This window comes from Phyllostomus discolor, chromosome 4 (assembly GCF_004126475.2).
Source record: "Phyllostomus discolor isolate MPI-MPIP mPhyDis1 chromosome 4, mPhyDis1.pri.v3, whole genome shotgun sequence".
Lineage (NCBI taxonomy): Eukaryota > Metazoa > Chordata > Mammalia > Chiroptera > Phyllostomidae > Phyllostomus > Phyllostomus discolor.
The window spans coordinates 142,316,672-142,388,760 of record NC_040906.2 but is presented as its reverse complement, the minus strand read 5'-3'; the positions used below and the strand labels follow the sequence as shown (position 1 = coordinate 142,388,760).

General features: G+C 37.6%; 1 protein-coding gene across 1 annotated transcript; it reads left to right on the top strand.

Moving 5' to 3' along the window:
- The first annotated feature begins 19,451 nt into the window (after positions 1–19,451).
- LOC114495030 (FUN14 domain-containing protein 2-like) lies at positions 19,452–68,303 on the top strand. Its single transcript, XM_028510220.1, is given in 3 exon segments — positions 19,452–19,701; positions 67,551–67,647; positions 67,649–68,303. Coding segments are annotated over 3 exon segments (1,002 nt in total).
- Positions 68,304–72,089: the final 3,786 nt, after the last annotated feature.

Here is a 72,089-nt window from a genome sequence, read left to right as displayed (position 1 = left end):
GCCACACCTGTAATTTGATCTCTTCCCTATTTCATTTTATCTAGTAGGAAAGGTATACTGGCCTTTGTCTCTCGAAGCCAATTTTGATCCTTTCTCTTAGTGTCAGAATCTGAAAGCTGTAAGTTTTTCCAGTCATATAAGGCCCAAATTTCTGCTTGAAAACTAGCTCATTATTCCTGTGCTGATAACTTTCTTGTAATATAATGCCATTCATAGCCAAGAGCAAATAGTATACATTCTTTCCCTGGAATTACTGTTGGTTCGCAAATTGGCTCCTTGTACACAAAGGGCAGGAGAGACTAAGGAATAAGGTAGACCACTCCAGATTGTTAGGCAGCAGACTTAATAAGTAAGGAAAATTATTACTTATGAGGCTTATCTTGGGTGGCTGCAATACAAGTAGACTTCTGCATTTGCCCACCAGAATTATAAAAGTTTATATAGAAGCCTTAAAACATTAAGTCACGTGTATACCATACAGCTGGTCTCAACAATACATTAATCTCTAAAGTCTGCAGCCTTGAAAAGGGCTCCCACTGTGGCAATGGTGGGCAGACTGTATATTCCAAGGACAGGAGAGGGGGCTAAGAGCCTCCAATTGCTCAGGTGTAGCGCACAGGTCAACCAGCAGTTATATCCTCTTGATGACCTCCTCCAACAACTACAGGTTCAGTAGTACATCATCTTTCTTCTAATTTGCCAGTGTTAACAAATACGGAGCCTGTACATAATTGTGTCTCCATCTTTGCAGCTCCTGAATCTGTGTTACACCAGAAGCACATTTCATATTGTACGTTGAATTAAATAATGTTAACTGCTTCAGTAGACAAACCCCAAAATCTCAGTGGTTCAACAAAACAACAATTCTTTCCTTACATTTCTTTTCCAAGGCAATTGGTAGGGAATGTCACTCTACAAGTCAGGTTGCTTGAGGAACCACAGTTTGGTAGGTTGCTACAGGAGGAGGAGAGAAGTGGAGGAGGTTCACTGTTCTTAAGAGCTCCTCTGAGAAGGAAGGTACCACTTCAGTCATAGTCCATTGACTGGAACTAGTCACAAGGCCGCAAGCTAAGTGCAAGGGAGTCTGGAAAAAACTGAGAAGCACATAAAATAATAAGCGTATAGATGAGATAAACCTTTAGGTTCTCTTAGCTCCAGATTTTCATGAATCTGTGCTTAATAATCAGTGCTTTAAGTTTCCTTATAAATAATATATTTGGAATTTCTCATAATATACCAAGATTGTTTTGAAATATTAGCCTTGGTTATTACTTTGTCTCTTTATGTTAGTTCAGCATAGAAGACCCCTAACTGGCATTTAGATAAGACATCCAAGACATCTGCAAGTTCTTCTGGTCACCAGGGTTAATACTTCTTCCAGCTGCATATAAATTGATATCTATTTGTGAGAGAAATCCTTGTGTTGTTTTCTGCCTTATCATGTTAGAAGAAAGAACTTTTTAAAGATGAATGAAATAACTCCCAAGGCATATCTTAAGGACAAGAGCTCATGGTACAGAAAAAGAGCCCTTATTACTTTGTGGGGGTTATACTTGTCCTTTGTTCCTTAGCTTAAGGCTCTTCTCCTCCCCATTCAGACACAGAGAAGTGTTATCTTTTATCATACCAGTTGTCTGAAAATTCTGTATCTTGAAAGACACAGAATGCAAGGCATTCCAAGGGTATTTTATTAAAATAAAAGCAAAATCCATAAATAGTGTCTACTCTGAACTACAATGTTGTACTACAATACCCTACAACAATATTTTTCAATCACCTTACAAACTCTGAAAATACTTTTATACTCAGGTGCTCTACTGTCAAACCAAATTATGTTTTTCTCACCTGTCTGAGAAAATATTTAGCTTTTGTGTAGTACTCTTGATATTGGGGGAACCTGAGAAATCCAATGCTTGATTTGGCTAAGGAATGCTCTTTTCCCTTAGGAGAGCAAGCTTTTATTAAAATATTCCATATCTAGTTGCTTATCTTAGAAGTCCTTATGATTGTTTATAGATACTTACCTAAGATCCAGACCTATATCTATTATTGAAACTTCAATCCATTATGGTCAGCAAGAATGTATAATAATGTTAAACCAAAGCATAGCATGATGAACAGTTCTGTGCTAGAGGTGGGGGTGAAGGAACAGGTATGGGGTTGAGTTGTGGTCAAATCAGAACAGTTCTCTGTTTCTCTTATAAATAGAATGGCTTTGGTGTTGCTGTCACAGATGAAGTCAGAAAGGACACATAGAGGCAGCCAACATAGTGTATCCAGAAAAACACTGCATAAAGAGATAGAAACTGTGCAGAATTAATAACTGTGGGTATTGGAGAAAAAAATTGGAATTTTGACAGGAAACTTCAGTCAGTTGCAGAGGCAGACTGCTTTGCAGTTACAATGCCTTGGGTAAAAGGGGTATCCATTCCAAAAGAGGATAATTTGTGGCAAGAAAAGGGTGAGACATAGAAACATCAGTTGAATAGGAGAACCTAGCCCTGTTTGGATACAGCAGGCTAACAGCTGGTGGTCATCTATTAAATCCAGCCAGAGATGTGCTTGGTTTGGCTAGCATGGGTTTTAACAGACTTGAATATAAATGCTTTTATGTGACACTAATACTCCCAGTTTATTGTTACTTTCTGTTGTCATAAATGTTTATCCCATTTATACATTTATGTTACCTGCATGCTCCCTGTGTGCATTTTAACTTGTGGTACAAAAGGCATTTTTATATGTTCCCAAAGAAGAAAAACAAAATGCTTATATCCAAGCATCACTGATATACTTTGTAGTTGGTTCTTTGTGATTATGCTTAGATCATCATATGAATAGGAAACAGTGCATAGTTCTTATTATATAGGTACTTGAAATACTTTTCTGGCTGTCTTACAAAGCACCTTTTTTTGGTTTCTCTCTCTCTCTCTCACACACACACACATGGGTGTGTGTGTGCATGGGTTGGATAGACCTTAATGATCATGGCAGTTGAAATACCTTCAAATAATCCTCAGTCACAAGATGCTAGGTCAACTCTCATTTTTGTAGCTTCATTATGCTGCTGATATTGATGACTGTGGTTCTCTTTTCCCCTTTTCTTCCCTACATTCTTTTTCTGCTTGTTTTTTAAAAAATGAGATAAAGTTTATTTAGAAAGTCACAGAGGTAGAAGTGTGCTGTAGAAGACCTGCTCTTAGGAAACAAGTTACAGATGCAAAAGAAGGGCCCTCGGAGGTTAGGAGAAAGAGAGAAGCAAGAAAAATGTGCTTGGGGAAAGGTATGGATGGGCTCTGTAGAGAGGGCCACCTCCCTCATTCTTTCAGGAGTCCAGCTTCTGCCCTGAGCTGACTGTCACCAGTACGTTTTCTTTCCTTTAATTTTAATTGTTGTTCAAGTATAGTTTTCAGCCTTTTACCCCCACCCCAGCCCATCCCCCCAGCCGTCATACCTCCCTCCCATTTCCAGCCTCCCCTTGTTTTTGTCTATGTGTCCTTTATACTTGTTCCTGAAAACCCTGCCCCTTTTCCCCTGAAATTCCCTCCCCTCTCCCATTTTCTATTTATCATCAGAACTGAAGCCATTTCTCCTCAACCCTGATGACTACCCTACCCTCTCAACAGGGTGGGCATCTGTTCCCCAAAGAATGATTTGTTTATAGCTAATAAGTTATTCCAATTTTTTGTTCACTAATTATATCATGATTCACTGAAAATTTCTTTTGGGAAATGCCTTCTAAGAGGCATTTCATCCCTGGCTGTGTGGCTCAATGGATTGAGCACTGGCCAGTGAATTGAGGTTCAACTTTCAGTCAGGGTACATGCCTGGGTTGTGGGCCAGGTCCCCAGTTGGGGGTGTGCGAGAGGCAGCTGATTGATGTTTCTCTTCCTGTCTCTCTCTCTTCCCCATCTCTCTAAAAATAAATAAATAAAATCTTTAAAAAAGAGGATTTATACATACACATTCATAAATGTGTATACATAAATATATGAATACATAAATCTATACACATAAAAACACACACAGGTTTATATATACATGTATTAATTTTTCCCTTCCAGAAGCTCCTATTATATAGAGAAAGGTAATTGATAAGAACATATGTTCCAGGTGTTTTATCTAGTTAACTCTCACCATAATTCTATCAGGTATTTTAATGTTTTTAACCCTCACCTGAGAATATGTTCATTCATTTTAGAAAGGAAGAAGAGTGGGGGTAGGAGAGAGAGAGAGAAACATCTACAGTTTCCAAACCTGCAACCTTTTGGTATATGGGATAACACTCTAAGCAACTGAACCACCTGGCCAGGGTGGGGGCTCTTTTAATTTTAAAAAATAGTTTTATAATTGAAGAACCCTAGATTGAAACAGGTTCAGTGCTTCTCCGGGTAACACAAGTAGTGAATAGCAGAGCCAGGATGTAAACATCTAAATCGATTACATCTACTATCGCACCATGCTGTTTCAGGTTGATCTTGGCAACACTGATTAAAATGATTCGGATTTTACTTTGCTTTACTTTACACGGAAAAACAGAAAACCACCTATTTGATTACATATGTTTATACTTTATTATCTAAACAAAATTCTTCTAATTTTGTTGTCATTAGTGCAAACAGAAGAGTGTTGAGATGTTTTGGAGAATTTCTGCTTAGTTTTAATAGGCAATGAGTCAGAATCCACAAGTGCTAAAGAAGAGAAATGATCTCACATGGAGGTGTGCATCAAGTTGTTTAGAGTAGCAAATCCTTGTCATTTCTCTGAGACCCATCTTGTCAATCACTAGCTGTCAAGAGTGTTCCTTCTGTCACTTCTATTGAAGGTAACAAAGCTGATTTGATGAAAACTCCTTCTCTTGTGGAAAAATGATATGGAATTGTTTTTATTGTCCTTATAAACAAGTGAAAAATACTTGTCAGCTTTTATCTTGGCAACGTATTGAGATGTCTCAATTAAAATAACAAAGAAAACAACTTTTTAAAATGTTTTTGAATTTTTCATTGAGAAGAGAATCCACGGGAAATCTGCAGATTTCCTTTGGGAGACTAGATTTTTTAAATCTAAAACAGAAGTAAAATTATTGTTAATTTACATTAGTTTGCTTTTCTTACATTTTAAGTTAATAAATAAAATATTCACAATATTTGTCTTAGTTCTGTTGATTGATATGCATGTAGTATACAAATTATGTAAATGTTCATTGAAAGATAATTTAATTATGTAATTACCTTGTTTTTTTATCCTCTATGCCAAGAGATAAAAGTGAAGGACACAGACACTCACTATCAAGCACCAGGAGGCTAATCTTTCCTCAGTTTTACATTGGGGAAAAAATAGATTTCCATGATGTCATCTAAGCATGTATGTTCACTTAATAATAACAATAATAAACTTAATACTAATGAACATCATTAATATCAATATTTAATAATATACTACTAATAAATATTAAGTATCTTCACTTAATAATAAGGGTGAAATAAATATATTTTCCTAAAAATGTGAAGAAAGGTGGTTTCTACTAGAATCTTTATGAAATAAATTTAAAGGTTGTACTTTGGAGAAAGAGAAATATTCGGCCCCCAAATAAAAAGTTTTAGAAATAAATCCAAAAGACAGTACAGAGAGCAAAAAGGAAGGGATGAACAACAACAACAAAAATTTGTAAATGTGGTTATTTCTAAATAAACATTTTTGTATAAAAACAACAATGTAAAATTTGGGAGATAATAATGAGATACAACTAAATCATTTTAACAGAAGTAAATTGTTTGACTAGGCAAATTTGGAATTAAAAACTGTGTTGCAAAGAAGAAACTTGAGATTTTCATTAACTTTAAGCTTTTAATGAAATATGTACATACTAAAAGTCAAGAAATTACTGAAAATGGTAGCATATAGCATTTTAATTATGGAAGTAGAAAAGCATTTGGTAAAATAATTAAAAAATGCAAAACAACTAAGCATAGAAAAATTATGATAAAGGCAACATGAAATATATTAGCAATTACAACAAATGCAAATGGATTAAATATTCTATCCTTAAAAATAAATTCAGACTGGATATTTTAAAATCCAGCTATATGTTATTTCAAGAAGAAAAAAAAGAACATATAAAATGTTAAGGGTGGAGAAAGGCAGAATGCATAACAATGGAACAAATGTACTTAGGAAACATTAACAATAAGTGTAGCATATTAATATTAGGCCAAATATACTTTAAAAATTTTTTTTTTGATAAAAAATCAATTCAGAAGGAATATAAACCACTTATAAACCCAAATGTACTTAATATAGTCTCAAAATATAGAAAGCAAAAATTGACACAACTACTATTGGAAGCTGATAAATCCAGTAAGTTAGAGATTTTTAAAACATATTTCTTAGTCCTTAAGAGACTAATAAGGTAATGATAAATAAGGGTATCATATATTTAATTTTTTTTGCTTTTTCTTTAGATAACTTATCCTGAACTTCCTTGAGTCTCTACCCAGTTGTACCTCCTCAGTTATCTACCATTTCTAGTCTTCTCTCCTTATTCTCATCATTCTTTTTCTGTAACCCAGCTTAATTCCTTTTTATAGTATTTTGACTACTATACATCAAATATTTCTTTGCATGGAGTGGTCTTTCCACTTTACACCTTATTTGCCAAATGCCTAGAACACAGCCTGGTACATTGCAGGTGTTTAATAAACAGTTGTTGAATAAGCAAATAAACTCAGAATCTGGGGTAATGTTGTCTTTGTGCGTAAGCTCTTCCCTTACTCTTCCCTTTCCCTGGCTGACTCCAACTAGTCTTCTCAGCATTTGGGTTTCAGATTCCTCAAGAAATCTTTTCTTGTTCCCTCAGCCTAGGTTACAGCCCTCTGTCTTACACTTCTCTTGAATCTTATAATGCCATTTTGTAGATTCACTCAATCATTCACTCAAAAACATACTGAATGCCTTGTGTATTCTAACCCTTGTTCTGGACCCTGGAGGTGCAACAGTGAACACAACTCACGTAAAGTTCATATCCTAGTGGGGTAGGGGTGGAAGGAAGACGAGAATTAAACCTGTAAATACTTACTTACTACTTCATATAATTGTAAGTAGGATGAGGAAACATGAACTGGGTTAGGGAGATGAGAGAGCCAAGGAAACAGTAGAGGTGATTCTTTTATATAGAGGACCAGGGAAAGCCTCACACATTCAATGTTTTGAAGGGGTCTGTAAGTAAATGAGGGATTGGCTCTGAGGATAACTGGGGGGAAATGTCCCAGTCAGAAGTGCCTTGAGGTAACAATACTCTAAAAGTGTTGCAGAACACCAATGAGCCCAACGTGCTGGGGCAGAGTAAACAGAGGAAAGTGTAGTAAAAACTGGAAGTCAAAGAGAGACTATTTCCTTGACAAGTGGTGTCATTTTTGTTTTTACAGCTACCACTGGGACAGGCGGGGAACGGGAAAAGGGCAGGGTGTGGGTTCTGGCCCAATGGTCCTAGGAAGGCCAGGTCCTATAGGTGCCATCTCAGGAACAGCCACGAAGTGACACCAGGCTGCACAGGCCGCTCAAGGAAGTTGGTTTAGCGCTGGGAGCAGCAAGTCTTAAGTGATTCCAGGCTTCTCCAGACTAGCCCTCCACAGGGTTGGTGGACACAGCAACCCACTTCCTGAAATCTCAGAAGGGTTTCGCTGCAGTCCAGGGATCCCAGACTCAGGGTCCCCAACCTGGTGTCAGTGGAAATCATCTATTTCAGGTCACAGTCTGGAGACTGGGTTCAGCCCACCAACTCAGCTGAAAGTCAGCACCCAGCAACTTTTTGTGCTGCTGGGCCTGTCCAGCCAAGGAAGGCCCCAAGTCAGGCCACCATGCAAAATCTCTGGGTACTTTGCAGCCAGAAGTTGTAATGGTGGCTGCCAAGGGTCATCCCAGCCGCCTCCTGAAATGATGGATATTTTTGTGGAGCTGAGCGCAGCATGCCAGGTAGGCCACTGCACCCATCGACTGGGTGAGGCTGAGGCTTGCTATTTAAAGGACTTTGGCTTTTACTCTAAGATACTAAAGCCACAGGACAGATTCTGGTTTGAACAGGCTCTTTCTGCTATGTTGATCATAAGGGACTGACAAGGAGATTAGTTAGAAAGTAATTAAAAGAATCCAGGTTGGAGGTGACAGGACAGGTAGTGATAAGTGGCCGAATTCTGGAGATGCACTTAGAAGTCTTAGCCAGCAGGGTTTTATGAAAGATTGATTGTAGACAGAAACAAAACAGTAGATGATGAATTAGGTGTCTGCTCTGAGTATCTGCAAAGGTGAAACTTCACTTTACTGAGATTGGAAAGATTGCAAAAGAACATAGGGGGAAGCGATTAGTTAGTTTTGGAGAAATATAGATTTTGGATGTGTTGAGATACCTATTAGCCACCCAAATGAAGAGTTTTAGTAGTCAGCTGTATACATAATATAGAAATCAAGAAACAGTACAGAATGGAGATATAAATAGCGGAGTTAACATATAGATGGTAGTTTAAAGCCATCTGGAGAAAGAAAATACTTGAAGTTTGATGACTCAGCTCTGGGTAATTCCAACATTTAAAGGCTGAGAAGATGTGGAAGCACCAGCCAGGGAGAAAACAACAACAACAAACTAGTGATCAGAAGCCAAGAAAATGAGTGTTTTAAGAGGATGGTAATGATTATCTGTGTGGAATGCTAATAGGTGAGGTAACATGTTGCCTGGGAATTGTGTGGAGGGCATTGGTGGTCTTAACACTAGAAATTGCAGGTAAATGCTTCATTGGAGTAGGTTCAACAGGGGATGGGTAAGGATATTGTAGGGGTGGTATGAACAACTTTTTCAAGAACCCTTGCTTTCAAAGGGAGCAAAGGAATACTATAGTAGCTGGAGGGAGATACACTGCTCACCATGTTTGAAATTCTCGTGTCCGTAAGAATGGTAGGAACTACACATTGTGGTAACGACTATTTCCATCTTGTTGGCTGCTTTTTGCCTAGTATAATGCTTAACCTAAAGCATAGGCATAATTAAATATTTCTGAGCAAATAAGTACCATTTCAGTTAAAATTATAGCCCTCTTACAAGCTGGCCCTTGAAATCACTCTCCATGTTCCCCAATGTTCTTACAGTTCATCATGAATGTCACCTTTAGTAGGTGATGATTTCCATGTGAATAGAGACTATTTATTATTCTGTTTTGCATCTACCATTGCACCTTCCTTAGAACTTTCAAAGAGTGTGTGCCCTTCCAAAATATAAATTGATCAATGAAAGTATCATTGATCATCTTTATCATAACACATTTTGAATTTTCTTCAAGTATCAGTACTTACAGTTTTAAAGCAAGATGTACACAGTGGAATGAAACTGCAACACTGAACTTGCAGCAGAAGTTGGAGTGTTATCAGTAGTAGGTAAGGAAAAGAAAGGGCATGCTCAATAAATGTCAGGGTTACAGAGCAATATTTTATGTCTACTTCTCACATCTATGGGGTTTATTTCCTCTTTTGAATCAGCAAAAACAGTTTTGAGATTTATCAGGAGTGAATCAGAGATTTGAAAGCAAGAATGAAAATATTGAGAAGGAAACTATCCACAGTGTGAAAGCAAGGACATAGCCAATTAGACCAATTAGATTTTGAACTGGCCCAAAGGCTGCTTTACAATGCCGAAGGGAGAGCCCAGAGCTTTAGGTGTTGTATGTGGCCTCTCACAGAGGAGACAGCCCTCACACAGTCTAAAATGGGATCCAGGCACAGGATCCTAATGTGTCTTTCTTCAGCGATAAAAAGGACTCATTTATGAGTGAAGAAAACATGGTATCCAAAACAATGCCTTTCAAAATAGCCACAGTGTAATGACAAAATCTGAGAAACAGGTATGAGAATTTGGAAGATGAATTACTGTCTCTTAGGTGATCGACCAAAATGTTCTTTAAATGACAGTGATTGAGATTAAGAGGCTGTGGAGCCAGGGCACAAACAAGGACAAGGACTCTGCGGATGGTTTTCCTCCTGAGAGAGTGGAATCCATCTGTAGATGTGGTCTCAGCTCCCAAAATGGGAGTGATATTTAACAGTTTCATTACTTCAAAGGCAAGTATTATGAAAATGAAGTATAAAAAGTAGATTATTAAGTTTGTTGAAGAAATGATTCATATTCTTGCATTTCACACTCACAGATGGTACTACTGCTAATGGCTGCATATAAAGGTGGATAACTAGAAAATATGTAACCAATATTTCTTTAAAGATAGTATACAAACTGCATACTGTGAATTAATATATAATATTATAAAATTTTCAGCATCTGCCCTAGCTTTCTCTGAATGATTTCATACACTATTGGCATAGTAATTGGAGTTTCTTATAGAAATGATTAAAAATTTAGGGATTTCAGGCTGGAAAAACATTTTTGTTGTATGGAATATGTCATAATGGTATTTTTGAAATGGAATTTGACTGATATGATGAGAAATAGCTGCTATGAAGTCATACCCTGAATCGAAATACCAATGAAGAGAATATGATTTCCCCATATTGAGTAAGGACACTCATTCATTTTACTTCACTTTTCACTGTGAAGGGCTCAAATCTTAATTGGGTAAAAACTTACATAGAGAACTGTTGGATAGGGAATCAGGCTCTCTTCTGTCACAGTAAGTGTCTGTTTCTTGAGGGAAACATTTATCTTCTCAGCTCCAGAAATCATTAGACATCTGTAAGTGGGTCTAGACCTGCTGGCTGGTTCTCAAATCTTTCATTCATTTTTTCACTTAGGAAATGTAATATTAATGTAATTTCAGGCTACATAAAAGAAGTGTAATAGAGTGTGATATTATAGTATGTGTACTATTTGCGTGCTGTGGATGCCAGCCAGCAGTATCCATCTCGGCTGCGGATGTTCATCGAAACATGCTAAAAACATACACAGAGACAACCAGGTCTTGTGGGGGAATAGGAACAGAAGGGCCACTCCTCACGTGGGGAGCGCCTCTGTCCATACCCAAGCAGATTATTATTGAGAAACAGACTTAGTTTGTGGATTCACAGTCTGGCAGAAAAGATCTAAAGATGTAAACAACTTACAAAGGTGGGGACAGGACTCTTGCTGAGATTCCAGGCAAAGTTTGTGGTCTTTAACATATGAAAGAGCTACAGGTTCCAAAAGTTTCCTGCCTGTGCTTTTAAATTCCAAGATAATAACATCCTCCAGCAAACAGATCTCACAGGATCTTGCATATTCTATGTCCCAGGCCTGATTACCCCGGGGCTCCACCGTTTCTGGTCTGGGCTGTTTGGCCCCTGCAGGCCTGAGAAGGGCGGAAGACAGAGGCAGCCAGGAGACTTGGATTTCTCACATCTAAGAACAAGGACTCAGGCTTTGACAAGGCCAAAGCGGGCAGGGGTTGGTGTAGATCACCCCTTCATTTCCACAGCCCCATGAATTTCTTTCCTCGGGCCATTCCACGTGATCGCATCTGTCTTAGGTTCATTCTCTTTCTTAGAGAATTGTTACCCGTCATTGACTGCCAATCATGCCAGGGAAATGTTTTGTCTCCTTCAGTGGCTCCTGGTCTGGAGGTCTTTCACTCAGCCTAAGTTGCGGGGCGGGTGGGGGGGTGGGGTACAGCTTCCTGAGACCAGGCAGGGCGGCCTGCAACATTTGCATTCCTATGAAGTGATATTTCTTTGCCCTAACACTAGCCTCTTTCCCCTACTGCTACCTGACAGAGTACAGTACTGTGAGCTGGAAGTATTAATCACTCAACATTAAAACTGTGGAGCTATGTATCATTGTGTAGTGAAAAAAATATTGTGCAAGAACGTTCCTTAATTATATGGTAAGGAACTTGAGTTTAGGAATAGTGAGAGACTTACGCATTGTAGAAATTTTGGAAAATATATTTTATTGAGGAAAATCATTCATAATTCTACCACATGGAGCTAGCCTTTATTACCATATTGGATTTTTTAAAACTGGGAAATAACCCCTTTCATTTAACAACAATCTACTATTTATTTATTTATTTTCTTACTTATTATTGTTGGTCTGTTACAGTTGTCCCAGTTTCTCCCGTTGCTCTCCACTGCCCCATCTCCCTCCACTCCGACAATCACCCCACATTGTTTGTGCCTATGAGTCCTCTATTTGTGTTCCTTGCCTTGCCCCCTTCCACTTCTTTCCCCAGTTATCCTACACCCCCTTCTCTGGCAACTGTCACTCTATCCCTTCTTTCCTTGCCTCTTGTTCTGTTTTGCTTGTGTGTTTGTGTTGTTCATTAGATTTCTCTTATAGGTGAGATGATATGGTATTTTTCTTTTACCAACTGACTTATTTAGCTTAGCAAAATACTCTCCACATCTATCCATGCTGTTTTGAAAGGTAGGAGCTCCTTCTTTCTTTCTGCTTTATACAATTCCATTGTGTAAATGTACCACAGTGTTTTGATCCATTCTTTTACTGATAGGCACTTAGGCTGTTTCCAGCACTTGGCTATTGTAAATAACACTGCTGTGAACATTGGGGTGCATAGATTCTTTGGATTGGTGTTTCAGGGTTCTTAGGGTACAATCCCAGCAGTGCAATTGCTGGGTCAAAAGGCAGTTCCATTTTTAGTTTTCTGAGGAAATTCCATACTGTTTTCCACAGTGACTGCACCAGTCTGCATTCCTACCAACAGTGGACTAAGGTTCTCTTTTCGCCTCATCCTCACCAGCATTTGTTTGTTGATTTGTTAGTGATGGACATCCTGACCCATGTGAAGTGGTATATTATCGTGGTTTTAACTTTCATCTCTCTGATGGTTAGTGGTGCTGAACATCCTTTCATATGTGTATGGGCCGTCTGTATGCCCTCCTTGGAGAAGTGCCTATTCAGGTCCTTTGCCTATTTTTTAAGTGAATCGTTTGTCTTGTTGGTGTTGAGTCATATGAATTTTTAATATATTTTGGAGATCAAACCCTTTTCTGAGGTGTTGTTGGCAAATATGTTTTCTCATACAGTTGGTTCCCTTTTCATTTTGATGATGTTCTCTTTAGCCATGCAGAAGTTTTTAATTTGATGAGGTCCCATTACTTCCTTAATTTCCCTTGTCCTAGAGGATGTATCAGTGAAAATATTGCTACATGGGATATCTGAAATTTTATTGCCTATGTTTTCCTCTAGGACTTTTATATCTTGCACTATGTTTAAGTCTTTTACCCATTTTGAGTTTATTCTGGTGCACGGTGTAGGTTGGTGGTCTAACTTCACTTTTTTGCATGTACTATTCCTGATCTCCCAGCACCATTACTTGAAGAGGCTACTTTTACTCCATTTTATGCTTCTGCCCCTGTTGTCAAATATTAAATGACCATAGAGATCTGAGTTTATTTCTGGCCTCTCTATTCTGTTCCATTTGTCTATTTGTCTGTTCTCATGCCAATACCAGACTGTTATGCTTAAAGTCTCCTTGTAATATAGTTTGATATCAAGCATTGTAATCCCTTCTATTTTGTTCCTCTTTCTCAAATAGCTGTAGCTATTTGGGGTAGTTTTTGGTTCACATAAATTTTTAAAATATTTGTTCTATATCTGTGAAATATGTCATTGGTATTTTAATAGAAATTGGGTTGAATTTATAGATTGCTTTGGGTAGTATGGACATTTTAATGATGTTAATTCTTCCAGCCCATGAACATGGTATGTGCTTCCATTTATTTGTGTCTTACTTAATTTCTTCCTTCAATGTTGTATACTTTTATGAGTACAGGTCTTTTACCCTCTTGGTTAAGTTTATTCTTAGGTACTTTATTTTTCTTGCTATATTAAATGGGATTTTTACCTAGTTTCTGTTTCCAATATTTCATTTTTGGTGTACAAAAATGCCTTTGATTTCTGAATATTGACTTTGTATCCCACTGTTTTGCCAAATTTACTTATTAGGCAGAGTAAAATTGTGGTATAGTCTATAGGGTTTTCTATGTACACTATCATGTCATCTGAAAATAATGACAGTTTTACTTCTTCATCTCCAATCTGTATGCCTTTTATTTCTATTCCTTGTCTGATTGCTGTGGCTATAACTTCCAATTCTATGTTAATAACAATAGTGAACATGGACATCCTTGTCTTTTTCCTGATTGTAATGGGAAAGTTTTCAGGTTTTGCATGTTTAATATGATATTGGCTGTAGGTTTCTCATATATAGCCTTTATTATGTTGAGGTATACTCCCCCTATTTCTACTTTGCTGAGTGTTTTTATCATAAATGAGTGCTGTACTTTATCAAATACTTTCTCAGCATCTATTGATCTGATTTTGTGATTTATTGTCATTCATTTTGCATATATGGTATATTACATTTATTGATTTGCAATTATATCATCCTTGCATCCCTGGGATGAATTCCACTTGATCATGGTGTATGATCTTTTTAATGTATTGCTGGATCTGGATTGCCAGGTTTTTGGTTTTTTTTTTGGATTTTAGCATCTGTGTTCATTGGGGATATTGGCCTATAGTATTTCTTTCTTGTGTCTTGATCTGGTTTTGGAATTAGAATAATACTTGCCTCATTAGAAGAGTTTGGGAGTTTTCCCTCTTCTTGAATTTTTTGGAATGTTTTGGGGAGAATAGGAGTTAACTCTTCCCTAAATGTTTGGTAAAATTTACCTGTGAAGTCATTCAGTCCAGGTGCTTTTATGTGTGGGGAGCTTTTTGATTACTGCTTCAATTTCACTAATTGGTATTGGTCTATTTAGGCTTTTTGCTTCTTTTTTATTCAGTTGTAGAAGATTATATGTTTCTAGAATTTGTTCATTTCACACAGGATGTCAAATTTCTTGGCATATAGTTGTTTGTAGTAATTTCTTATGATCCTTTTATTTTTGTGGTATTGGTTGTAATTTCTTTTCTTTCATCTGATTTGATTTGTTTCCTTGCTCTTTTTTTCTTGAAGAGTCTAGTTAAAGGCTTGTCATTTTTTTTTTTTATCTTTTCAAAGAACCGTCTCCTGGATTACTGATCCTTTGAATTGTTCTTTTAGTCCCTATGCCCTATGTCATTTAATTCTGGCCTGATTTTGGTTATCACTTTTTTTTACCCACTCTGGGCTTTGTTTATTGTTTTTTCTCAAGTTCTTGTAGATGTAGTGTTAGGTTGTTTATTTGAGATTTTTCTATCTTGTTATGGATAGGTCTGAATTGCTATGAACTTCTCTCTCAGGACTACCTTCACTGTGTCTCATAGGTTTGGGGCTGTTTTGTGTTCATTTTCATTTGTTTCCAGAAACTTTTTGATTTTTTCTTGATCTTAATGTTAACCCATTCATTATTTAATAATATGTTATTCAGGCTCCATGAATCTAAATGTTTTTGAGTTTTTTCCTTGAGGTTGGTATCTAATTTCAAGCCATTGTGATCTGAGAAACTGCTTGATATGATTTCTTTTTTCTTGAGTTTTTTGAGGCTTGTTTTCTGTCCTATCATGTGGTCTATCTTTGAGAATATTCCAGTGCATTTGAAAAGAATGTATATTTTGCCTCTTTGGTATGATAGGTTTTGTATATATCAATTAAATCTATTTGATCTAGAGTGGTGAAGTGTCCTTCTTTATGTTTTTTTATGGCCTTTGTTTTGACATCTATTTTGTCTGATGTAAGTATTGCTACACCATCTTTTTTTTCATGTCCGTTTGCTTGGAATATTTTTTCCCATCCCTTCACGTTTAGTCTGTGTGGATCTTTTGTTCTGAGGTAGGTCTCTTATAAACAGCATATATGCAGGTCCTGTTTTCTTGTCATATTAGCTACCCAGTGTCTTTTGATTGGAGCAATTCATCTATTTACATTTAAGGTCATTATTGATAGGTACTTATTCATTCCCATTTTCCCTTTGTACCTGTGTTCCTCTGTTTCTCTCTCTTTTTCTTTATCTTATTAAGTCACTTTTGCACCTCTTGCAATGCTGGTTAGGTGGAGATGTGCTCTTTTAGCCTTTTTTTGTTAGGGTAACTCCTTATTTCACCTTGCATTTTAAATGAGAGCCTTGCTGGATAGAGTAGTCATAGTTGCAGGACTTTGCTTTTCATTACTTGGAATATTTCTTGCCATTCCATTCTGGCTCGTTGTGCTTTTGTTGAGAAGTCTAATGCTAGCCGTATTGGGTCTCCCTTGTATGTTACTAGCTGTTTTTCCCTTGCTGCCTTTAAGATTCTCTCTTTGTCTCTAAATTTTGTTATTTTTATTTGTGTCTTGGAGTGGGCCTCTTTGGGTTCATCTTGATTGGGACCCTCTGTGCTTCCCAGACTTGTATATTTTTTCCTCTCAACAAGTATTCTGTCATTACTTTTTTCAAATAGGTTTTCTATGCATCACTCCTCTCTTCTACTTTTGGTATCCCTATGATATGGATATTATTACATTTTCTGTTGTTCTGCAGCTCCCTTAGACTCTTTTTGTTCTTTTTTTTTTTTTTTAGCCTTTTTTTGTTTATTTCTCTGTCTGGGAATTTTTTTCTACTTTGCCCTCCAGCTTGCTGATTGGTCCTCTGCTTCATCTAGTCTGCTTTCAATTCCTTCTACTGTATTCGTCATTTAAGATATTGTATTCTTCATTTCCTCCTGGCTTTTATTGATAGTTTCTATACCCTTGCTCATGCTGGTATAGGTTTCAGGAAGTGCCTTGTAGCTTCCATGTAGTTCCTTGTAGTTCTCCCTCATTGATCTCATTGAGCATACGTATTACCATTATTTTGAACTCAATGTCTGATAGTTTGCTTTCTTTTATTTCATTTAGCACTATTTCTGAGGATTCCTCCTTTTCTTTTGATTGGGTTTGTTTCTTTGTCTCCCCATTTGAGGTGACTCTTCTTGTTTGTTTATGCACATTAGATTGATCTTCTTTGACTCTCTGTCTTCATGGTGTGGTAGGAGTCCTGTGGGATTTAGTGGTGCAGTCTCCTTGATCTCCTGAACTTGATGCTCTTGGGATGCCCTTTATGACATTAATGTTGGCTCTCTGGTTGTAATTGGGTTTTAGTTGTTGTTAGGTCATTCTTTGGTGGATCCTTCCCTCAGGCTGGCAGACTGAGAGTCACACCATCTACCACATATTGTATGCTATTGTACAAGTGGTGCCAGAACAAAATAAAACAGCACAGGAAATACTCACATCTACAAAAATAACCCCCACCCAGAACCACATTATCAAAAGCAAATGAACCAGTATTAATTAAGGTATAAAGAGATTAAAACTATTATAAGTAAGGAAAAATGAAGAGATGACTAACTGAAAGAAAAATGATTTTGAGAGGGTACAGAGGAGAAAAAATAAGAGTAGAGAATAGAAACAAGGCAAGGAGAGAAATAAAATACAGTTTACATCATAAATAAAAGAGGAAGGGAGAAAGGTGGAATGGAGTAAAAGAAGGGAAGCATATAGTATTAGGTTTAAACAAAAATTTGAAAAGAAATAGGAACCAAACTGGAGAAGAAGATCCACCACAGCACTAGCTACAACAAATGAGCAAAGATTAGTGTAGGTGAGATGAGAATAGAGAGGAAAAACAAATAAAGAAAGCTTAAGAGATATCTATAGGAAAAGGTTATTTTGACAGGATAGAGGGAGAAGGAATACTACGAGTGAGAAATGATAACCAGGCCAAGACAGGGGAAATTTTAAATTTAAAACAAAAACAAAACAAAACAAAACAGAAAAAGGGCAGAAGGAAGGTAAAAGGGAATAGGAGAGGGGAATGGTAAAATTTGATATTTGAAATACAAGATTAGTGTAAATCTAGAAATAAAATCGAAACAATTCAACAACCACCACCATATCCAGGACCAACAAGCAAAGACTGATAAAGATGAAGAGAGGATAGGGGTATTTAAGAATGGGAAAAAGAGTGTGATGTGACTAATATCAAGAAAAATAGTTTTGGGAGGCTGGAGAGGGGAGAAATAGTAAGAGCATGGAATAGAAACAAGTCATAGAAGAGAAAAAATATTAATAAATATTTAAATATTTAATTTAAAATATTAAATTTGAAATTAAAATTAAAGCAAAAATAAGAGGAGGGAAGAAGGTAAAATGCAGTAAGTGAAGGGAGGAACAAAATATGAGATTTAAAGTAAACTATAATATAAACACTAGTGAATTAATAGGCACAAACTTGAAGGAAAAGAAATGAAGGTTAAGAAGCTATGCAGGAGAGAAAGTAATATAAATCATGAACAAGACCGCAGTGGAATTTGTCTTAGTAGAATCCAATGTTTACCACTATCTTCTCTTTCTGAATCTGCCCCTTGTGATGTCAGATGGTATCCCAGTCTGGCCCTAGGCAGCCTGTTTGAGACTACAAGTTATATCCACAGTCTGTGGGTATCTCCTTCAGATTTGCCTGCACCCTACAGTTCTCCTCTGCTGGGTTTCTATCGGCCCTGGGCCTAGGAGTGGGCCCTTTAATGTCTTGAGAAGACTGCCAGTACCTTCTCCACCTGCCTCCAGAGAGGACCTCTGGTACAATCAGGTGGATGGGAACCCTGGGTGGCCCCCTGGGGGGCACTATTCAGTCTTCGGGGAAGATGGTGCAATTGTTTCCCCACTCACTTGCCATACATCTTGGTCTGCCCCAGACTCTTTCCAACAATGTATTGTTTCTGGTGGATTTGATGACCATTTCTTATGAAGGGCTAATCTGTGTAAAAGGGCCAACTCTTTCTTGCTTGGCACAGGCAGCAGCTCTGTCTAGACACTGAGGCTGGGTGGAGCACTGAACCCCCATTGTTGTATCTGCCTCTACTATCTCTGCTCTGCTGGGTTTAGTGAATCAGGGCCAGAGGAACAGTGTAGCTCATAGTGTCTGGTAAAGGGTCCTTTCAGAGCATTTTCTTTTTTCCTCTGCAGATATGTACCCAGAATGGGGCTCCCGAGCCTGGCCCTCACTGATCTGTAAAACCTGTAACCCCACAGGTGTCAGTTGGACACATCTGTCTCTGAGGTACTCTGGCTGGCTGCAACAAATCTCCTGTATTCAGTTTCTGGCCTTCTGGTCACCAGCCTGCCACTGTCTTGTAGGAGGTTTGACCCGAATTCTCCATTCTGAACAGCCCCCTGCTCTCCAGCTGTGCTGGGTTTGGACCCACAGTCCCTTCAGAGTGACTCTATCCCTTTGAGTTATTTATTAGCAGAGCTGCTGCACTCCTGCCTATGTGCATGCAAGCCTCGGGTTGCTGCCGGGTCTTAGGTCTCGCTTCAGCTCCCCTTTTAAAAGAGTTTATGTGCGGCTCCCACACTGTAGCACCAAGCCCTGGGGGCCTATTCTCCACATTTTCTCCCTTCCTGAAAATCAGTCTCTCATAGCCAGGCTGGCCACCACCTGTCAGAGCCTTTGATAGTTTTAGATAAATTTTCTCTCTGGGTCTTTCCTGGATGGCATTGGGAAGAGCCCTGCAGCTATACTATAACATGGGGTGGTGGCAGGATGCTAACCCCACTCCCTTCAAAGGTTCTCAGCCTTGGCCAGGTCTGCTCCTGCTGTGCTGTTTCCGAAGCCAGCACCTCTCCAGCCATCTCTCTCCACCACTGTGGCTTGTGGCCCCTGATCCAATCCACAGCTGCCCTGACTCTGCAGCCTCTGTGACCATGGTTTCAGCAGCAATGGTGGCAGTTGCTCTACTTGGAAAGCCCAGGCCATTCACTCCCAGGTGTCTTGCAGGTAGGCAGGCTCTTGCTCCCTCACACTCACTCCCCACACTTTCACCCCTATACACACTCACATTCTCACTCACTCTCCAATGAATTTTTGAGTTGATTACTCTGTGGTTTTGCTGCAAAGCCAGTCCAGGTCTGGGAACAAGTGGACAGAGGGCTTCCAGTGACTCTGCAGCCCAAGAGTAGTCCACTTTTTAACTGAGTTCATAAGGAACATTTCTTATTGTTCTTCACAAGCATGGCTTTAATAATTTCATAGTGTTCCATTGTATAAATGTACAGCAGTTTACCAAACTAGTCTCTTTTTGTTGTAAATTTAGCTTTTTTTCATGTTCTACTCTGTTGTGATAAATTGTTTTTATTTTTACATAAATTGTTTTAAACATGTCTGAATAAATTTTCTTAGGGTCCTTAGGATAAATTTTTGAAGTGGGATGACTATAATTAAGGGTCAAACATTTCTTAATATCACTGATACTCATTTCAAAATGCTTATTTGAAATATCTTTATTTTTTCATTTATTGTTTGTTTCAACAGATGTGTATGAAGTCTTTTGATATATAAGATACCATGCTCAATTCAAGAAATACATCTGTGAATGTGATACTATTACTTACATCAAGGGGCTTACATTCTACCAGGAGACACAAACAAGTAAACAATTGTAATTCAGAGAGATAATGGCAGTGTTAGGGTATCATTATCCATGACAGCTAATGTATAAGCATAAATAGTTAGGCCCAGGGTCACAAAATCATGAGAAAGAAATAGACTTTTTGTGAGGGGAACTAATTTCCTTAGGGAAAAAGTAGGTTAGAATTCAAGAGATTAAGAAAACAGATTGTTCTCATAATAGGCTATCAGGACTTGAGGAAAAAGTAAAGAAAGGGAGAGATGGTACAGTCTTTTTTGTGTGAAGAGGGGGAAGTAAGGGTGACTTGAGAGTCTGCACATATTTTGTAATAACATGAACAAGATCACAGGACACGACGAGATCAGTCCCGGTGGTGCGCAGACTGGCTGCTGGGTAGAGGGGGGTGGATTTCTGTAGAGGGTCTCTTTTCTCCTGAGGAGGAGGTAGTTTTCTTTAAAGCACTTTAAATATGGGAAAAACAATAATATTTCATGAAAATTAAAAAGTATTCTTTTCTTTTAGGATTCTCTCATTTGCGTGACCTCTCCTCTTGTGGTTTGTTATCTAACTTTGCTAAATGTGAAGACAACTTGTTGCTCTGAATTTAAAGAGGATTTCTTTTTTTTCAGTGAGAGTAGAAACCTATGCTTCACTTTTGCTCTGGGACCCTAGCCCTACCAGAATTGTGTAGTACTAAGATTACTCTCTCTGATGAAGCTCGGAGCTCCCAATTTTTCACTCAGCTATCATAAGCATAAACACTGGGGATGGGAGGTATTGGCGGTCTCCAGATGGGCTCAGCTGTAGTCTGTGACCAAAGAAAGGGGTGAAGATTGGTTTATAAAAATATTCAAGAAGTCAGCAAAATCCTACTGATGTAAGTGCATTGTTAACTAAAAATAATTTTGCAATAAAGTTTTGATACAATTGACAATATATCACTAAAATTAGGGAAAAAAGGTACCAGGAAATCTCCAATGAATCATCTCAGTGCCAAACATATTCTTTCCAGTTACCATTGTGTAATGGCAGCCCTACCTTGTTGTCATGATTGGGGTCAATTTTCTCTGCCACAGTTCCTTGTATGCCACTCCCTTGGCTTCTAGACTCTTGCTATGTCTATGATAGAAGTATTCTCTTTCTGCAGAAGCTTCTCTGCAGAAGTATTCACACCTGCAGAGCATGGATTGTGGATGGAAAACAAAATTCTCCAAGTAGGCCACTGAAAGTGAGACTAAGCAGGACCTTTTCAACTTGCACCCTTGGATTCCACACTTTTGTTTTCTACATAAGGATTAAAAAACAAAAACAAAAAGAATTGTTGTTGATTTAGGACCTATACTTCATCCTGGAGGATACTGCCCTATCTTTGCATGGTATCATCTTCAAGTTGGCCCCTCAACTGTGCCCTTAAATGGCCATTCCATTGCTCTAGCAGATGGTGTGGTGTGTTTTGGGACTGTCAGATCCCATGTTTATATGCCTGCTATTCACCTTCTGTTCTTTAAAGTGGGTTACTTGGTCCAGTGCAATGTCAGGTGGGATGCCATGTGAGAATAGTGATCAGTCTCTCTAAGCCCCAAGATAGTGGAACAGGTTCAGTCACTACAGTGGGTGACATAGGGTCTTGTAGCTTACTTGTACTCTCTGGTTCTATTATGCTCAATTCTGAATATACCATTTCCATTTTATAATGAATTACTACTGGCCTGCACAACATATGAATTGGTGGGCCTGAAAAATAATCCAACCAATACAGTTCTAGCTGCATGTTCACTGGATCTCTAACAGGACCCAGTAGTATAATAGTAATAGTTCATTCAGTGGTGTAGAATTTCTGCTGAAGCTGGCATTCTCCAGAACCTTAGGGGCCTCAGTTGTGATTTTCCTATTGGGACTTGCCATAATTCTGTGCATCAAAAGTTTCCACCACCAGCACTTCTAAATTATAGGGTCCTTCGATTCATATGGCTCATCTAAAATCATCTAAAAGGGTTGTTTGCACTACAGCTTGGACCTGTTGCAGAGTATCTCCCTTCTTCGGGCCCTGTAAAACACTGGCAGCTTTCAATGTGACTTGGTAAATGCATTGGAACCATAATCCCAAATGTGGGTTATTTTGCCTCGAGTGTGTGAAGAGGCCTACCAGGTTTCCTAGGCGTGGGAGATGCCAAATGTAATCATTAGAACTTTGCTTTGAGAGGGGAGGTTGTGGTATGTTCTTGATTAAGGGACCATTACATATTCATTGATGTGATAGGTATCTGAATATCTCAGTACTTACATTTTCAGTAATTCTTATTAATTCACATAACTTTTGTTACAGTATATTGTTATAATTGTCCTCTTTTATTATTATTGTTGATAACCTATTACTGTGGTTAAATTATAAATTAAACTTTATCATAGATTCATATGAATATTTAGTCATATATATTTTAAAAACATAGTATATATAGGGTTTGGTACTATCTGTGGTTTCAGGAATCCACTGAGGGCCTTGGAACATATCCCCTGTGGCTAGGAGGAGTCTGCAATATGTTCACCCTTTGTAGAAGGACTGGGAGAATCATTATCATGTAAACCTTCTGTGGTGTCACAGGGTGCTTTCTCCTGAGAGCTTGACTTTCCGGGCATAAAAACTGACCTATGTTCAGAAACTGGGCAAGGATTGTATCATCTTATTGGAACAGCTATTCTCAATTTCCCATTGTTTATTCTTAATTTTTCACTCATTGTGTAGATTAAGAATTCATTACTCTCCATTTAGATTAAGAGTGGGTTGTCCCTCTATTTTCCCTTATGGCACTGTGCTCTGCACACTGTCATTATGGCTGCCAGTGCGTCTGGCACCCTGGTTGACTGCTGCTCATTACGATAACTGGGCCTACCTTACTTGTAATGCATAAACACTATCAATGGACTTCTCATATTTGGAGATGTTATTATCCTCATTGCTATTAGGAAGCATTTTCTTAGATATTCCTGCTGTGAATGTAATGTGTTACCAAGTTTAGGAAACAGTGATTTGACATATTAATATGATTTTGATTTTAGATATGATATAGTATCTTATAAACATAGGCCAATGGACAGAATATACAAAACTGTATTATTTTAGATCAATTTTTTAAATTGTCCCTGATTTAAGATTTATCATAAAGCCACCTACTGATCAGTGCACCTGTTCTAGAATATGTTTGAATCATTATGTTTTTCCTTTAGTTTGATACCATAGGTAACCTTGCTCTAAATAATATAAATTACAAACTAAAAAAAGTACCAGTCTCTAATAAGAATTTTTTTCTGTCAGTTTCTTCTCCATGCTGTATGTGTACAGTACACATTTTAAATATAAATAACCTTATTAGTTTCAGTCCATTTCCTCTTGCATTTAACATTTATTTATCATTTGTCATTGAGATCTCATATTCTGTCATTTCATGTTAGTTGTGTTTTCAACTTTGAGTAATGTATAAAATAGGTAAATTTGCCTATGCTTTCCTCCAGTTTCATTGATGTAACTGTTGAACAGAAAAGGGCTGAGGTCAGAATCCTGCAGTTTACCTTCTGTGTTTGCAGTGACAAAGGTCTATTAATCAATATCACCTTGGGGCTGCAATGGCTCAGCCAGCATGATCCATATACTTGTTCTGTTATCCAGCTCACATTTCATTTTGTCAACAAGGGGATCATAAGAGGGTTCATCAGATGCATTGCTAAAACAGAGCTATTTTATCTTCATGATTTCTTTGTATTATTAAAACAATTATAACATATACACTTTGATAGGGAGCTTGCTGAGCACTTTACTTAAATTGTCTTATTTGTCATCACATCATTAGAAATTAGATACCATTACTATATTCATTTTACAGATAAGAAAATTTATGGATAAAAGTGGATAGGTGATACATGTATATTAGTTCAGCCTCTGGATTCATTCAACTCCATAGAAATGTTGCCAGAATAGCAATTATATTTAAAAAATTAATTGATAAATAAAACATGGAAGTCATCATTTTGTGCAATTTTTAAATGTATTTTATTGATTATGCTATTACAGTTGTCCTAGTTCCCCCCTTCATTCCCCTCCACCCTGCACACCTACTCCCACCCACATTCCCCCTCTTTAGTTCATGTCCATGTGTCATAAGTTCGTTAGCTTCTACATTTCCCATACTATTCTTGCCCTCCCCCTGTCTATTTTCTATCTACCATCTATGCTACTTACTCTCTGTACTTTTCCCTTCTCTCCCCCTCCCCTGTTGCTAACCCTCCATGTGATCTCCATTTCTGTGGTTCTGTTCCTGTTCTAGTTGTTTGCTTAGTTTGCTTTTGTTTTAGGTGTGATTGTTAATAATTGTGAGTTTGCTGTCATTTTACTACACATGTTTTTTATCTTCTTTTTCTTAGATAAATCCCTTTAACATTTCATAAAATAAGGGCTTGGTGATGATGAACTCCTTTAACTTGACCTTATCTGAGAAGCACTTTATCTGCCGTTCCATTCTAAATGAAAGCTTTGCTGGATAGAGCAATCTGGGATGTAGGTCCTTGCCTTTCATGACTTCAAATACTTCTTTCCAGCCCCTTCTTGCCTGCAAGGTCTCTTTCGAGAAATCAGCTGACAGTCTGATGGGAACTCCTTTGCAGGTAACTGTCTCCTTATCTCTTGCTGCTTCTAGGATTCTCTCCTTCATTTTTATCTTGGCTGATGTAATTATGATGTGCCTTGGTGTGTTCCTCCTTGGGTCCAACTTCTTTGGGACTCTCTGAGCTTCCTGGACTTCCTGGAAGTCTATTTCCTTTGCCAGCTTGGGGAAGTTCTCCTTTATTATTTGTTCAAGTAACGTTTCCACCTGTTGCTCTTCCTCTTCCCCTTCTGGTACTCCTATAATTCGGATGTTGGAACATTTAAAGGTGTCCTGGCGTTTCCTAAGCCTCTCCTCATTTTCTTGAATTCTTGTTTCTTCCTTCTTTTCTGTTTGGTTGTTTCTTTCTTGCTTCTGATCCACTCTATTGTTTTGAGTCCCAGTTTCCTTCCCATCACTATTGGCCCCTGTGCATTTTCCTTCATTTTACTTAGCATAGCCTTCATTTTTTCATCTGATTTGTGACCAAATTCAACCAATTCTGTGAACATCCTGATCATCATTGCTTTGAACTCTACATCTGATAGGTTGGCTATCTCTTGGTCTCTTAGATGTATTTGCTGTGGAGCTTTGATCTGTTTTTCTGTTCAGCCATTTTTTTTTTCTCATTGTGCCTGTTTCATATGAGGGGCGGAGCCTTAGGTGTTCACCAGGGTGGGGCAACCCAGTCTCTGGGTTGTGATGCTGTATGTGGGGGCAGGGTCCGAGAGGGAACATGGTGCTTGCTGCACTCTCTGTAGGATTTCAGTCCCTTCTGCTGCTTCCCTCAACCAAACTGGGCCCTTCTGGTGCTAATTCCTGTATGGGTGGGCTTATGTACATTCTAGGACCCCTTGAGTCTCTCCAGTGAACTCTCCTGTGAGGCTAGGAGTCTCTCCCTGCACCTTGACCCCCTTAGGTGTTTTCAATCAGTGACCTGAGGCTCTGTTTCCCAGCGCTGGGACCCTAGGCTGCGTTGTCGGTCTTGCTCCCCAGTTTCACCTGGTTTATCTGCAAGCCAATGTGGGACTGCTCAGTCAGCCAGCTGCCTTGCCTGCAGAGCCTCGCTTCACAATTGCTGCCTTGCTGGGTCAGCCCATTGCCACCCTGGGCCTGGGGTCTGCCAGCCACCGCCTGCATGCCCATGGTCTGCCTGCTGCAGTCTCATGCACCTGAAATGCCTTATGTGTCTGGTGCCAGTGATTTTTGTGCCTCAACCCCTCTCCACCTGGCTGCCCAACTCCGCCCTTCCTACTGGTCTGGATGAATATGTCTATTTTAACTCCTTGGTTGTCGGACTTCCATACATTTCAATTTTCTGTCAGTTCTGGTTCTTATCTTGTTTCTAAATTGTTGTTGTCCTTATTTTGGTTGTGCGAGGAAGCACAGTGTGTCTCCCTACACTTCCATCTTGGCCAGAAGTCCTCCATTTTATGCAATTTAAAGTTACCATTGTTCATAGTGCTCTGACTTTTCTCTATTTCCTGTTATAATGTTCAGATTTAATTTCTAATTCATTTATATTCCTAAAATGTTTTTAGGAAAAATTTTTCATAAAAATTTTCCTTTTAGGAAAAGTAGAGATTCCTTTTAATTAGTGCCAATATTTTAAATAAACCATTCGGAAAGACACCATTGGGGAAAAAATCCTTCTAAAGAGGTTCCTGAGATTGGGAATTCCAATTGAAGTGAAATAGACTTATCATGACAAATACTGCAATACTAAGAGCACTTCTCTGGATATAGGTACTGTTAAGAGACTTATGGCATTCCAGTGACTTTGTTACGTATATTAAAAATTAAACATTTGTCATCTGCTATGTCATTTTTATATATTTGAAAGCAATTTTATAATAATTTCCATATATATATTATTGCATTGTTTAATCCATTTAACAGAGTATGGGCTGTAGCATGTCTTCTATTTATTTTTATCGAGTTGTTAAATCCTTTATTCCTATTTAATAATATATGTTTAGTCAGCATCTTTTCAAATAGACAAAGAGGATGTGGAGAAAAGGGAACATAAGTTTTTTTAAAAAATATATTATATTTATTATGCTATTACAGTTGTCCCAATTTTTCCCACTTTGTTCCCCTCCACCAAGTAACCTCATTCCCTCCAGAAATGCCTCACCTTAATTCATGTCCATTGCTCATGCATATAATTTCTTTGGCTTCCCCATTGCCCATACTATTCTTTTTTTCTTAGATTTTTATTTATTTATTTTTAGGGAAAAGGGGAAGGCAAGGAGAAAGAGAGGGAGAAAAGCATTAATGTGTGGTTGCCTCTCACATGCCCCCTGCTGGGGACCTGGACCACAACCCAGGCATGTACCCTGACTAGGAATCAAACGAGCAACCTTTTGATTCACAGGCCCACGCTCAATCCACTGAGCTACACCAGCCAGGACTCCCATGCTATTCTTAACATTCCCCTGTCTGTATTGTAACTTTCAGTTGTGCTTCTTAATCCCTATACCTTTTCCCCCATTCTCTCCCTTCCCCCACCCAGCTGATAACCTTCCAAATGATTTCTATTATCTATGATTCTGTTCCTGTTCTAGTTGTTTGCTTAGTTTTTTATTCAGTTGTTAATAGTTGTGAATTGGTTGCCATTTTAATGTTCATAGTTTTGATCTTTTTCTTAAATAAATCCCTTTAATATTTCATATAATAATGGTTTGGTGATGATTAACTTCTTTGGTTTTACTTCTCTGGGGAGCAATTTGTCTGCCCCTCCATTCTAAATGATAGCTTTGCTGGATAGAGTAATCTAAGTTGTAGGTCCTTGCTTTTCATCACTCTGAATATTTCTTGCCAATCCCTTCTTGCCTGGAAAGTTTCTTTTGAGAAGTTAGCTCACAGTCTTATGGGAACTCCTTTGTATGTAACTCTCTGCTTTTCTTTTGTTGCTTTTAAGATTTTCTCTTTAACTTTTCCCTTTTTCATTTTAATTATGATGTGTCTTGGCATGTTCCTCTTTGGGCCCAACTTGTTTGGGACTCTCTGTGCTTCCTGCATTTGTATGTCTATTTCCTTCAAATTAGGAAAGTTTTCTTTCATTATTTTTTCAAATAAGTTTTCAGCTTCTTACTCTTCTACTTCTCCTTTTGACATTCCTATGATTGAGATGTTGGTACATTTGGAGATGTCCCAGAGGCACTTTATATTATCCTCAGTTTTAAAAATTTTTTTTTCTTCTTGCTGTTCTGGTTTTATGCTTGTTTCTTCCTTATGTTCCAAATCATGCCATACTCAATGAGTTCTTTGAGCATCCTGATCACCAGTGTTTGCAACTCTGCATCTGATAGGTTAGTTATCTCCATTTCATTTAGTTGTTTTTTTTTTCTGGCTCTTTTTTCTGTTGTTTCATTTGTGTCATATTGCCTTATCTCCTCAATATGGCAGCCTTCCTGTGTTTGTTTTTGTGTTTTAAGTAGAAATAGAGCTGCTTTGACTCTCTGTCTTAGTGGCATGTCCTAGTAGAAAAGACACCTATAAATTGTGTGGGGTGAAGCCTTATTGATTTTTACATCCAGAAATTATAGGGATTTATCTTCCTGATTCTGGAACCCTGGGCTGTATAGTCTGGCCTAGGGCTGGGATCGTTCACTCCCAAGATATCCCTCCTGACTTTTATCCAACACACAAGATTGTGGGACTGCCATTCCACTGCTGCTGCCTCTTTGTGCCTTTCCCCTTCTCTGTGTCTTCACCCCTTTTGCCCATCTGGATGAATGTGGCTTTAAATCCTTGGTTGTCAGACTTCCATACAGCTTGATTTTCTGATGTTTCTGGGTGTTGTTTGTTTTGAGGTCTAGTTGTACTTCTGTATAAGGTTGTGCAAGGAGGCTAAACATGTTTACCTATGCCTCCATCTTGACCAGAAGTCAGGAACATAAGTTTTAAGTGCTTTTGCAGTTTTCATATTTTATGGTAAATGCTTTGCTATGATAGTAGTCAATAAATAATTGTATTGGTTTTGTTTAAGACCACATCTATTCTTCTGCCATATGGAAGTTTATATTAATTTACTAGTTGGGGTGCTTTTTAAAAACTATAACAAACAGAAGCTTATTTCTATTTAAAAATTGAATTAAATTGTTTTGGTCAAGTTCAATATACAAAGGGGGCCCTGTAGTATTTAAACATTTTAAAAATTTAATATTTGAGTAGTGAAAGAAATCTGTTCTCTATAGTGTCAGACATGATTCCTCAGATATCACAAATTATATTTCATAAAATTGAGAGAAAATGATATGTATATAATTATAGTGTTAGATATTTTAAAGGAGTAATATAGCTAAATAAGGATGGGGGTTCAAAATTAAAATTTGGTAAACTAAGTCTCAAAAACCTAGAAAGTTGAAGTTTTAGGGGAAACAAGCTTATACATGAATTTTTAATAAGTTCAGATATAAATGAAATGCAAGCAAAATGTAGATAGAATATCTGCTATACCATTTTCTATATGGTTTTTTAATGAAATTTGAGACAACATGTATTTTTATACCTGGAGTATACTAGGAAAGGACTTAGTATACTCCTTTTATATGCTACTATGCAGTATAATTTTAAGAGAACTATATGGTATATGGTAATTCTCATATTTATTAGACATTGGAAATCATATTATCAGATCATTTTTACTGACCAGTGGTCTACTTTGGGAAATGCTGTCCTAGTGTGACCATATAAGAATAACATGAACTTACAATAATGGAATTAGGTTGGTCACAGCAAATATGTATGGAACAGCATAACTCATTTTAACAACATTGCATAGACCAGGGATAATAACAAGGAAAGGATAGGTCTACTTCTTGGGGCAGACTGAGAATATTAGAAATGACAGTAATACTCATATTTTATCACCTCTGCTAGTAAGGGATAATCTTCAAAATAGATCTAGTGTAGAACATATGTTAAAAGGGAATGGAAGACCTAAGAAAAGATTTTAGATAATATAGAATATGTTTAAAACCTGGGACTTTAAAGGAATTTTGAGATATAATCTTGGTTCTAGTATCAGATATGTTTTGGAAATTCATGGAGAACATAAAAGGTGAGAAACAGGTCAATGTTTACCAGATAGTTGAAAACAATAAAAAATGAATTTAAGAAAATGACATTGTGTAAGTCACTTAACCTCTCTTGGCATCAACTACAAGTAAAGTAATTACTGTAAATGATTCCTAGAGTTTTTCCTAAGGCTGACATTCTATGTTTTTGTTTTTTTAAAGTTTATGTAAATTACAGACAAGAATTATGATTATTTTTAAACAGATGCAGCCTGAGTTTGTGTGAGTGTATGTGCACCGAGAAAGGCATGTGGGTGGGTGATGGGCAATGTCTGGGTTCATGTGGTACCAGACAGACAAGCACATTCTTCCAGATTTCCTGTCAGATATCCTTGGAAACACACACAAGAAAGAAAAGAGCAGCACAGCAAGAGAACTTGAAACTGCATAAAATCAATAAAGAGTATCACACATGAAATTCAGGAGATAGTCCACTGACTGAATTACATCTAGGTGATTTCAAAGCACAGTCTTAGACTCCACATAGCATGTATCAATCTATTAACAAAATCAAGATAAATGGCTTGATGAAAAGTTAAGTAAAATAAGAGGCTACCTCCACATGACCATATAGCTCAGAGACACAGGCATTATATTAAGTAGATAGTTACTTAGCCATCCTCTAAATCTTCTGAAATTGCCCTTTGAACCATCCAGAACCAGAGTCATGCCACCATCATATGCTTACCTTTGTCTGCTGCTTTAGAGTCTTCTTCTACAATATAAGAGCACTGGGTATTAGAAAACACTTGCACAGATGGGACCAGCCTGGTATATGCCAATGAGAAGTATGCCACAAGACATATTCAATATATGTTTATGTAATAGGCAAGTAGGGAAATATCATGTCATTGCTAAGATAAAAATAGAATAAGGTAAGGTTATTAATGTATAGATTCAAATTAATGTATAGATTCAAATTACTGTAATGTGATAGACAGATGCTTCTTGGTATAAATAATTAAATAGGTTTTAACAAGTAATCCGATATGATTTTCCCGTATTAACTGTGAATACATAAAGAATATTGGACTGCAGATATGATTACATGAAAAAACAAAAGTAGGAACTTGGGTGAGTCAATTAAGCTCTGCTGCCTTAGTTTCCTTAATTGAAAATTGAGAGATTGAACTTAATCAGTAATTTGATTAGGCCCAAAGAGGGGTCATCCCAACAACTGAGACAGTGAGACAAATTTTACTTTGCCACTCCAGAGGATTTGCAAAGTGGGAGCTGTGAATACCAGTACACCTGCTGGAAGAGGAAACCCACCAACAAAAGAACCACCAAGAGATAACAATGGAAGAAGGGGAAGGAGGGAGTGGAAGCCACACTCACCTCAATCCAGGACCTATCTGGAATTACAACTAAATGGTGGAGAAATTATCCAGAACAAACAACTGAACAAGAATGAGAGAGAAGCCTCAAAACCTTGTACGCGCAGAAGAATCAGCTTCAACACAACCTGTCCACACCTGCACAACAGAATACAAGACATGGTGGACAGAGTGACCCTCAGTTAAGTAGCTGGAGGGAAGGACCCAACAAAGAAAGACCCAACAACAATAAAAACCCAAAGACATACAGAGAGCCAACATAAACAACATCCCAAGGCCAGTGAGCTCAGGAGATTAAGGAGATGGCACCACTGGATCTCACAGATCTTCTCTTATAGAAGTGCACAGCAGAAACCCAGGGAGTCAGAACAGATAAATTTAAGAAGCAGAGGCAAACAAGAAGAGTCTCACAAACAATGGCAAGACAAAGAAACAATCCCCAAATAAAAGAAAAGGAGGAAACCTCAGAAAGAATGATAAATGAAATGGAGACACGTCAACAATCAGATACTGAGTTCAAGCAATAGTTATCAGAAAGCTTAATGAGTCACAGAGAATTAACAGAAACTACAATGAATTCACTGAAAACTATATCAACATGAAAAAGGAAATAGAAACTATCAACAAAATCCAAGAGGAAATGAAGAATACAATTTCTGAACTGAAGAACACAGTAGAAAGAATCAAAAGTAGGCTAGATGAAGCAGAGGATTGGATCAGCAAGCTGGAGGATAAGGTAGAAAAAAACACCCAGAAAGAGCAAGAAAAGGAAAAGAGGCTCAGAAAAAATGAAGAGGGATTGAGGGAAATGCAGCACAACATGAAACATAATAATATCCCTGTAATAGGGATACCAGAAGGAGAAAAAGAAGAACAAGGGATAGAAAACCTGTTTGAAAAAGTAATGATGGAAAACTTCCCTAATTTGATGAGAGAAAAAGTCACACAAATTCAGGAAACACAGAGTCCCAATCAAGAGGAACCCAAAGAGACCCACCTCAAGACACATCATAATTAAAATGGCAAAATTCCAAGACCAAAGAGAGAATCTTAAAGGCAGCAGGGGAGAAACAGGAAGTAACATACAAGGGAGCCCCAATAAGGTTAGCAGCTGACTTCTCAATGGAAACATTCCAAGCCAGAAGAGAATGGCAAGACATATTCCAAGTAATGAGAACCAGAGGTCTGCAACCAAGGCTACTTTACCCAGCAAGGCTCTTGATCAAGATAGAAGGCCAAATAGGAAGCTTCCCAGACAAAAGAAGTCTAAAAGAATACAGCTCCATCAAACCAGCTCTGCAAGAGATGCTAAAGGGACTGCTTTAAGGAAAGCAAGGAAAAGAGAGAGAGAGAGAGAGAGAGGAACACAGGTATGAAAATGGCAACGAATAAGTACCCATCAATAATAACATTAAAGGTAAATGATTAAAAGCTCTAATTAAAAAAAAACATAGAATAGCTGAATGGATAAGAAAGTATGACCCACATATCTGCTGTCTACAAGAGACCCACCTCAGGACAAAAGACCTACACAGACTGAAAGTGAAGGGCTGGAAACAGATTTTCCATGCAAATGGACAGGAAAAAAAAAGCCAGGGTAGCAGTACTCATATCACACAAAATAGACTTAAAAAAGGGTCCATAAAGAGAAGGTCACTTCATAATACTTAAGGGAAGAACCCATCAAGAAGATATAAACATTGTAGATATATATGTACCCAACATAGGAGCACCCAAATACATAAAGAAAACCTTGGAGGACTTCAAAAAAGATATTGACAGCAACACAATTATAGTAAGAGATTTTAACACCCCACTGTCAAAAATGGACAGATCTTCTGAACAAAATAGTAACAAAGAAATTGTGGCATTGAACAATGCCAGAGGAAAAGGACTTAAATGATATATAGAGAGCCCTTCATCCCAAAGAAGCAAAATACAAATTCTTTGCAATGCACATGGAACATTTTCAAAGATAGACCACATGATAGGACACAAAACAAGCCTCGACAAATGCAAGAAAATTGAAATCATACCAAGCATTTTCTCCAACCACAAGGGACTGAAACTAGAACCCAACCTCAAGGAAGAAAACCCAAAACACTCAAATTCATGGAGATAAATAGCATGCTATTAACCAATGAATGGGTCAAGAACGAGATTAGGGAAGAAGTCAGAAAGTTTCTGGGAACAAATGAAAATGAACTCACAACAACCCAAAACTTATGGACTCAGCCAAGGCAGTCCTGACAGGGAAATTCATAGTGATACAGACCTACCTAAAAAATATACTAACATTTCAAATAAAAAACCTAACACTATACCTACAAGGACTCAACGAACAACAACAAAAACAGCCCAGAGAAAGTAGAAGGAAGGAAATAACCAAGATCAGAGCAGAATTAAATGAAGTAGAGACTAAAAGAACAATTCTAAGTATCAATGAATCCAGGAGCTGGTTCTTTGAAAAAAATAAACAAAATCAACAAGCCTTTAAGCAGGCTCATCAAGAAAAAAAGAGAGATGACCCAAATAAACACAGTCAGAAATGAAAGAGGAGAGGTTACAACTGATACCACAGGAATACAAAGGATTGTAAGAAATTACTACAAAGAACTGTATGCCAAGAAATTTGAAAACCTAGGTGAAATGAAAAAATTTCTAGAAAAATATAATCTTCCCAAAATAAATGAAGAAGGAGAAAGCCTGAACAGACCAATAACAGCAGATGAAATTGAAGCAGTAATCAAAAAACTCCCGACACACAGAAGCCCTGGACCAGATGGATTCCCAGGAGAATTCTACATAGCATTTAAGGAGGAGCTAACCTCAATCCTTCTCAGACCATTCCAAAAAATCTAAGAGGGGAGACTCCCAAACTCTTTTAATGAAGCCACCATCATCTTAATCCCAAAGCCAAATAAAGAGAAAACAAAGAAAGAAAACTATAGGCCAGTATCACTGATGAACATAGATGCTAAAATCCTCAACAAAATATTGGCAAACCACATCCAGCAATACATTAAAAAGATCATACACCATGACCAAGTGGGATTCATCCCAGGGATGCAAGGATGGTTCAGTATTCACAAATCAGTAAATGTAATAAATCACAAAAACAAAAGCAAAGACAAACACCATATGATCATATCAATAGATGCAGAAAAAACATTTGATAAGGTACAGCACCTATTTTTGATAAAAAACACTCAGCAAAGTGGGACTAGAGGGAGCATTCCTCAACATAATAAAGGCCACATATGAGAGACCTACAGCCAACATCATACTCAATGGGCAAAAACTACAATCTTTTCCACTAAGATCAGGAACAAGACAAGGCTGTCCACTTTCACCACTTCAGTTCAACATAGTATTGGAAGTTTTAGCCACAGCAATAAGACAAGAAAAGGAAGTAAAAGGCATCCAAATTGGAAAGGAGGAAACAAAACTGTCATTATTTTCAGATGACATGATAGTGTACATAGAAAATCCTATAGACTCCACCAAAAAACTGCTCAACCTAATAAATGAATTTGGCAAAACAGTGGGATACAAAGTCAATATCCAGAAATCGAAGGCATGTTTGTATACCAATGATGAAACATCAGAAGCAGAGTTCAGGAAAAAATCCCATTTGACATAGCAACAAGAAAAATAAAATACCTAGGAATAAACCTAACCAAGGAGTTAAAAGACCTGTACTCAGAAAACTACACAACACTGAAGAAAGAAATTAAGGAAGACACAAACAAATAGAAGTATGTACCATGCTCATGGATTGGAAGAATTAACATCCTCAAAATGGCCATACTACCCAAAGTGATTTATAGATTCAAAGCCATCTCTATTAAAGTACCCATGACATATTTCACAGATACAGAACAAACATTTAGGAAATTTATATGGAACCATAAATGACTCCGAATAGCTGCAGTGATTTTGAAAAAGAAGGACAAAACAGGAGGGATCACAATATCTGATACCAAACTCTATTACAAGGCCAGTGTAATCAAAACAGCCTGATATTGGCATAAAAACAGACAGATAGACCAGTGGAACAGAACAGAGAGCCCAGAAAGAAACTCAAGTCTCTATGGTCAATTAATTTTCAACAAAGTGGGCAGCAGCATAAAATAGAGTAAAAATATCTTCTTCACAAATGGTGAAGGGATAGCTGGACAGCTAAATGTAAAAAAAATGAAACTTGAGCATCAACTTACACCACACACAAAAATAAATTCAAGGTGGATAAAAGATTAAATATAAGTCATGACACCATTAAAGTCCTGGAGGAGAACATTGGCAGGAAAATCTCAGATATTTCACAAAGCAATATTTTCCCTGATATGTCCCCTAGAGCAAGGGACATAAAGAAAAGAATAAACAAATGGGACCTTATCAAAATGAAAAGTTTCTGCATTGCTAAAGAAAACACCAGTGAAATGAAAAGGGAACCAACTCTATGGGAAACTATTTGGAAATGATACTTCAGACAAAGGTTTGATCTCCAAAATATATAAAGAACTCACACAACTCCACTCCAGGAAGACAAACAAACCTAATTAAAAAAAGGCCAAAGGACTTGAACAGACACTTCTCCAGGAAGGACATACAGAGGGCCCAGAGACATATGAAAGGGTGCTCAGCATCACTAGCTATCAGAGAGATGCAAATTAAAACCACGATAGGATACCACTTCACACTGCTCAAAATGGCCATCATAAACAAAGCAAGAAACAGCAAGTGCTGGAGGGGTTGTGGAGAAAAGGGAACCCTAGTGCACTGTTGGTGGGACTACAGACTGGTGCAGCCACCATGGAAAACAGTATGGAATTTCCTCATAAAACTAAAAATGGAACTGCCTTTTCACCCTGCAATTCCACTGCTGAAATTATCCCCTAAAGACCCTGAAACACCAATCCAAAAGAATCTATACACCCCAATGTTCATAGCAGCACAATTTATAATAGCCAAGTGCTGAAAGCAACGTAAATGCCCATCAGTAAATGAATGGATCAAAACAGTGTGTTACATTTACACAGTGGAATACTATGCAGTAGAAAGAAGGAGCTCCTACCCTTCATGACAGTATTGATGGAACTGGATAGTATTATGCTGAGTGAAATAAGTCAGGCAGTAAAAGACAAATACCATATGATCCCACCTGTAAGTGGAACCTAATCATCAAAACAAACAAGGAAACAAAATATAACCAGAGGCATTGAAATAAAGAACAAACTGACAGAAGCTAGAGGGGAGGGAAGAGAGGAATAATGAAAGAAAATAGGGAAAGGGTTGTCAAGGAACACATATAAAGAACACATGGAGAAAGCCAAAGGGGGAAGGTTTGGGGGTGGAAGGGGGGGATGATTGAAGCAGGGGAGGTGTGGTGGGGGGCAAATGGAGACTACTGTACTTGAACAATAATAAAAAAATTATATAAAAACTTCTATTTTAGACACCATCTTCTCCATTCAGATTCCCCCTTTTTGCTTAAATAAATGTAAATTTGCCTCTTCCCCAAAAAGAGAATTATTACTTCCTTCACTATTTTTAAATTAATTGCCTACTACATGTCAGGAATGCACCAGAGGTAGAGGATGTAGAAAAATAAAAAGTATGGTGTCTTCCGTCAAGGTAATTTCATTTTAGTGGAGAAATAGATACATACACCAAAAATACAATAAAATGGCATACACTAAAAATAAGGTAAATATATAATTAATTATCTAATCTAGGTCATTTCTGAGAGTAAATGGGAAAGTTTGTAATTATGCTTGGGCAGGCATGACTTGGAACTGTCTGGCAAATCCTGATGTGTGGTCCCCCTATCATGGACCTTTCTTTACAGTGAATATGATTATAGAAAGAGGAGTGGCTAAGCTTCTGGAGAGAAACTTGTAATGTTTATTGCTACCTGTCTTGTATTACTTTGATTTCTGCTTGCACATTATTTTACCACCAGCCTCTGAGAATGTTGAAGGTGGGCTCCATATCCTATTCATCATCTAGTGTCCCATGGTGCTCACAAAACACCTCCCTGTAGGTGGTCACTTAGTAAGTGTTTAATGGATGCATTAGTTTTCCTGTCATGTATCAATATTTTCTTTCTGGCAGTTTTAGAAATGTGCAGTCATCATTCCTAGGTATATTCCTACTGTGTGCATTTTGGTCAATATTTACTTTTTAAATATATTTTATTGCAAATCAATTTAATTATAATGTGTGTTATTTAGGGCCTTATAAATTCTGTAAATTTACTTTCTACCAATTAACTATATGTGAAAGGAAGAAAAGAGCTGGTATCAGTAGATGGTGAAGAAACAGTCAAAGGAGGGGGGTTGGAAGATAGATTATACTGTGTGAGAGGAAGAAAAAGACAATAAAAGAACCTCACTATTATCAGAGTTTTGGTAGTCACTCAGAAAGCCTCTTGAAACTCACACCCTCAGTTTTAAGCTTGTTTCATCCAAATGAGAGAGAACCTGAGGTCTGTGATAAAAGGCAGAGGAATTTGGTCTTCCCCTCCTTTCCCTGAAGCCTCTGAGGACCATACTGCCCTTTTTGGAGCAGCCCACCTTCCTCTCTGCCTGGGTGTGCATGACTCTTGCTCTGTGTGGAGTCAGGCCTCCATCTTCATGATCTCACTGACCTCTGTGCTGGAAGGTACTTTAAAGATGACTCAGTGCACCTCTTTATTTCACTGGAGACTTAGTGGGCAGGGGTTGTAGAAGCACAGAACCAAAGAGAGGAAGTCACTCAGCCAAAATGAAATAAATATGTGCTTTCCCACAAACAAACTTGAGAGTAAATATTATAGATTTATAAACAAGTTTTGATAAATTAACTAGTAACGTGTTCATTTACAACCAGTTTACTGCAAATAATAACCATGGTTTAAATTATGAATGACATTAATATTTTGTCAAGCATCCTGATCCTTTTTGAGACCCTCTGTGAACTCAGAACTCTCTAATGATTCAGAGGATTGAAGTTTGGATCTGCTACAATATCTCAGCCATGACTCTCAGCGCCCTCAATGAAAGGATGGACCTGAATTAGTTAGGAAACAGCAAGAAGTCATACCCACAGAAGCACCACAGTCAGTTGAAGCAACTGAGTAGCACAGGCAAACTAGCTGTCTCTTTACTGTACCTAACTACAGACAGCAGCTGAAAGGGCAGGAAATGGTATGGGTAAGAGCCTGGGGTTAGGCTCAGACAGGCTGAGTCTAAAGACTGTCAACTATGTCAATGACCTTTGACAAGTAACTTAATATCTTTATACCTTAGTTTTCTCATTTTAAAAACACAGCAATAATATTAGCACACAGCTCAAAGAGATATTATAAATACTATATTAGATAACGTGTGTAAACTATCATGTATTAAGCAATCAGTAAACACTTCCTGTGGTTATGAACACTATTAGTTTAATGCTACTATTTCATGTTCCAGAGAAGTTTTCTTGCATAAAAAGGAGGGACAAATCAAAGTAGGAAACATATAACATAGGAATTAATATACCGATTCACACATCTATTCTTTGTACTTGTTCTCATTACTTACCAAATCTTATGAGAACAAAATATCATTGTTCCTTAATACCATTTGTTGATGGTCAGAACAGTATTATGCTGGTCCTGAGAGTGAAGACTGTTTTAAAATAAAAATAAAAATAAAAATAAAAACCTGCTTCAAAATAATACTACCTGTTTGTTTTGTTAATTTGTTGCTTTTTATGTTATATTCCACGTATGAATGAAATCATATGGTTTTTGTCTTTTTCTCTCAGTAAGCATGATAGTTTCAAGATCCATAACAAACAAACAAACAAACAAACTCACAGATACAGAAAACTGGTTACCAGAGGGGAAAGGGGGGTGGGGGAGGACTAAGATGGTAAAGGGGGTAAAATATATGATGGTGGAAGGAGAGCAGACTTCGGTGGTGAGCATAGGTGGAGCATACAGATGTTGTATTATAAACCCATAAACTTGAAATTTATACAATGGTATTAATAAGTACTCTCCCAATAAAGTTAATAAAAATAATAAATAAAATTACCAAAAAGATGATACAATACATGGAAAACAGCAATTTTAAAAAGAAAGATAAAATTATCTTTTAATTGTGTTCCTTCATGTGTAGAATTCTCTCTCCTTAGGAAGTTCAGTTCCTTATGCAGTGACTTGGAATCCTGACTTTTTTTAAACTGTGTTGGTCTGGGGGTAAAAGAAGTGTAGCAAAATTTGAGTTAATTAATATTGTCACATTGTTCATGCTCTGAAGGCAGTAGTTATTGGTGCACTTCTATAAATGTAGTAAAATATTTCTGGGAAGTGAACATTCTTCCTTTTAAAGATTAAAGGTTAGCTCTCCACAGATTTACTTATTGGAACCAGGAGAATTAGAGATCAAGTGCTACACAATTAATGTTATTCATGAAGGCTCGCATGGACACTGGGGCCACCACTCTTGGGCCCCTCCCAGTTAAATCTTGTTAAAGCAAATCCCATTGCAACAGAAAACTCCGAATAACCAAAACTCATTACTGCCAGGTGATGGCATTCTTATTGTATCAGCATCCCTGCAAGGGAACTTGCAGTCCAACCACAGCAGAAGGGAATGGATCTATGTGATAATGGGATTGAGCTATATCTAGCTGCATAATTTAAAAGGAAATGGTGGAGAAACAGCAGTGAAATAGTCATGAGAGATGGAGGCTGTCATTTCCTTGGCAGCAAGAGAGGAAGTGGCTGCCTTCCTTTAGAAGATATCAGTGGCCCAGTTGCTTAATCAGTGTCATTCAGGTACAAATTGTGTAAATATGAGTTAAAGTTTTTGATAACATGACATTGTAAATCACTGAAATCACAATGCCATTAGAAGTTTATGCTGTTGGCTATAGCCCAACAATTTCAGAAGTCAATAGGCTTGAGCAGGCATTTTTCAAAACCTGTATAACATAGCTTTAGGGTAAGACAATTCTAAAGTCAAGTGCATTCATCAAGAGAATAAAAAATAGATTCAAATAGGAGACAAGGGAGAAAGTTACAACATGAAAACATTATGTAATCTTATTGAAAAATTGCTTTGGTCAACTTTCACTGGTGGTAACTGAAGAGAAGCAGAGGAAAAGCAAGTCCAACTGAGAGGGTAGAATTGAATGTATTATGATAATAGAAAGCATCTTTTGATAACCATTAGGAAGCATATTCACATCATGAAATCTAGGGCAGCCTTAAGTTGCTTCTCACTGCTTGGCATCTTTCCTGTAACTTTTCAATTGTTGGCTGGTGGCCCAAACAGGTGGCTAAGAGGGGAGGGAATGTCACTCAGCGGAAGCCCTCTGAACATGTTCAGCACCTTGCTGCTATGTTGATTAAAACTGCCAATATAAGTTCAGTTCAAAATAAGCAAAAATGCTGCTTTTTTAGCTTGAGCTATTTTATTAAAATGCTAGGTCTAACATTTTGGTAAAAGAATCCTACCTGAATTCTTGGTGAGCATTTTTCCCTTGTTTAGCATAGCCTATTCATAAATAATAGACAATGTATCAATAAGCCCAATGTACAATAAGCCCAATTGTACATTGATACAATGTATCAATGTATCAATAAGCTTTCATGTGATAACCATTCTGGCAAGAGTTAAAATATATAATGAACTCTAAACCTTTGCTATAGTCAAAGTACCTGCAGATTAGCATGTTAGCATTACTGGAGAACGTACAAGAAATGCAGAATATCGGGTTCAACCTAAGACTTATGGAATCAGCATTTTCCAAGATTTCCTTTGTATTGATACCTATGCTTATTAACATTAGAAACACTGCTTTAACGTGACTTAAGACTTTTCTCTTCTCAATTAGTTTATGTATAAATTGTCTGTACCTTACCTAAAAGTTTACTTGTTTAAGATATGTAGGGTTATGGCTCAATGTTTAGAAATGTATTGTGATGAAGTTTATTTTTCTGGCCCTGGCTGGTGTAGCTCAGTGGATTGAGTGCTGGCCTGCAAATCAAAGAGTCGCTTGATTCCCAGTCAGGGCACATGCCTGGGTTGTGGGCCAGGTGCCCAGTGGGGGTCGTACTAGAGGCAATCACACATTGATGTTTCTCTCCATTTCTTTCTCCCTCCCTTCCCATGTCTAAAAATAAATAAATAAAATATTTAAAAAAAAGAAATTTACTTTTCTGAATTTAGCTTAACCTGTAGTTTGAATCACTTACCTTCGAAACTTAGTTTGTGTGTATCTTAATATAATTTCATTTCTTTCTTTCTTTCTTCTTGCATTTTATGACTTTTGTGTTTGGTTTATTTATTTTGTTATTGTTGTTGTTCTTTTGGAAGGAAAAGCATAACCCAGTAAATACAAGGCAGGTTGGGAAAACTTAAACCAACAGAGATACAAAGTATGCCATTCTTACAAATGGGGTTGCTTCCCGGCTAATTTCTAGGTCATGGGGAAAACCTAATTTAACTCAAATGTTTTCCTAGCCAACATTTTAGATAATGCCTCAAGTTTCTTATTTGTCTTAAAATATTTACATTTGCAAATATACTCAAGCAGAAAACACTATAGGCAATTAATTTCTAAAGTATATCTGAAGCCAGGCTGGATGTTCTTAGCATCTCGCTTCTAAGAACAAGAGTTTAGAATACTTAATTCTAGTTCTTTCTCAAAATGGTCACCTTAGGAATCCATAATCTGTTAAGCTTGGAAATAGGCTTGGTATAGACTACTCTTTGCAATGCATATTAGCAAATTTCTCTTTATTTTAATCTACTTATTATGTTATCTCCTAGTTTTGTCTTGTCTTTCTGTTTCTCCCTTTTATTGTTTTGGAATGATTTATCTTAGGAAAAAGTAGCATTGCATATGTCATTGCCACCCTACCCTGGAATTCTCCTCTAATATGTAAATGTTAATATTATTGTTTTTGGAGCCTTTTAGTTCTAAGTAGTTCTTTTTCTCTATTTCAGAACCATTAGCTGTATTTCTTTCATGAATTTTTGGAGATGTTCTGACTCTGTTGTAAATAAATAATTTTTAAAAATGTGTAATGGATCTTATTAGTCACATAAAATGCTAGGATTCTGGTCCAAGGGGGAAAATTCAGTTGATTAAAATATCGTTGATAGCTATTTTGTGTCTCTGAAATTTAGGATTTCATCTTGATGACTATTTCTGGAACACAGCCATGAGTTCCAGAAACTCTGTGTAGCAGCCAATACTAGTTATCTAATATTACTGTGTGCTAGAGATTCCACTGAATGCAATATACCATTTAATCATCACTCAGACTTTATTAGTAGATATTTATTGTCATTTATATCTTGAATACCTGGAAGTCTCTCAAGCCCAGTATTGTATAAATTGAATCCCATTCTTTGCCTTTCGGAGCCTGCTTTCTTTCTTCTGTTGTGTTCCCTATTGCTTTTAGTGGCACTACCAAGTTTCTAACCATGTAGACTCAAAATCTAAAAGTTAATATAAATGCCCTGTTCTCCAATACATCCAAAGTATGTTGTAGTTATACTTTTTGCTTTAATTTTTATCACCATAATCATTTTTTCTTCAGCCTCTTCTTCCTGCATTTAATGTGACTGCCTCTGAATGCTCCTTACTGTTTGGGAAGCTCAGTTCTTATCATGGTATTCCTTTGAACAGAAACTTTTAATATCTTTCGACTGCTTGTAGGATAAAGTCAAAATACCATAGCAAGAACCTATGGTCCATCATAGCTGTTTGTAATATAATTTCCCAATTTGATATTTTATCATTCTTCTGGTAGGGCATCAGTTACTTAAAAAAAATACTTGAAACATCTTGAAACATGGGAGGCAGTGTTACATGAAGATGGAGATTAAGAAAATTATTATGGAGCTCACAGAAGACAAACTCTATCCCAGTACTTTGCATGGTACAAGTTTTGATCTTAAAATTCAATTCTTCCAAGCTAACATTTCAGCCTTGGAACCATCCCAGATACTAATTTACCCTAGAACCAAGACTATTATAAAATATCTTGTAGAAATTGCACCATTTTTACTTTTATATCTTAACTTTTCAGTAAGAACTTTGTTTCCTTTTAAAAAAAAAAGCCACTATGTACTTGCATACTGTTCAGTGAATCCTGAAGCAGATGTAATACAATTGGAACAGCCAACTAATCAAGGTGATTGAGCATTTTCCATATGATGACACAGCAGTAAGGCTGAACTTCTTCAATCAGAAAAGGAGAAAGTAGTGAAGTGTTAGAACTGTAATCTTTACCTTTATAATGGATATAAAGAACATGAACATGTGATTGGTTATTGAATACTGGAATACTGGAAATAAGTGTCTCCTTGAATCAAGAAAAGAGGTAATTTTTATATCCACATGGCCATTTTGTAGCTACCAGTTTTTATTCTTAATCCCTTCATTTTTTCACCCAGTCCCTCAACCTCCCTCCCTCCCTTCTGGCAACCATCCATCTGTTTTCTGTATCTATGCATCTGTTTCAATTTTGTTTATTCATTTATTTTGGTTTTTTTAGATTCCATATATAGATGAAATGATATCATATTTGTCTTTTTCTGACTGACTTTTTCACTTAATATAATACCCTCTAGGTTTATTCACAGGGAATATGGTCAATAGTGTTATAATAAATATGTATGGTACTAGGTGGTACTGGAAATATTGGGATGAAAGATTTGTAAAGTATATGATTATATAACCACCATGCTATACACCTGAAACTAATACAAAATCATATCAAATACAAGCTGCAATTAAAAATAAAATTTTATAAAGAGTTAATTTTGGGGGCAAATACTTACAGTTATTAAATAAGGGTACTAATTAGTCTAGGGGGTAATAGGAGCAGAAGCAATAAATGCATTTTATAGAGATTTTGATCCATTCATTGGTGACAATGACAGAATTGATACATTAAGCTAATCTAGTTTGAGGAGTTTATCAACCTTATGCAGGTAAATAGCAAAGAGCAAATAGAGCACCCACAGAGTGTTTCATGAAGTTGTTTCTCCATTTGTGTATATAGCAGACTCTGTGCTGGCACTAGTGGTAAATAAGAAGACCAAGTCTTTGACTGATATACAAGTGAGACAACAATATTACAAGAATAGAATGTAATTAGGGCCCTGTAAGGAGAAATAGAGTAACAAGAGAGTACACATGTTCCCTGTCAATGCCTGCATTCTCAGAGATTTTTTCTTGAAGCTGCATTTGTATAGACTGCAGAAATTTTTACCCAGAGTATGTGTACAATTGGAAGTTTAAGGAGTGGAAGGAAATGATGAATGCAGCTGATTGACTTTAAGATGGCCTCCAGTGATACCTTCTTCTGGTATTCATGCTCTTGTGCCATCCTTTCCCCTTGAGTGTAAGCAGAACCTGTGGATTGCTTATAGCCAATAGAATATCTTAAAGGCGATGGGATATAACTTTTCTGAATCAATTACATAAGGTTCTGGCTCTGGTCTTGCTGTTGGACTCTGTCCCTTATTGGTTCTGATGAAACAAGCTGCCATGTTGCCTGCCATGCTGCCTTATGGAGAAGACCACATGCAAGGTATGGAGAGTGGCTACTAACTTGAAGCCAGCAAAGACCTAAGGTTCTCAGTCCAACAGCCCAGAATAAATCCTGTCAACAGTCACATGAGGTTGGAAGCAGACCCTTCCCCAGTTGAGCTTTCAGATGAATCATTTTGATTTTGATATTGTGAGAGACTCTGAAACCAAAACCTAAGCCACACATAATTGTGACTCACTGACACTGTCAGATAACAAATATATGTTGTTTCAAGCTGTAAAGTATGTGCTAATTTATTATACAATACTAGATAGCTACTACTATGAGGATGCCAAAGTACCTCCACACACACAGACAAAAAAAAATCAATCTTGTGCTACCACAGGTAGGAAACATTTGTAATATTTAGATGACAAAAATTATTGGTTATCAAAATGATATGGTGTTATCAATAGATACAGATGTATTTGGGAGAAATTCAAGAGGTAGAATTAGCAAGGTATATGATTAATTTGATGAAGAAAGTGAGGGAAAGGAGGTATCTAAGGTGAAACTCAGGTCTGGCTTCAGTTGCTGGGCAAGACAGTAGTACCACTCACCAACACGTGGAAACAAGGCAAGGTCAGTAACTGGAACATGAATCAAGGTATTCTCTCCTCCAGTTGCATCCAGTGATTTTTTTATGCTTTATATTAAGAAGCTGACAGTGTGGTATTGCTTATATAAATCATACATAAGAGGTTTATAAGATACAAATCATATTTCTGAGAACTAGTGAAAAGTCTCTGTACTGAGTTGGCAAATTCTTACACTTGAAAGTTAAACACAAGATAATTGGAAGTGTCCAGAAACTCCCAAGTAGACAGTGGCCTCACCTGTAAATGGGAGATAGGTATCTTTTCTTCCTATACTATATGCTTGAGGGTCTTTATATGAGGTGTGAGAATGCACAGAAGGACTTGGGGAAGTATACATCACAGATATACATCATAACTTAGTCTTCCTGTTATAATTTTACAAAAATATGCATTTTTACCATCTACCCAATATTCAAGAAGCTACTCGTTAGCACCAAACAGATAAGATGACATAAAGGGACAGACAGACAGCCAAGTTGTTGACATCATAGTAAATGTATACAAAGTAGTGTCATCCTCTGTAAAAAGATAAAAACCCTTGTATACTCTGTGTAGAAACCCTCAGAGCTCATTCTACCATTGTGTGAACTGTACCAGTGCTGGCAAAAACCTCACATAGATGTAAGCATCAGCCACTCTCTTCATATAGTTCAGTATCTTAGTAGTAGAACTGGGATTTTTCTGAAATTTCCCTTTGCTCGATTGTGTTAGCAGGATGTATGGACAGAGGCAACTAAACATCAATGCTATAGAACTAGCATAGTATAAAAATATGTTCAGAGGTTTAATATTTTAAAATTGCATTACTGAAACTACTTTTAACTTTTGCATTTATGATAGCAGTAGAGTTTTACCTTCCGATCAAAAAGGGATACTATTTTTCAAAACAGCTTCATAATAATCTTAAAATATTAAATTCTGAGTGACAAATCTGTTTATTCAGTAGGTCAATTTCTTTTGTGTAGTTGATTCATTTGATAATAAAGCATAGTTACTACTATTGGAATGGACATGGAGATTGTTCACAGAGATTCTAAATTTGGAGGTACTAATGTGCATGTTATGCTTTTATAAGGTAGAATTATCCAATTTTTATGCTTTTTAAAAGTTCAAACATCCTCAAAGCTGTCAGACATTTATTCTTACAACTCAACACAGGTTCTTGTTAAGATTGACTTTCAGTGGAAACTTCAGAGAGAAAAAAAGCCTTGGACAAGAGACACAATCTGTATCACAGAGAGCATATTAAAAATGATTTCAAAAGGCTGATTATATTCTTTGAAGGGACCTTGATGTCAATATATCTTGAAGGCAAAAACACATCTGAAAATCCAATAGTCAGTTCACTATGTAGTCAACACTTGAACTCTGTAGAACTTTTCAATTTATTTTTGTAGAGAATGGCTTTTGCCAGAACTCTCTGCCTCTGTTACAAACAAATTGGACTGGAAAACAGTACATTCCAGTTATAAGTTTTTCTCCTTCAAAGCTCAGGCCTATTTTTTCAAGGACAGCATCTTGGGGAATAAAATAATCTTGTAGAAATGTTACCATGCAAAGTAGCATTTATCTGTCTTAGAAGGGGTGGTTGGTTCCGTTCAACTAGGTATTATTGCATATTAAGTTTCAAATCATCCAACTCAACCAAACAAGAATACAGAAACCAGAGTTTCAATCTATTATCTATCTATTTATCTATCTATCCACCTATCATCTTCCTTTGATCTGATGATTTACCATGAGTGGCCTTCCCACTCAGTTAGCCTGACTCACTCCTGATCACCCTTGAACTCTCAGGAATCTCCAGCATTCCCTGAATCCACAGACTCCACTATTTTACCCTGTGTGTCAATAACATTAGGGGCACGTGTTTGTCATGGTATTCACTCATTATAGTATGAGAAGTCATTCATGATTTTGTCACAACACAATTAGGCTGAACCCCTCTGAGGACAAAGCAGTATGTCATCTCAGTAGCCTAGACTAAGAACTAAGCATAACTCTTGACACCTGGTCAATAATTGCTTGCTGATCTGATGAACTGAATAAGATTATTAGTATATAACTAAATAGGTTGTAATGAGAAAAAAATAATTGCAGCAAACTTACACAATGGAATTCTATGCAGCAGAAAGAAAGAAGGAGCTCCTACCCTTTGTGACAGCATGGATGGAACTAGAGAGCATTATGCTAAGGGAAATAAGACAGGCAGTGAAAGACAAATACAGTATGATGTCACCTTTAACAGGAACCTAATCAACAAACCAAAGAAACAAGCAAAATATAACCAAAGACACTGAAATAGAGGACAGGCTGACAGTGACCAGAGGGGAGAGGGGAGGGAATTTCAGCAGAAAAGGGGAAGGGTTTACAGGAACAAGTATAAAAGACACATAGACAATAACAAGGGAGGGGGCTGGAAATGGGAGGGAGGTGTGAAAACTGCAGGGATGGGCTAGGATGGGGGTAAAAGGCAGAAAACTATACTTGAACAACAATTAAAATAAAATAAAAATAAAATAAAGAAAAAAGAATAAAAAAATAATAATCGCAGCAAATAGAGAAAATCACGTGATAGACATACCAGCACTGAGAACTATTCAAGACTCTCTCTCTCTCCTAAGAACTACCCCAAGTACTTTCTACCAGCTGCTCCTTTTTAGTGATTAATTGAAATTTTTTGTTGATTAATCAAGTGCTAGCGAGAAGGTTAGCATATTAAGATACTCTAATGTACATGTGTGACTTTGTTTCTCGTGTTTATTGTGCCAAAGGCAAAAAGACTTGGTTGAGGAGTCAGATTTGGAGAACACTGAGACAGAAGGCTGGCCACTATAGTAGTGGGGAGCCAGGGGCAATGCAAAGGAAGGGTTATTTTTTTAAAGATTTTATTTGTTTATTTTTAGAGAAAGGGGAAGGGAGGGCACAAAGAGTGGGAGAGAAATATTAATGTGTGGTTGCCTCTCACACACCCCGAACAGGGGACCTGGCCCACAACCCAGGCATGTTCCCTGACCGGGAATCAAACTGCCAAACCTTTGGTGTGCAAGCCAGCTTTCAATCCACTGAGCTACACCAGACAGGGCTATTTATTTATTTAATTTTATTAAACTTACTGGGGTAACACTGGTTAATAATATAATATTAACATAACAGTAATATTGTGTTAATATTAATAATATTAACATTGGTTAATTAACATTGGTTAATATTATATATATAATGTTATATAGGTTTCAAGTGTACAGTTGTATGATATATCATCTATATATTGCATAGTGTGTTTACCATCCAAAGTTGAATCTTCTCCTGTCACCATATGTTGATCCCCTTTACTGATTACTACCCCTAACCCCACTTCTCTCTGATAACCATTACACTGTTGTCGATGTCTATGAGTTTTGTTTGTTTTTCTAGTTTGTTCATTTGTTGCTGTCAGTTTTATCATCCACATACGAGCGAAATCACATGGTTCTTTTTTTTCCTTTTTAAAAAAATTTTTTTATTTTATTTTAATCATTGTTCAAATACAGTTTTCTCCTTTTTACTCCCAATCCAGTCCCCCTTCCCACCCTCCCTACTTCCCTCCCATTACCACCCTCCCCTTAGTTTATGACCATGTGTCTTTTAAGTTTGTTCCTGTGAACCCTTCCCACTGTGCCCTGAAATTCCCTCTTCTCTCCCCTCCGGTCACCGTCAGCCTGTCCTCTATTTCAGTGTCTTTGGTTATATTTTGCTTGTTTCTTTGGTTTGTTGTTTAGGTTCCTATTAAAGGTGAGATCAGATGGTATTTGTCTTTCACTGCCTGGCTTGTTTCGCTAAGCATAATGTTTTCCAGCTCCATCCACGCTGTTGCAAAAGGTAGGAGCTCCTTCTTTCTTTCTGCTGCATAGAATTCCATTGTGTAAATGTACCATAGTTTTTTGATCCATTCATTAACTGATGGGCATCTTGGTTGCTTCCAGTATCTAGCTATTGTAAATTGTGCTGCTATGAACATTGGGATGCATAGGATGTTCTGAATTGGTGTTTTAGTATTCTTAGGATAGAGTCCCAGCAGTGGAATTGCAGGGTCAAAAGGCAGATCCATTTTTAGTTTTCTGAGAAAGTTCCATACTGCTTTCCATAGTGGTTGTACCAGTCTGTAGTCCCACCAGCAGTGCACTAGGGTCCCCTTTTCTCCACAACTTCTCCAACACTTGTTGTTTGTTGCTTTGTTTATGATGGCCATTCTGTCTGGTGTGAAGTGGTATCTCATTGTGGTTTTAATTTGCATCTCTCTGATAGCTAGCGATATTGAGCATCTTTTCATGTGTCTTTGGATTTTTTGTATGTCCTCCTTGGAGAAGTGTCTGTTCAAGTCCTTTGCCCACTTTTTAATTGGATTCCTTGTCTTCTTAGAGTGCAGTCTTGTAATTCTTTATATATTTTGGAGATTAAACCCTTGTCTGAGGTATGATTGGCAAATATGTGTTCCCATATAGTTGGTTCTCTTTTTATATTGATACTGTTTTCTTTAGCTGTGCAAAAGCTTTTTATTTTGATGAGGTCCCATTCGTTTATTCTTTCCTTTATGTCCGATGCTCTAGGAGACATGTCAGTAAAAAAGTTTCTGTGTGAAATATCTGAGATTTTCCTACCTACGTTCTCCTCTAGGACTTTAATGGTGTCACGTTTTATATTTAAGTCTTTTACCCACTTTGAATTTATTTTTGTATATGGTGTAAGTTGGTGCTCAAGTTTCATTTTTTTTGCACGTGGCTGTCCAGTTCTTGCAACACCATTTGTTGAAGAGGCTATTTTTATTCCATTTAATGTTGTTGCCTCCTTTGTCCAATATTAATTGACCATAGAGACCTGGGCTTATTTCTGGGCTCTCTGTTTTGTTCCGTTGGTCTATGTGCCTATTTTTATGCCAATACCAGGCTGTTTTGATTACAGTGGCCTTGTAGTATAGTTTAGTGTCAGGTATTGTGATCCCTCCTGCTTTACTCTTCTTTCTCAAAATTACAGCAGCTATTCAGGGTCGTTTATGATTCCATATAAATTTTTGAAGTGTTTGTTCTATGTTTGTGAAATATGCCATTGGTATTTTAATAGGATTGCATTGAATGTGTAAATTGCTTTGGGTAGTATGGACATTTTGATGATATTAATTTTTCCAATCCATGGACATGGTATTTGTTTGTGTCTTCCTTGCTTTCTTTCCTGAGTGTTATGTAGTTTTCTGAATACAGGTCTTTTACCTCTTTGGTTAGGTTTATTCCTAGATATTTTATTTTTCTTTTTGCTATTTCAAATGGGATTTTTTTTTCTTGATTTCTGCTTCTGCTGTTTCATTGTTGGTGTACAGAAATGCCTTTGATTTCTGGATATTGACTTTGTATCCTGCTGTTTTGCCAAATTCATTTATTAGGTCAAGCAGTTTTTTGGTAGAGTCTATAGGATTTTCTATTTATACTATCATGTCATCTGCAAACAGTGACAGTTTTGTTTCCTCCTTTCCGATTTGAATGCCTTTTATTTCTTTTTCTTGTCTGATTGCTGTGGCTAAAACTTCCAGTACTATATTGAATAGAAGTGGTGATAGTGGACAGCCTTGTCTTGTTCCTAATCTTAGTGGAAAAGATTTTAATTTTTGGCCATTGAGTATGATGTTGGCTGAAGGTCTCTCATATATGGCTCTTATTATGTTGAAGAATGCTCCCTCTATTCCCACTTTGCCGAGTGTTTTTGTCATGAATGGGTGCTGTACCTTATCAAATGCTTTTTCTGCATCAATTGATATGATCATGTGGTGTTTGTCTTTGCTTTTGTTTATGTGATGTATTACATTTACTAACTTGCGAATATTGAACCATCCTTTCATCCCTGGAATGAATCCCACTTGGTCATGGTGTATGATCTTTTTAATGTATTGTTGGATGTGGTTTGCCAGTATTTTGTTGAGGATTTTAGCATCAATGTTCATCAGTGATATTGGCCTGAAGTTTTCTTTCTTTGTTGTGTCTTTATTTGGTTTTGGAATTAGGATGATGTTGGCCTCATAAAAAGAGTTTGGGAGACTCCCATCATTTTGGATTTTTGGGAATAATCTGTGAAGGATAGGGGTTAGCTCTTCCTTAAATGCATTGTAGAATTCTCCTGTGAAATCATCTGGTCCCGGGCTTTTGTGTGTTGGGAGTTTTTTGATTACTGCTTCAATTTCTTTTGTTGTTATTGATCTGTTCAGGCTTTCTGCTTCTTTTTCATTGAGTTTTGGAAGATTATATTTTTCTAGGAATTTGTCCATTTCACTTAGGTTTTCAAATTTCTTGGCATACAGCTCTTTGTAGTAATTTCCTACAATCCTTTGTATTTCTGTGGTATCTGTTGTAATCTCTCCTCTTTCATTTCTGATTGTGTTTATTAGGGTCTTCTCTCTTTTTTTCTTGATGAGTCTGCTTAAAGGCTTGTAGATTTTGTTTATCTTTTCAAAGAACCAGCTCTTGGATTCATTGATCCTTAGAATTGTGCTTTTAGTCTCTATGTCATTTAATTCTTCTCTGATCTTGGTTATTTCCTTCCTTCTGCTTGCTCTGGGCTGTCTTTGTTGTTGTTCCTCGAGTTCTTGTAGACGTGGGGTTAGGTTGTTTGTTTGAAATGTTTCTAACCTTTTTAGGTGGGCCTGTATCGCTATGAACTTCCCTCTCAGGACTGCCTTGGGTGTGTCCCATAAGTTTTGGGTTGTTGTGAGTTCGTTTTCATTTGTTTCCAGAAACCTTTTGATTTCTTCCCTAATATCATTCTTGACCCATTCATTGTTTAATAGCGCTATTTAATTTCCATGATTTTGAGTGTTTTGGGTTTTTTTCCTTGGGGTTGGTTTCTAGCTCCAATCCCTTGTGGTCTAAGAAAATGCTTGGTATGATTTCAGTTTTCTTGAAATTCTTGAGGCTTGTTTTGTGTCCTATCATGTGGTCTATGTTTGAGAATGTTCCGTGTACATTTGAAAAGAATGTATATTTAGCTTCTTTTGGATGGAGGGCTCTGTATATATCAGTAAAGTCCATTTCCTCAAGGGTATTGTTCAATGCCACAATATCTTTGTTGATATTTTGTTTGGAAGATCTGTCCATTTTTGATAGTGGGGTGTTAAAATCTCCCACTATAATTGTGTTGCTGTCCATATCTTTCTTGAAGTCCTGTAAGATTTTCTTTATGTATTTGGGTGCTCCTATGTTGGGTGCATATATATTTACAATATTTATGTCTTCTTGATGGATTCTTCCCTTGAGTATTATGAAGTGACCTTCTGGGTCTCTCTTTATGGACCGTTTTTGGAAGTCTATTTTGTCTGATATGAGTATTGCTACCCCGGATTTTTTTTTCCTGTCCATTTACTTGGAAGATTTGTTTCCAGCCCTTCACTTTCAGCCTGTGCAGGTCTTTTATCCTGACGTGGGTCTCTTGTACACAGCAGATATGTGGGTCATTTTTTTCTTATCCAATCAGCTATCATATGTCTTTTGATTGGAGCATTTAATCCATTTACATTCAAGGTTATTATTGATAGATACTTATCCATTGTCTTTTATGTACATGTGTTCCTCTCTCTCTCTCTCTCTCTTTTCCCTCCCTTCCTTAAAGCAGTCCTTTTAGAATCTCTTGCAGAGCTGGTTTGGTCGAGGCGTATTCTTTTAGACTTCTTTTGTCTGGGAAGCTTCTTATTTGGCCTTCTATCTTGATCAAGAGCCTTGCTGGATATTGTAGCCTTGGTTGCAGCCCTCTGGTTCTCATTACCTGGAGTATTTCTTGCCATTCTCTTCTGGCTTGAAGTGTTTCCATTGAGAAGTCAGCTGTTAGCCTTATTGGGGCTCCCTTGTATGTTACTTCCTGTTTCTCCCTTGCTGCCTTTAAGATTCTCTCTTTGTCTTGAAATTTTGTCATTTTAATTATGATGTGTCTTGAGGTGGGCCTCTTTGGGTTCCTCTTGATTGGGACTGTCTGTGTTTCCTGGATTTGTGTGACTTTTTCTCTCATCAAATTAGGGAAGTTCTCTTTCATTACTTGTTCAACTAGGTTTTCGATCCTTTGCTCTTCTCCTTCTCCTTCTGGTATCCCTATTATATGGATATTATTATGTTTCATATTGTCTTGCATTTCTCTTAATCCCTCTTCATTTTTTCTGAGCCTCTTTTCCTTTTCTTGTTCTTCCTGTATGCTGTTTTCTACTTTGTTCTCTAGCTCACTAATCCTATCTTTTGCCTCATTGATCCTGCTTTTTCATTCCTTCTACTGTGTTCTTCAGTTCAGAAATTGTATTCTTCATTTCCTCTTGACCTTTTTTGAGAGTTTCTATTTCCTTTTTCATGTTTATATAGTTTGCAGTGAGATTGATGTAGTTTCCCTCTAATTTCTGACAGCTCATTTTGAGTTAATTGAACTTCCTGGTAATCATTGTTTTGAACTCACTATCTGATAATTGAGTTGCCTCTATTTCATTTAGCATTTTTCCTGAGGCTACCTCGTTTCCCTTCAATTGGGGGTTGTTTCTTTGTTTTCTCATTGTTCGTGGGTTTCTTCTTTTTTCTTCTTGTTTGTTAATTTGATCTGTTCTGATTCCCTGTAATTATGGTGTGAACTTCTGTGGTAGAATATTTGTGAGATTTAGTGGTGCAATCTCCTTCGTGTATCCTGGTGTTCACAACTTCCCCCTACTCTTTTTTGTGATCAGTTGGAGGAGTAAGGCAAAATGGTTTAAAACAGCAAGACTATGCTATGATATTTACATTAGCAGCCAGTAGAGAAGAGATGGGTTATCCTTTGGCTCCTTATAGTGTTAACTGTGATCCTCCACCCCACTATCCATGTTTTAGAAAGGATGGAAAGAAGGTAAGCCTCTTATTGGGGACGAGAGGATTGTTAGTTGGATCTAGAAAGCTGTGAGGCTGTGGGAGGTCAGATTCTAAGGTAGGGTTGGACTAAAGATTAGTATATAGGACTATTGAGTAAAAGAATAGAGACAACCCCCACAATAGTATAGTTCAGAAAATTGCAAAGTGGGCTGAGATCAGGTAGGGGTATTAAGAAGCATTTACAATTGTATAGACTAGGTCTTACTAGCAGTAATAGTAAAGTGACAGTCTTGTGGCAGAATCGATGAGGCCTAGATAACAAGAATAAAGAGTATAGAACCTTGAGAGGTGTATTAATGGAACACAGATGAAGGATAGTAACTTATCAACACCTTGTAACTGAGATACCAGGGGGAACCTATCAAATGACAGTATAACCAGCCAAGCAAAGAAGATTATACAGAAAGAAAAAGAATACCAAAATACTATTAAAATAGAAAATGTCAGAAAAGTGAGAAAAAGATAATACAAATTTACAGTAACTTGCAAGATTAAAAAAAAAGGAAAGAAAAGCAGAAGATGTAGTGCAGGAGAGATAAATTTGGAGTGGAAAGAATAATATTAGGATGAATGGAAGAGAAACATAAGGGATTGCGAGATAAAAATAATAAGAATTGAAAAATAAAATGTCACATAAACCACAAGATGAAATCAATCAACCAACAACAGCCAGAGAAACCAAACAAAACCAAAAAACAAAAAAAACAAAAAACAAAAAACCTGTTGTTGGTTTCTAACTGGCCAGACCAGTTTTTCTGATCTTGCTGGCTTCAGCTGGCTGAGGGACCTTTGAAATGCTTCTCTCTCTCCCAGCCAGATCTCTGCAAGTCTGTCAGGTACCCTGGGCGCTCCCGAACACACTGGCTCTCTGGATCTCACTTCCATGTTCTTCCGGACTCCGGGGTCCTGCAGGGTTCCAGCTCTATGAACTCAGGAGGCACCCGCGATGTTTTCGGATTCACTGCGCCCACCCTGGGGATCGTAAAAGGGCACGCCCCTCCCCCAAACTTTTGAGATTCGGGGTCTAGTTTCACCCTAAGCGCCTCGCCACGACCCTTCTGGGTTTAAAGCATGTGAGAGTCAGTCTTCCCGACGTTGCGCGAGCCAAGCCGTTTCCAGCTCCTCGCTCCCCACCCAACGGCACTCAGACCGGGTGTTGGCACCTTTCCTGGCTTCCCCTGGGTCAGGCTGGCTGGAAATTTCTGAGCCACTACTGTAGGAATGCACCAAGCACCAAGTCTTTCCCAGATCGCAGCGCGAGATTCAGGCCTCCGTATGGGGCGCAAGCCGAGCACGGCCCGGTTCTGTACTCTCCACCCATCTGCACTTCCACCGGGCTAGGGGTGCGGGCACTCTTCCAGGCTGCCCCTGGTCTTGTTGGCTAGAGGCCCTCACTTCTCCCAGGTCTCTGGGCGGGTGTTCATAGTCCCTGGGCGATTTTTTCCCAGTCCAACTGGCCAATCTATTCCTTCTAGCAACACGTTCTCCCCTGGAGTTGCTCACCCCCCGTATTTGGGGGAGGGAGCAGCAACTTCCCTCTCCCGGGAGCCCTGGGGCAGACCCCGGAGCACTGGGTGGGCCTGGGGTCTGCACACCCCTAGACCCTGCGCTGATCCCTGGGCCCCTTTTGTCCTGTAGCAGTCTCCTTACTGCCTGGTTTTCCAGTGAGTGCAATAATTTTTGATGTCCTGCTTTCAAAAGTGATTCAGTAACCTAGCCCACTTGCTCTGTTTCTCCACCGATCTGCGAGTTTCCCCCTCTTCACAGAAGCCGAGAAAAACGCTGCCTAGAGTAAAGCCACCATCTTCTGTCTCCCCACATGGTTCTTAACTTTTATTGTTTATTTCCCTTAGCATGATATTCTCAAGATCCATTCATGTTGTCACACATGGCAGTATATAGACCAAAGAAGGAGTCTTTGTGATGAACCTTTATTCAAACTTGTCAGCACCTGGAGTTCCCATAAATCAGTGCATTGACTTTACTGCTCCATCCAGAGGCCCTGAGCATCTGCAGGCCATGGGAGTAGTGTGGACATTCTCTTGCTCCAACACACAGCATTATGGAATGGGTTACTGCGAACCACTTCAAGTGCAGATGGTAAGAAACATGAAAGCTTATGATACAGAGATGAAGGATATTAGGACATTTACTCTGTTCTAGATGTGCCTTCTACATATGAGACTCAGTCTTACTAATATTCAATGTCTTCTCACTCTCCATCAAAATAACCAATGACTGTAATAGGTCATGGAATAAAATGTCTACTTTTAGAGAAGAAAAATGTAAGAGATGGTGTTGTGGAAAATCCACCCACACGTGGGGAGATAATGAAGCACAAACTTTATTACCCGGGGGCCCAGAGGGGGTGGTTAACATCCAAATCCTCTGAGCACTGATCCTCACTCTCCCGGGGTTTAAATAGTCCCGGGCTCCCTACCTACGTGGCGAAGCAAGGTTACAGAAGCTGAATGCGGAAGTTAGGTCCAGCTACCTTATATGGGAGACAAAGGGAAAACGCAGGAGGAATTTGCAGAAGCTACAGAGCACAGGAGCTTATCATGGGAGTCTGTGTACGACCTTGAGTAACTGGCAGTTGCTTTGGTTACGACTTGTCTGCTTTTACAGTCCTGTGTGAAATTTTGCAAGTGTTACAGTTACAGAGCATAAGAAACTTTTGGAGTTTTCTTTTCCTGCCACAATGGAAGTTATTTAATATTGCTATCATATACACTCTGAGGAATAGGCTTTGCCAGTATATAATCCCAGTCTGGTACAAAAATTCCATGGTCCTCTGCTCTTCCTCCTGTTAGGACAGGAAGAGTCCATGCTCCTCTCTGGGCCAGCAATTTTCAACCGTTTGTATCTCATGACACACATAAAGTAATTACTAAAATGCTGTGGCATACCAAAAACTTGTATTTTTGCCAATCTGACAAAAATGTATATTTTTTATTTATTCACACTGGATGGTTACCAGATGTGTTGGCTGTTGTCATTCTTTTACTTAACAAAATAGTGGAAAAGTCAATGCCCCCAATTAAATAGTCAGGCATCACATGTTTTACTGAATCTAGCGGCACTGGTTGGAAATCACTGGTCTAAGCTGTCCAGCCACACGTTCACTAGATCACTTTCTCTTTCACTGCTCAGTGTTCCAGCAATTCTCTCTCCTCATCATTATTACATTTTTCTTTCTCTGTTAGATTTCCCCCATGTTTTACCTTCCCTGTGCCCACTTCCTTAAACATCGCCTAAGCCTAACTCCCTCACCAGCTCCATCTGTGCTGCAATGTCACCTTCTTGAGAAGTCTTTTCTTCATCACCAGTTTAAAGTTGCAGCTCATCCCTACTCTCCTTCGCATCTGTCCTGTGCTTATGTTTTTCTCACAGCATTTATCATTGTCTAACTACATAGCACACTTACTTACTTGGCTGCTTCTTTGTTTGTATCCTCTTACATAAAAACTGTAGGAAAGCAGGGATTTGTATCTATTTTGATTATTTTTATCCAAGTTTCTAAAATATTTCTTGATATTAGTTGGTGCTCAATGAATAATTGTAGAATAAATAATTTAATAAATGATGACATTTGTTTCATCCCTTGAAACCTAAGTTTTAAGATTTTTACTATAAAAATAGTATTACTTAAAAATCATCCTATTTCTGTCATAAAAATTAATTTCTTCTCTTACTTGCATTCCCCTTTGCTCCACAAGGTCTGATTTAATTTTTTGTTCTAGTGTCACTCATGCTCTGGGTTCTTGTGATCTCCCAGGATAGAAATCAAAAGAGGTCACCAAAAACTAATATAGAGCCTTCCTGGTGCATTGGCTGGGAATCAAATCTGAGTCTCTCATGTGGGAAGTGAGAATTCTGCCACTAAACCATGTGAGTTCTTGGGAATGCCTGAGTTAGAAATCAAGAGAGTTCACGAAGTAGTACTTAGGCATGAGGTTTACTAAATATAGCTGGAGCACTGGGGGAGACATTTAAAGGGAGAGAGAGAAATGTTGCTCCTGAACAAAAGCTGGAGAACAGTTTTAAAGAAGCTGAGGTGGGAAGGATGACATCTAAGTGTGACACATATATAGAGGCAGGGACTCTGGGGCTTATGCAGTATAACTACATGCTTCACATGTATCATTAGCATGTTAAATCTCCACCCAGTGTCTTTTTTTAGCATTTAAATGAGGGAGGGTTATCAAAAAGACAGTTTTTCTTGCTAGTATTCATGTCTGAGTGAAAAGCACAAAATTTTACTCCCTCAAAGTAAATCTTGCAGACAGCACTGGCCTTTAGTCTAGCTGCTAATGGACTATAGGGAGAAGAGAAAGCATTTGGGCAACTAATGGTTCCTGGCTTCCTGCCAGCTGGGCCCAGGGAGTAGCATGCCTGTCTTAGAATTTCCTTGTTTTCTGGATTTTATGCTTTTCCAGGTCCTATCTGAAAGGGGCTTCTGGATCAACAGAATCATCCCCTTTGCATCTTTTATGAAGCAGAAGAAACAGGTTTGGGGGGAACTTTAAGAGGGTGTTCTTTTAACTCAGAATATACCCATTCAAAGATTCTACCTTCCCAGGAGCTTCATTCCCTTTTGGACTAGGCACCACTAGAGAACATACTACAAGTTCATTGTTCATGAAGCTGACCATCATAGTTAGAGGAAATTGCCTCAGTGTCATTTATACTGACTTGATTTTGTATAGTAGGTTCTCACTAATTCCCTGTTCAATTCAATTAAGTTCATTAATGAGTTTCAGTCAGTAGTAAAAAGACAAGTGTTGGTGACCAGACTGGATAGAGTTGGTGAAGGACTTGGGGGAAAGATATTCTAATGTGACTAAAAACTCCATGTCTAATAAATATTTAAAAATGGAATATGGGACTAAAATTGAAATGTAAAGAAATCTTAGCACACAATTGCTATTTTCACAGCCTTTTCTTTAAAACCATTTGGTATCACTTCCTAAAGACTGTGCTGACTCTAAATTGTATTCTTTCCACCTGACTTATGACAGAAATGATGCTTTACTCCTTTTAGATATGTGCTTGCCCTGGATGTAGAGTTCTAAAAGTTCCTCTGTAATCCATGACTACACGTGTGCAGGTGTGTGTACACACACATGTGTGCACATGTATACACAACTGAAAGCTTAGTATTTTCCATGGATGGCACTTCCTTGCTGACTTTTGCCAGAGTGAGAGAGCTCTTTTAATTTGGAAAATGTTATGGGCTTTTGTTCTAAGATATTATAGAAAAATAAAAGAACAATACTTTACTTTATTCCCAGACCCTGCTCTCAATCTCATTTGTACATTAATATAATCTGAAGAAAAATTTTAAACTACCACTGCATGAGCTTCATCTCAAATCAGCTGAATCAGCATCTCTGGAAATGGGGCCCAGGCACTGGTGCTTTTTAAATATCACATTCCTGTGTAGTAAATCCTTAATATTAATGGACTTAGTGCTTTTCTAGTGGTAAGAGTCTGATTTCTGTAGGTCTGCCATTCACAAGTCGCTGGAACAAAGTTCATATCACCTCGTCTTTAAATTTTTTAAGTTTGCACACTTTTTCAAAAATAAAGGAATATCTTGAGTCATTTATTATAGCCATTATCTTTATTGTAATTTTTTGTTTTGTAAAAGCACTGTGGCAAGCAAAGGTTCCTTGAAGTGATATTACAAATTCTTTTGTGGTTTTATATTAGATTTGCAATGAGATGCAAGTCTGGAATGCCGCAAGTTATTTACACAAAAAAACAGGTTACATGCCTTCTGTGTTGCTCAAACCGATTGGCTCATCTACTGTGTATATGTACTTGCATTGCCATTGTCAAATCTGAGAGCATATAACCTCTCAGGGTAGCTATTAGTTTTCATTCATCCATGCATTCTTGTTATTTTTTTGAAATGAATAATCACACTCTTTAAAACTGCATTTAGGGTTTAGGGAGATAAGAATGGTAAATCATAAAACAATGAATTTGCCAGAAGAAATATTAGGCTTAAAAGTTTTATATTCTCTTTTTCTTAAGTTAATAAATAAGCTACCAAGAGGGAGAACATGGAGGTTTGGAAATGTTGTAAGCTTTATGGTAAGATAAATATGTGTCTAAATGTCCCATTTCCCACTCACCCCCGCAGCCAGTGCATCAGCAAGTCTGGATCTGACTGCCCTTCGATGTCTCCTCATCTTCGGCAACATCAGCAACCACTTGGACTCCTCCAACAGCCCCTTTGCCTTCTCCCACCACTCTCTTCCTTCCATATTTAGTCCTTCAAGAAATTCCTCCATGCAGCAGTCAAACAAATCCTTTTTTGTTGTTGGTGGTGTTAGTTTTTTCAGCAGTATTGATGTATTTGATCTAGTGTATATATTGTGAAATAGTCACCACAATCAAGCTAATTAACATGTCCATCATCTCACATAGTTGCCATTTCCCTCCAACCTTCCCTCCCTTCCTCTCTCTTTTTCTTTCTTCCTTCCATCCTTTTTTCTTGTGTGTGTGGTAAGAACAGTTACAATATACCCTCTTAGAAAATTTCAAGTATACACTATTATTAACTGTAGTCACCATACCATGCATTAAATCTCCAGAATTTATTCATTCTTCATAACTAAAGCTTCAAACCTTTAATGTTTCTCCCCATGTCCTCCTCACCCCTGCCCCTATCAGGCACCATTCTACTGTCTGCTTCTATGAGCTTGATTATTTTAGATTTCACTGATAAGTGAGGTTGTACAGTATTTGTTTTTCTGTGTCTTGCTTATTTCACTTAGCATACTGTCTTCCAGGTCCATCCATGTTGTCACAATGGAAAGATTTCTTTTTCTAAAGGCTGAAATCTTTTTAAAGCATAAATCTCTGACTGCTTAAAACACTTCATTTACTTTCTGTTGTAATTAGAATAAAGTCCACACTCTACATCCTAGTTCTAAAGTTCTGATCTGATTTTGTACTGTTTTCTCCTTGTTATGACACCTGAATCACACAGCTGTCCCTAGAATGGGCTAAGGTAATTCTTATTTTATGCTCTTTGCACAGGTGATTCCAGAGCAAGGAAGAGATGAGAGCAAGGGCTCATCTCATGCCCTCATGAGGCAGAGGCATATGTAATATTTTACAGATCTGTTACCTCATCTGAGGAACTTCTTTTTCTTTCATAAGGTCATTGGAAAGTCCTTGGATGTGTCTAGAAATTATTCTGAGTTATTTAAGTTGACGGAGTGGTGCTACTCATTCTACGCATTGAAAGATGATGACATTAAATAATTATTAATCAAAGGTAATGCTAGCTCATTTAACTTTTTCATAACTGAAGAAGCTGTGTATTATGGAAAGTAGGATGAGTTGTGGAATGGTAGAAGTATATACTCTGCATTGATCAGATGGCCTTTGTTTGAATTCTGGCTCTGCTACCTCATTTGCTTTGTTATCTCGAGTCACTAACTTAACATTGTTTGCCTTACTTTCTTCATCTGTCAATTGGGATTTTCAATATATGGTATCTCAGAGGGATGTTGTGAGGATTACATCAGATAATTCATATGAAGTGCCTGATGTGTAGTAGATGCTCAATAAATATACAATTATTTAATATTAATAATTATTAGTAATATCTTGAATCATTGTTAATTTGATGATTTGTAGTATATGATGCATCAAGACATACCAGCTAAGTTACTTAAGATTTTATTTATTTTTAGAAAGAGGGGAAGGAAGGGAGAAAGAGAGGGAGAGAAACATCAATGTGTGGTTGCCTCTCGTGTGCCCTGCACTAGGGAATCTGGCCTGCGACCCAGGCATGTGCCCTGACTGGGAATCAAACCAGTGACCCTTTGATTTGCAAAGCAGTGATCAATCCACTGAGCCACACTGGCCAGGGCTACCAGCTAAGTTACTTCTTGATAAGCAAACTATTCTCAACTAAAAGAGCCTCAACTGATTACATATACAAGCCCAAAGTGCTATTTTAAAGCACCTGCCATTTAATATTCCCATTTTATTTGCCCATGTTGCCAGTGTTTGCTTTTGACTTTATGAATGTTTTTATGATTCACTTGGTTTATCTCTGATTTAAAAAAAATGATTAGAGAGATCAAATCCAGAAAGCAGTGGAAGGTTGAGTCCCTGATTTCGTAACAGCTAAGAAAGGTAAATACAAAGGGAAAATAACCTTGTTAGGAGAGAATGCTTTCAGGGGACCTGGAAAATTAAGGCTGGAATTTTGCCAGCCAGCAATAAAGAGATGCAGATTGGGAAGCAGCTAGATCATTGCCCATGGGAGGAATTCCTTGCTTGGTTATTTTCTCTTAACTTTCATTATATAAATTGACTGATTACTTTTTTCAAACTGAAATTCAGGTCCTAAGTGTGATAGAGAAAATCTAGTGAATATTTATAAGTAAAACCCCTTAGGAGTAAAATCTTTTATTTTTATATATTTATAATTATTTTCTGCCTTATTTAGAAATAGTTCATAGTTTGAAAATTCTGAAACTGAAATTTATATTCCCTAAATATGCATGAAAAAATATGGTCTACCACAATAAGAAATGAGGTTTGTTGATTCAGTTTTCCCTCAGCCAGCCTCATAAGCAGAAAGACTGTCACCAGCAGGGTTGGGGAAGAGGAAGATATTACAACTCCACCTAATTTCCTAGTGCAGCCTTCATATTTAAATGCAGCATCGCAAAGATTCCCCTGTTGGGTCAAGGAAGGAAAGAGATACAGTGCTCACTCTGAAGACCCAAATAGGTTTTATTTATGTTACAAGCCCTAAGTTATTTTACTAATTAATCTTCTTTTCATGCTTTCTATGCTCCAGTCAAATAGAATAACAGTATTCTTGTTGCATCTTTTCTTTTCCAGGATTTTTGGCTTTGTATACCCAGTTACCTCCACCTGCAGGACCACCCCCATAATCTAACTCCTCATCTAATCTCAGTTCAAATGCAACTTGTCCATTGAAGCCTTTCTTACTGTTTTCAAAAATTAATCTCATGTGTTAATGTATTGATGAGGAGTCTCCCAGCTCCTCATCAATACTTCTAATATGGCATTTTATTCAACATATATTTATCATGTAATTAGTGTGCCAAACACTCGGTGCTAGGGACAGATCAGTGGGTGAAATAGTTAGAAATTCTTATATGCTGAATACATAAATTAAAATTATGTTAATAATAAATGCTGAAGAGAAGAATATAGAAAAGAGGGAAATAGGAAGGGGAAGACAGCAATTTTATGTGGTCAGAAGAGGCCTGACATAAAAGGAGACACAAAAGACACAAAGAATTGCGGGACATAGAGCTGTTGGACACACAGTGTTAGATTGCTTCCTTGTCCTGAGGTTAGTTTCATATACAAGTTAGGACTTTCTAAAGAAAGTCCTGCACGGCTAAAGAAAACAGGATTAAAATGAAAAGAGAACCAACTATATGGGAAAACATATTTGCCAATGATGCCTTGGACAATGGTTTGACCTCTAAAATATATAAAGAAGTTACATGACTGCACTCCAAGAAGACAAACAACACAATTAAAAAATGGGCAAAGGACTTGAACAGATACTTCTCCAAGGAGGACACACAGAGGGCCCAGAGACATATGAAAAGATGCTCAGCATCACTAGCCATCAGAGAGATGCAAATTAAAACCTCAATGAGACACCACTTCACATTGCTCAGAATGGCCATCATAAACAAATCAAGAAACAAGTGTTGGAGAGGATGCAAAGAAAAGGGAACCCTAGTGCACTGTTGGTGGGAATGCAGACTTGTGCAGCCACTGTGGAAAACAGTATGGAATTTCCTCATAAAACTAAAAATGAAACTGCCTTTTGACCCTGCATTTCCACTGCTAGGATTATACCCTAAGAGCCCTGAAACACCAATCCAAAAGAATCTACGCACCCCAATGTTCGTAGCAGCACAATTTATAATAGCCAAGTGCTGGAAACAACCTAAGTGCCCATCAGTAAATGAGTGGATCAAAAAACTATGGTACATTTACACAGTGAAATTCTACACAGCAGAGAGAAAGAAGGAACTCCTATCCTTTCCAATAGTATAGATGGAAGTGGAGAGCATTATGCTAAGTGAAATAAGCCAGAAGGTGGGGGATAAATACCATACGATCTCACTTTTAACTGGAACATAGTCAACAAAACAAACAAGCAAATAAAATATAACCAGAGACATTGAAATTAAGAATGATCTAATAATAGCCAGAGGGGATGGGGGAGGGGACAGTGAGGGGAAGGGTTTTCAGGAACTACTATAAAGGACACATGGACAAAATCAAGGGGGAGGGTGGAAGCAAGGGAGGGAGGTGGGATTGGCTGGGGTTGGGGGGGAGTGGTGGGGGAAAATGCAGACAACTGTAACTGAACAACAATAATTTTTAAAAAGAGAACTGCAAAACACAGAAAGGTATTAGGCAGAAAGCAGGAAAATGTGGTCAAGTGCTATATTTTTAAAATAAAAAATACTAAAGTAAAAAAAGAAGTTTCATGGAGCAATTTAGCGGGTGATACAAATTTGGGAGTTTAAGCATGCATTTTATTTCATCTTTAGTTTTATTTTTTAACTTTTTGAGGAATATCCATACTGTTTTCCATAGTGGTTATGCCAATTTATAGTCCCATGAACAGTGCAAAAGCTTACCTTTTCATCTCATCCTAGCCAACACTATTTCTTATCTTTTTGATAAGAAGTCATTTTAAAGAGTGTGAGGTTATGTCTCATTGTGGTTTTGATTTGCATTTCCCTGATGATCAGTGATGTTGAACACTTTCCATATTCCTGTCAGTCATTTGTATGTCTTCTTTGGGAAAATATGTATTTTGATCCTATATGTATTTGATCCTTTGTCCATTTTTAAAATGGGTTATTTGGGTTTTTTTTTATTATTGAATTGTGTGAGTTTTTGGTATATTTTGAATATTAACCCCTATTGGATGTGTGGTTTGCAAATATTTTCTCCCATTTTAGAAATTGCCTTTTCATTTTGTTGATAGTTTCTTTTGTTAGTTTGAAAAGAAAGCTTGTGCTATTGACTTCTGATATGCTGGATTCTTTTCTTTCTCTCAACCTATTTTTGTTTCATGTTCATTTTTAAAAGTTTTACTTCAGGACAGTCTTATGAGTTGTACAAATTCTGAGGAAAGAAGGCAACACATGCAGAATTTCAAATATGACCTTGCTCTTAAATTTGAAGTGGCTAGTTCACAGCCATTCATTTAGAACCTGCCCTAGCGATTCTGTACTGAATACAGTCACTGAGAAGGAAACAGTTCCTGTGCTCCAGGATCTTACACCTGAGCTGGTGAAAATAAAATATACTCTAAGAAGCAACCATTTACCAACCCTAATTTTAAAAATAAGCCTTGACTCACTCTTTTTCCTCACTCCCACATCCAGTTAATCATAACGTCTCTAATATTCTAATTTCTCATCCGACAGCCACCAGTTCATAATCATTCCAACAGTATTCTCACTTGTTCTGTTGGCTCTTGTCTCATCTCTTTCCAACCACTCTCTCTGAAAGAGATTCTCTTCACTCCTTAGTTTACTTTGGACCACATATAGGAAAATTGATTGATCAACAAATTATCAGATATGCATAATATAACACACCTAAGGTGACAATTCAGTCCACATACACATAACCCATCTCAATTAGTCAGTACAATATACAGCCTCCTTTCTCCACATTCCTACATGGTATTCTTATTCTTTGCCCTTCATAAAAGACTGGTATATCCAGGGTTGAATACTCAGTTTAAAAATTTTCATTTTGGCATGTCCTCAATATTCTTACAGTCCAAACTCTCTGACACGGCTCCTGAAGTTTTTGATGTGTTGTTGCTTTGCTCTCTGGGCTTATCTCTAGTCATTCTCTCCTCCTGGGCTAAAGGCAGCCTTGCCTGTAGGCTTTTGTACATGCTGTTTCTTCCCTAGAAGTACCATCACTTTCATTTTATTTGTGAATTGCTCATGTCTTCCATGCCTCCAATCTAAAAATGAAGGTTATCTCTCTGCAACGCTCCCATAAAAACCCACACCTCTTTTTTCATAACTCATATGGAACAACACTGCTCTTGCCACCTTGCTTGTTTAGATTCCTGTGGAAACTCAAAACTCCTTGTGTACAGGGACTAGATGTTTTTCTTTTTCTTTTTTTTTGAGAAATATGTTTTCTCTTTTTAATGCCAACTGGCTAGTATTTTTAACATGCAGCAAGTACAGAATAATTATTTGTTGAATTGAAATTCATGAAAAAGTAATTTATAGGATAGATTAAGTGTATTTGTGCCAAATGAAGAAACAATTTTTAATGTTTATTAAGCACCTGTTTTATACCAGGTGCTGGTGAAACCAAGGTGAACATGATAAAATTTCTGTCATCTAACTCAGAGTAGTGGGTTAGTTCCTTTCTCTTCCTTTTCCCATAAATCTTAACTGCCACATTTGTTATTATCACCTTTTAAGAAAATTCTTGGGAGAATCCCCAGTTTTAATCCAGTTCTGCCTTACAAATAACAAGTACAGTTAATTAGAGAAGGCTGAAATTTGCTTTTAAAATAAAATTTCCGTGAATTTCAAAGAAAAAAATTGAGCTGACCTTCCAAAAAGGATGCATAACATGGAAGGGAATACAGAAAGACTTATTTGAATTTAAAATGACTGAGTTGTTTGACTAGAGTAAGTACATGATATGAGGTTTGATGATTATACAGTACATGAAAACAGATTTGGAGAAATGAAGACCTTAATCATTGAATTTGATCCCGTAGAAAATAGATTATCTAGTAGATTGACATAAAACAACAATATAGTGATTTACATACAAAATATATAATAAATGTTTTTAAAATCATCTGGGTTATAGAAATATAAAATGAGATTGAAATTATGGTAAAAATTCAAAATACGTTAAAACAATCTTCCACAATGACAGTACATTTCAGAGCCTACTCCTTAAAATTTTGGTTAAATTATCATGCTTGGATCCATAACCTTGGCCATTAATAGTTTTTTTAAGCTTCAAAAATTATTACAATCTAGAGGTTGCGGCGAGAACAGCACGCTACTCTGTGTCCTACTGTGCTGAGCCTCTGTCGGTGTCACTGTGAGGTGAGATAGTTGGAATGGCCACATCCAGGCTCACTGGACCTTGCAGAACTTGCTGAAAAGCAGCAACGGTGGTGCAAGCTGTTTGTCCAGGAGTCTGGGCCTTCAGGTGAAAAGTATAGTGTGGCAACCCAGCTATTAATTGGAGGGGTCACTGGATGGAGCATGGGTTTCATATTCCAGAAGGTTGGAAAGTTGGCTGCAGCAGCTCTGGGAGGAGGATATTTTCTCCTTCAGCTTGCAAACCATACTGGGTACATCAAAGTTAACCTACAACAAGTAGAGAAGGACAGGAAGAAAGACAAGGAACCGCTGAATGTCCATAAGAGCAACCACTTACCTATGGAAATAAAAAGCAAAGCTGAGGAGATGGTGTCATTTGTGAAGAGTGTTCTAGTGACTGGGTTTTTAGGAGGATTTCTGCTTGGCATTCTAAGGAGGATGACTTATTGTTTCCCCTTTTTCCAACTAGCAGCCTCTTCTTTCCATCTTTGGAGAGTAGACTTTCCATCTAGTCTACTCTCCTTCCTCCTCTTCTCCTGTGCCTTCCTCCCTGCTTTAGCATATCGGAATGGCTTCTATAGGCATCTGTTGGTACAAAGTGATAACGACCCTACTGTGAGCCTCATAACAACGACGGAAAAGATAATAGACATTAATTCTCCTCCAAGAACACTCCCCGTCTGACTGATCTGTAGGGAGAAAGAATATTCCTTTCCCCTTACATACAATATTTACCAGAACGTATTCAAGATGGCTCCCCATGCAGGATGAGTAGATCCTCAAAGGTTGTCCCAAATGATTTGGAAAAGGCATAACAAGCACACAGATGTCTTATTATGTGCTGCATGGGAAGGAACTGATTACATTTCCCTGTAAGCATATAAAACAATTATTATAATCTAGAACTTTGTGAGATTTTTATATTTTGAGCAAGAGGACTTTAAATATTCTTTAGAAGGTGATTTTATATATTTAACAGACATCTGAAGAATATACATTCCTGATCTACACACTCACTGAAAATAAAATTTTAAAACAGTGTTCTTTGCCCTGGCTGGCATAGCTCAGTGGATTGAGCGTGGGCTGCGAACCAAAGTGTCGCAGGTTCAATTCCCAGTCTGGGTACATACCTGGGTTGCAGGCCATGACCCCCAGCAACCGCACATTAATGTTCCTCTCTATCTCCTTCCCTTCCCTCTCTAAAAATAAATAAGTAAAATTTTTTTAAAAAGTGTTCTTTTACTGAAACAGAAGAGAGTTGGGAAGGATACAAGAAAAACATCACACATATTAGAGACTGCTAAATGTATTCACCTGGACCCTCAAAGAGGAAGTTTTTTGAAAGTAATATAAGTGGTCTAATATAGGTAAAACTGCCTTAGTCCTACCATTTTCAACAGAGAATTGTACAAGGGCCACTGTCATTTTCCAGGCAAAATTATTTAATATTCAGTTTCCATTTGAGAGCTCATTCCAGCTTCCTCAAGAAAACTGAAAGTTCTTGGAGTTGGATTAATAAGCTATAGATGATTCATTAAAGAATAATCTCAAAACACTAGCTGTACACAAAGCACCACTTAAAAAAGTACCTGACTGTTAAAGTAGGCAGTGATCATTTTCTTTTAAGAAAGGTAAAATACTCTTCCTTCTTACTGGAAATGTTTACTTTGAGACATATACTATAGTTCAGTCCATTGAGAATCTTTCTAAGGTAGGATAATAGGTCAAAGAGAAAAGACAAATAAAAAGTTGGAGAATGGAAAGGTAGAGAAAGAAATGAGAGGCAGAAAGTGGGTGAAAGTAATGGAGGCAAAAACAGGGAAATAGGAAAGGTCGGCAGGAGGACAAAATATGCGTTGTGTACTGATCACACTGAGACCAGCTACTGTGACTGACATGTCTGACATCTCAGGTTTCATTGAGAAACCTACACCTACTAGCGTTTTCAGAATATCTCCAAGTCAGCAACAGCAGCAGCACCTGGGAACAAATCACACATGCAAATATTGGATCCCTCCCAGAACTCCTGACTCAGAACTCAGGGGAAAGAGCAGAGCAACCTAAGTTTTTTAACTGGATCAGAACTTGTGTGGGAGGGGCCCAGGGGAGTGACACACTGAATTTGAGTATCCCTTTTATTTCTTGCTTATGAAAATGTTTACTGAAATTATTCAGCATGTGACCTTCAAGAGTTCAAGACTCAAGACTTATGTCAACCTTTGGCTCTACCTGCCTCTCAACCATCTGCACAGTCGTTTCTAATCAGCCCTGATTAGACCCTGCTTCTGCTTCCTGGGAGGCGCCCCCTTAGCCACGGTTCTGAGAAGACCTTTCTGGTGCTCACTCCTCCATGGCCAAATCTAAGGTAGGTGATGGCCTTACACTCAGTTTATTTTACTGTTTTACAGTTTTAACAGCCCACTTCCTGTTCATACCAGTTGAGGGGCCTGAATGTTGTTTTAATGTCAAACTAGGCAAATTTCATTGGTTTGTTTGTTTTATCCAGGCTTGTGGTTTCTTAGGCATTAAAATTTCTTCAAAAACTCCTGATATAGTCTGATTTGATATTTGATTTACAGGCTTCTAAGGTGTTCTGTATGCTATTATGTCAGTAACTACACCCACATTCTTTTCTAAACATAATTCTTACAGCAGATTACTTTTTCATTTTTAGTTTTCTTTCATGTTTCCCTCTCTCTCAAGTTAATGATTGCTACCTCAGGGCTATCTGAGACAATGTGTTTAGGTAGAAAAGCATTAGACTGAATTTGCTATATTCTAAGTCTTAATGTGATTTTGTTACTCATAAAACCTTTCTTAGCCTTAATTTATACCATCTGAGGGTTAAAAAAAGTCAGTTTCAACTCTGTAAAATCTCAGATTTCTGGATTCTTTATTTTCATTCTTTGTTTCTTTCTTTGTTTCAAATTTAAACTTGCAGATTGCTCATTGTTTGCCTGAGGTTATCTTTTTCCTTCTGCATTGCTAAGCAGAGCCAGAAAAAAATCACCACGAAAAACTGGCATTTTGTTTTCTGACATCTTCCCCAGGCACATGGTCTTCCCACCACATTAATTCAGGTGGTATTTCTGCCAAATGTTTACCACAGCACATAGGGTGGCTCTCCGTATTCCCTGCTTCCATAGAGGTTTTCTGGCCACCAGCCACCTGATCATGAGGTCAATGGCACCACTTTCCTCTTCAAGGTGCCCATTTCTGCATGAGTTAAAGTGAAGCCAGTTTATGTAAAAAGAGTAAATCCTGAGTCTCAGTAGTTTTATAGAAAAGAACTTTATTTTCGGTTACATAACAATTTAATGCATATATTCTCAAGGTGTTCTCCTTTCACCTTATGGCTTTGAATCTACCTACCTACTTGTCTTCTGAGTCTCATATATTCAGCTGGTGAGTGACGAGAGAGAGCAGAGAATGACATCAAGTCTTCTGAGGTCAGACCTGCAAGGAGAATTCCTCACTGTGCTTACTTCTTCCACCAGACAAAACTCAGTCAAACTTCCAGGCTCCCTGGAAGTCAGACTCAGTCAAACTTCCAGGGAGCCTGAGAAATGTAGTTGGTTGTGTACTCAGTGGTGAAAGGCAGAGCGTTTTGTTTTGTGGTGATCTTTCAGGCTCAGCCACATGACAGAGAAATGACACAAAATGTAAAGGGCAATGCGTAAGAGCTGAGAGGAGGAAAAGTGTTGAGAGATGAACAGAAGGCATAGAGAAGAAAGGGAAATTAGGAAGGAGAATTAGTCATTTAACTTTTAGAATTATAAACTAAAATGGATTGCATTCCCCGTCCCCTTTTACAGATTAAGAAACAAACAAAGAAAATATGTGAGGTTTCAAGAGCCTGATAACATTTAATTTCACAAAGCCAAGAAAGGTTGTTCTTTTATTCAAATCCAAAGATGTCTGAAAAGAAAGCTCATGAACTTTCCCCCAGAAAAAAGACACACACACACACACTCTCACACCTTAATATCCAATATCATTAGCACCCCAGGAAGCCAAGTGATATTTGATGCTGTACTCAGAATTTCATTATTCTACTTGCAGATTTTCTTTACAAGAGATATGGCAGGCATAGCATGTTGAACAGCTGTTAACAGTTTGATTAGTTAAGAAAATATGCCCAATTAATTAACTTGAATATACATTGGTGACAGTACAACACAAATAATCAAGACTTTCATTAAGGATGTAAAATAGTAAAATAGCTTCCAAGTGCAGAGATTACTCTTTGAGATGACATCCTGAATGTTATTACATTGCTCATTCAATAAACCACACAGCATTTTATTTAATTACTATAATTTGTATCCAAAAGCCAATATTTGCAAACCACGTAAATTCCTCAGACACTTGTTAGCTTTTTATCTGACCTGAAAACACAAGCATCAAACTGATGGCTTTTGTTTAAAGAGACACAAGTGTATGAATACAAGTACGTGATTAGCTTTTATT